This window comes from Phocoena phocoena, chromosome 16 (assembly GCF_963924675.1).
Source record: "Phocoena phocoena chromosome 16, mPhoPho1.1, whole genome shotgun sequence".
NCBI lineage: Eukaryota > Metazoa > Chordata > Mammalia > Artiodactyla > Phocoenidae > Phocoena > Phocoena phocoena.
In genome coordinates, this window is record NC_089234.1 from 7,278,270 (window position 1) to 7,350,358 (window position 72,089).

At 40.0% G+C, this 72,089-nt stretch overlaps 2 protein-coding genes across 2 annotated transcripts; one reads left to right on the plus strand and one right to left on the minus strand.

The window, feature by feature from the left end:
* Positions 1-16,552: 16,552 nt before the first annotated feature.
* ABRAXAS2 (abraxas 2, BRISC complex subunit) lies at positions 16,553-42,956 on the minus strand. Its single transcript, XM_065894359.1, has 9 exons — positions 42,848-42,956; positions 38,422-38,512; positions 34,598-34,634; positions 32,006-32,072; positions 25,370-25,560; positions 24,391-24,510; positions 23,397-23,481; positions 21,689-21,803; positions 16,553-18,712 (listed from the first exon to the last, which is right to left on the minus strand). The coding sequence occupies exons 1-9, from the start codon at positions 42,944-42,946 to the stop codon at positions 18,243-18,245; spliced, it is 1,275 nt and encodes a 424-aa protein (XP_065750431.1). The 5' UTR covers positions 42,947-42,956; the 3' UTR covers positions 16,553-18,242.
* Positions 42,957-46,971: 4,015 nt separating this feature from the next.
* EEF1AKMT2 (EEF1A lysine methyltransferase 2) lies at positions 46,972-70,269 on the plus strand. The gene is made up of 6 exons (XM_065894800.1): positions 46,972-47,081; positions 48,123-48,188; positions 48,698-48,812; positions 63,188-63,295; positions 66,339-66,555; positions 70,175-70,269. The coding sequence occupies exons 1-6, from the start codon at positions 46,972-46,974 to the stop codon at positions 70,267-70,269; spliced, it is 711 nt and encodes a 236-aa protein (XP_065750872.1).
* The last annotated feature ends 1,820 nt before the right edge of the window (positions 70,270-72,089 follow it).

Consider the following 72,089-nt stretch of genomic DNA (forward strand, 5'->3'; position numbering starts at 1 on the left):
GGCTATTGGGAGTATGAATTGGGGTGACAACAATGGAAAAGCGTTGGCTGTATCTACCAAAGCTGAACAATTACACACCGTATGGCCAGCAATGCACTCAGATATGTACCCGAAAGAAACATGGACGTAGGTTTACCAAAACACATAATGAGAATATTCCAACCTACGTTATTTGCTGCCCCACTCCCAGAAAAGTCTCAAACACCCATCCACAGTCAGACAATAGCTGCCCTCAACAACATGGATGAATCTCACAAACATAATGTTGAGTGAAAAAAGCAGACACATTTGTAAACAGACAAAAGTCACTTGTGGTGAGTGTCTTAGCTTGGGCTGCTATAAAAGAATGCCATAGACTGGGGTATTTATAAACAACAGAAATGTATTCCTCACAGTTCTGGATCCTGACATCTGAGATCAGGGCTCTGCTGAGGATCCTCTTCCTGGTTTGCAAGATCTCTCCTGTCTGCTCATATAAAGACCCTAATTCCATCATGAGCGTCCACCCTTATGACCTAATCTAATCCTAATGCCTCTTAAAGAGCCCACCTCCGAATACCATCTCACCGGGGATTAGCGTCTCAACATATGAGTTTTGAGAGGACACAAACATTCAGTCTACGACAATGAGAAGTCAGGGGAGTGGGAGTAATACGGAGAGGGGACATGAAGGGGTGTTCTAAGGCACATTTTCTTAATTGAGATAAAATTGACATATAACATTATATTAGTTTCAGCTGTACACATCATGATTCGATATATGTATATGTATATTGGCAAATGATCACCACAATCTGAGTACTTCTTGACCTTTGTGCTGATTTCATAGGTACGTTTGCTTTGTCAAATATTCAACAATCTATGCATTTATAATTGTGTCCTTTTCTGTATATATGTTACGCTTTTATTAAAAATTTAGTCAAACACCGGCTTCACCGGCTTCCCCGGTGGCGCAGCGGTTGAGAGTCCGCCTGCTGATGCGGCAGACGCGGGTTCGTGCCCCGGTCTGGGAGGATCCCACATGCCGCGGAGCGGCCGGGCCCGTGAGCCACGGCCGCTGAGCCTGCGCGCTTCCGGAGCCTGTGCTCCACAACAGGAGAGACCACAACAGTGAGAGGCCCGCATACCGCAAAAAAAAAAAAAAAAAATTTAGTCAAACAATAGAGAAGGGAAGGGGAAAGTGTGAGGGGAGTGTAGAATAGAAAAAGAGGGAGGGAGGGAGGAGAGAAGATGCCACATCCTCCCCAAGGAAATGGGGCTGACAGTTGGTCCCGCTAGGTCTCCAGGAGCCCAGAGCACAATTTCCCAGCATTGGCTGTGGCAAAGCGCGCTCAGGCTGGATTTGGTAGGGAACAGATGGCTAGAGAAAGGTGCCAGCGATCTTGCGCCATCCTCCTTCTCCTGAGGGCTTGGATGTCACGCAGCCTCAGTCATCTCTGTGCCCACTCTCCCTAGGTGGGTGGAGATTTGAGTGCCAAACTCTGGATAAAGAACAGGGATTAATTTGATCCTCCACCTGGGTACCTCTGAGCGGGCAGGCCTAGGGAATGGGGAGGTGGGGTGTGTGCGTGGCCTGCGATCTGGCTGACCTCCCCCTTGGTTCCACTCTAACAGTCTGAGCTGGGGCAGGGGGGTGTGTGAGGATCAGGAAAGGGGTCGCTGAGATTGCAGCTGCCCAGGAGAGGTCTCCTGACCCCTGCCTGGCTCTGGCCAGGACACCACAAGGGGCATTGCCGGCTGAGCCAAAGACAGCCAAGCCTCCTGAGCTGGGTGCCAAACTCCACAGAGGCTCCAGAGTGAATGCTCCAGCCTGTTCTTTGTTTCCTTCTATCTGGGACATATGTTGCCCGAGATGATCCCTACTGGGCTGACGTTCTGAGTCTGCGATGGTCTGGAGCAGACCAGCTGAAGGAGAAGGCAGGAGGCCTGGGCTCTGGTTCTTTTACTGGCTTTGTGGCCGGGGGGCACACCACAAGGCTGCCCTTGCCTCGGTTCCCTCCACATAATGGGTGAGCATCCGTGCCTCCCATTATGGTAGCCACTGATCACATGGCATGTGGCTATTTAAATCTAGATTCAAATTAGTTAAAATTGAATAAAATGAAAAACTCAGTTTTTCCACCGTGCTAGCCCACAACGTGGCTAGTGGCTACTGTATCGGACAATGCAGGTGTAGAACATTTTCATCATTACAGAAAGTTATAGGGGGCAGGGCTGGGCTAGACCAATCTGTGGTTTCATGACCTTTTTATTACCCAAAGACCACTGTAGTCAACAGGTACACTGAGGAAGAGGCAACCAGAGCCCCCAAGGCTCTTCACATCTCACAGTGGCTCCCAGGCTCTTGCATGGGGCCCCATCTGTGGGAAAGCTCCCAGCACCAGTGTTTGCTGTTCTATTAGCTATAAAACTGTGTGTCTGGGATGAAGACGTAATTTGAGACAATAGTAGCCACAGGTTCTCAGTTTTGGCTTCTTTCCAGGCTTTGTTTTCAGGACTTCATGTACTCTATTTCACTTAATCCTCACAAAAACCCTATGAAAGGTATTACCATTCATCTCCACCTACAGATGAGGCTCAGAGGCGTTGAGTAACTTGCCCTAGGGCACACCATTAAGGAATTCAAACACCAGGAGATTCTGATTCCAAAGATGACCTCATAGCATTGTTTTAAGCTACTTTCCAGCCCTAGCAGATATGGCCAGAAAGGCCCTGCGGTCACTGCTCCATGGAGGTGGGGGGGGGGGTCTCCATCACCAGCGGACAGGGAGCAAGTTCGTGCAGAAAGCCTCAGTGCTTCCCTGAGACAGCTGGTGTGCTGGGGGTGGGGGCTCAGGAGAGAAGCCTGGACTCAATGGATGGGGAATCCTTCCAGCTGGACCAGAGCTGATGGCCTGGACAGGTGGCGGGGGAGCGGGGAAGGGGCGTGGTTGGTGCAGAGATAGTGCCTCCGCTCTGAAAGGAACGAGAAAGTAGGGGTCACTCCTAAAGAGGAGCACGTGGCAGGTGAGGTGGTCCTGATTATTTGGAGGACCCTGACTGATGTGAGACATCTCATGGAGGCCAGGACTGCTCTATTCACTCTTCTCCCACCCCACCCCCAGTGGACTTCTCACTTTGGTTTTTCTTTAACCTGAGGTCACTCTTCATCCAGGCATGTTCATTTCTTCTCATTTATACAGCCTACAAGTGAATACATTCAACCTAGAGTTTTACTAGCCCTGACTCGCCCAGGATGCAATCAGGTTTGCCGATTTTACCCCCATGAGGGTCAGGCTGTTAAAGTAGGCTGGGAAAATCACGAGGGGTTTGTCGGGATGGTGATCCTACAAAATCACCAGCTCTTAAAATGCCATTTGGATCCTTGAGTTCAGTTTAGAGACTAGTGGTAGGGTGACCAGTCATCTTAAGGAGTTTCCACCATGTGAGAATTTCAGTGCTAAAACTGAGAAGTCCTTGGCACGCCAGCGTGAGTCAGTCAATTAGTGGCTCCTCTCCAGGACACTCACCTTCTCTTTCTAAATGCTGCTGGTCCCGTGGGACTTCAGCACCTGATGTCACTCTGAGAATTGTCAGTGATGGGAGCTTTGGCTTGGCATGCAGGCTGTACTGCCAGAAACGTCCATGCCATCAATGTACGTGAAAATGCTCACTTGGGAGCTTGGAACCTTTCAGTCAAAAATGAGCAGTTGTTGAAACAGGAGGGGAAGGGTGGAATCGCCAGCCACGGAGCAAGCCAACCGGCCAAGGCTCACGCCCACCCGGTCAGAACTGGGGGGACGATTCTGGGGCAAAGAGAGCCAAGGGCCAGAGTACTGTTTATTCTAGGGCAGCCGAGAGGCAGACACACTCCTCGTGGCCTCCTGTTGGGTCTCACGTGTTCAAAGCCACCTTCTTCAGGAAGACACAAGCCTCACCCTTCTGCCTCCCCCAGGTAGCAGGGGACATGCTGTCACCTCCTGTCTCACACTGGACAAAGTGGAATGGGGGATTCGACCTGGGCAAAGATCAGGATTTGGGTTGCAGCTTCCATTTATTTGTAATGCAAATAATACCCCAAGATATGTGCAATGGGCACCTGAAAGGATGAGCGACATCACGTGTCACTAGGGAAATGCAAGTCAAAACTGTAGTGGAGGGACTTCCCTTGTGGCGCAGTGCTTAACAATCCACCTGCCAATGCAGGGGACACGGGTTCGAGCCCTGATCCGGGAAGATCCCACATGCCGCGGAGCAACTAAGCCCCTGCACCACAACTACTGAGCCTGCGCTCTAGAGCCCGTGCTCCACATCAAGAGGATCCGCCACAAGGAGAAGCTCGTGCACTGCAATGAAGAGTAGCCCCCGCTCACCACAACTAGAGAAACCCCACGTGAAACAACGAAGACCCAATGCAGCCAAAAATAAATTAATTAATTAAAATAAATAAATAAAATTAATTTTTTTAAAAAGAGAAAAAGTTAATAGATTAAAAAAAAAAAAGACGTTGGAGGAAACTTAAACATATGTTACTAACTGAAAGAAGCCAGTCTGAAAACGCTACAAAGCGTATGATTCCAGCTATGTGACATTCTGAAAAAGGTAGAACTGTAGAGACAGTAGGGAGATCAGTGGACACACTACTGATTGCTCAGGCTGAGCACAGAGGGTTTTCAGGGCAGTGAAACTACTCTGCATGATACATGTTGTTATACATTTATCAAAGCCCATAGGATGTACAACACCAAGAGTAAACCCTAAGGTAAACTACGGGCTCCGGATAAAAATGATGTGTTCACATAGGTTCATCAATTGTAAGAAATGTACCACTTTGGGGGACTTCCCTGGTGGCACAGTGGTTAAGAATCAGCCTGCCAATGCAGGGGACACAGGTTCAAGCCCTGGTCCGGGAAGATCCCACACGCCACAGAGCAACTAAGCCGTGTGCCACAACTACTGAGCCTGCGCTCTAGAGCCCATGAGCCACAACTACTGAGCCCACGAGCCACAACTACTGAAGCGCACACACCTAGAGCCCGTGCTCCCCAACAAGAGAAGTCACCGCAATTAGAAGCCCGCACAACGCAACGAAGAGTAGCCCCCGCTCGCCGCAACTAGAGAAAGCCCACGTGCAGCAACGAAGACCCAACGCAGCCATAAATAAATAAATAAATAAAATTAAAAAAAAAAAAAGAAAGGTACCTCTTTGGTGCGGGATATTGATAGCGGGGGAGGTTATGCATGTATAGGAGCAGGGGGCCTGTGGAAACTGTATTTTCCACTCAGTTTTATTGTGAACCTAAAACTGCTCTCAAAAATAAAGTGTGTTAATTAAAAAATAAAATAAAATAAAACAACTACTGGACACCCACTGAGCAAACAAGCCATTTTCCTGTCTCCTAGGCTTTGTACACACCACCCCTCCCCTCTTGTTGGCCTGGAAATCTCCTCTCCCATCTTTCAAACCTTGCCTGGATGTACTTCCTCCCAAAAGCCTTTCCTGACCCACCTTTGTGCTATTCCCATACTTTGAAGATATGTTTATTATTTCACGTATTGCATTGTATTCTGATAATTGATTTCACAGCCATTGTCTCGTGTGCTCACCCTCAGGGCCTAGACTAATGCCCAATGCACTGGAGTCCCTCAGGGTTTGTCTGCGGTGTCCTAAACCATGCTGCCTCTCCCTAGACACTTGGAAGATCTTCCGAAACCTCCCTCTGCACCCCCTCCCCATCCCAATTATTCACTGATTTATCCTTTACATTCCTACCAATAATTAACCAAGTGACTAACGTTTATTTACCACGCGGGTTTTGGGGGGCCTGTGATAGGTGCTTTTTGGAATTCTAGACCGGAAACTCCTTGAACGTTGCGTATCAGCAAGGGTTCTATAGTCGTAAGGAATAAAAACTAACCTTCTCTAACTTCGGCAAGAAGTCAGGATTTCCTGGGAGGCTTCAGGGCCAGGCTGGGCAGGAACTAGGACATCTCCGGGGATCTCAGGAGAAGCAACACCTTGAGGTCTCTCTCCAGCTACAGCCACCAGGTGACTTAGCTCCAGCCACCTTCCAACTCTGCATGTCTCCTCCCAAGATTCAAATTTCTAGACTGGCCTAGCTTCGGTCACATGCCCATCACCATGACCGGGGCGACTGGGGGCTCAGGGTCCTCTGAGAGCCCTTCTAGAACCACATGGAAGGGGAGTTAGGGGCTCCCTAACCCCTGGATCATGAGAGACATGGAGGTGGTAATGGGACCTCTCTCATGCACAGAGAGCATGAGTTGTGCACTTAACACATCCTGACAGCAGGTGCTCAAGTGTTCGTAATGAATGAATGTGTGAATGCAGGAACTTGCCTCCAAGGAGACACACCATCTTCCCAACCCATGCCAGGCTGGCCTAGGACTTTCTCCTTCCGAAGATAGCGCGTGACCTCTCTCAGGACCGGCCCTGCTGAGGAGGGCCCTGTGTGTTGCATCCACTGGGTTAGCAGGTCCACAGGGCCTGGAGGGGCAGCTCAGACCCAGACGCTTGCAGGCATGGCCAGGATAGGAAAGCCCAGACTTAAGACACAAGATCAAGCCAGAGGAGGAGCCGGATTCTGTAATCCACCAGATTCTGTGCTCTATGAGAGTCCACTCAGTAGTGGAATACTGAGAACAAGTAGATTTATGAACATTGACTTCACCTGAAATCTTCTAGGAAGATGGATTCATCAAAGCTTGGTGGTAATGGGACCTCAGAAGTTATCTACTGCCACCCCTTACTTTTACAGGTCAGGAAGCCGAGATCCAGGGAGGTGTAGTGTTTTCTTCAAGGTCATAGCGTATTCGTGCAGGTCTCTTCCATCACAGTTCAAGGCTCTTTATACTGTGCAGCCATGGCCCTCTGGGGTGATGATGGGATCTGGGGACCCTTTTCCTTGGTCATCTAGATGTCAACTGGCTTGTTCCATTTGGGGTCCACTTTATTCCACTCTTCCTGCCTTTTTGGTCCATAGAACCTGGATGGTGGCAGTTCTTCAGTGCTGATGGGGTGAACTGCGCCATGCATCGTGAGATTTCCTCACCTTTATCCAATGTTCAGCGTTAACACCCAGGCCCGTTCCCACCTGCATCAGCTAGCTGTTGCTGCTTAAGAAATCATTCCAGAAAGGTAGTAGCTTATAACAACGACATTTTATTTAGCTCACAGTCTGCAGCTCGGCAATTTAGGCTGGGCTCAGCTGATCCATTCTTCTGGTCCCGGCTCAGCTCCCTCATTTATCAGCAGTCAGCTGTGGGACGGATAGGCAGGCCTCCTATCTTGGCTGGGCTCTCTCACATGTTTTGGGGTCAACTGATTGTAGATCTCGTCTAGGATGGTTTTGACTTGGACTACTGGACTGTCCTCCATGTCTCTCATGATCCAGCAGACCTTTCTGGGCCTGTTCACATGATGGAGGAAAGGATGAAGAGGGCCAGCAGAAGCCCTCAGGCCTCTGTTACATTCTATTGGCCAAAGCAAATCATAAAACCAGCTCTGGGGAGTTCCCTGGCCGTCCAATGGTTAGGGTTTGGCGCTTTCACTGCTGTGGGCCCAGGGTTTGATCCCTGGTCGGGGAACTAAGATCTCACAAGCCACATGGTGTGGCCAATAAATAAATAAATAAATAAATAAACAAATAAAAGTCAGCTCAGATACAAGAAGTAGGGAAATAGACTCCACCTATTAATGGGAGGAGTTACGTATTACTGCAAAACTCATTGCAAAACATTATTTATAATTGCCAAAAAGCGGAAGCAACGCAAATGTCCACCAACTGATGAATGGATAAACAAAATGTGGTATATCCATGTAATATAATATTATTGGTCATAGACAGTAAAGAAGAATGAATATATGCTACAACATGTATGAACCTTGAAATATGATTAGTGAGAGAAGCCAGACACAAAAGACCACATTTTGTATAATTCCATTTATATGATATGTCCAGTGTGGGCAGATCTATAGGGACAGAAAGTAGATTAGTGGTCTCCTGGGGCTGGGAAAAGGCGGGGAATGGAGTTTCTTTCTAGGGGTGATGAAAATGGTACAAAACTAGATAGTGATGCAGGTACATAACTGTGAATACGCTAGTAACCACTGAACTGTACAATTTTAAAGGGCGAATTTTAAGATATGTGAATTATATCTCAATAAAGCTGTTAGTTAAAAAGTAAACAAGTGAAAAAAAAAACTTGTTGCAAAACAAATCTACCAAAATAAGAAAATATCATTTTGGAACATTTATAAATGAAGGAAATAAAATTGTAATCCTTATTGATGAACCTTCATCTTTTATGTATAGAAATATCTTGATAGTTTAACTAAAAGTGAAATTTAAGACTTCGGTGATATTTAATGGTTTTCCTTGTCCTCCTGTAACAATATTTGAAGTAGCATTTTAAGCTTTATTGTTGGTACTCAAGAAAAATTATTCCATTGAGAAGGCTTTACAAGTAAACATGATTGATTTTGTGTGGATAGTGTCCATGTAATGCTAGTAAGAAGGTCTAAGCTTCTGGCCAAAGATTAGAAGATTTTCTGGATGTTTTGATACTTAGTGGATATATTCAATTATCTTGTGAATGATGCATTAAAAGATGTAAATCAATTAAATAACTTTAAATCTCTTCTTTAAAAAGCATTATATTTACTACTACATCAAATAAATATCAGATAAAATTAAATAATATATCTTACAGGCTGAGAACCTTAAAATGGAAAATCAGAAGAATAGTTGTATCTCAGTGAGGTGCTAGAGCTACAAAAGTAGTTTGGAAATTGAACTGAGCCTTCAATATTATCTTTAATAGAAATTATAAAATAGTAGTAGCTTATATTTAGAAAATGAAAACACTTAAAGAGACTTTAGTAAATGGTATTCTAACAGAGATGTCAGTACTTTCTTTAGTTCTACAAGAAAGACATGTTTTGGTTCTTGAAGCTGATAAAATAATAAAAGTGATTGAGCATATAAAACTGATAGTGGACACCATGAAAAGGAGCAGAAAGTATTAGAAAAACAAAGAAATATGATATATCTTATGAAAAAACAAAGCGGCAATTCCTAGGAGAAAAACCTATTTATCTAATAAATTACATGAGAACATGTTTGCTGTTTTATGATAAAAGTAAATAAACATAGTAAACTTTGATGTCTTTTCATTTATTTGATCCTGAAATTAGGCCAGCTGACATTTGCAAAGCTCTGTAGATTTTGAGTAAACAAAAATTAATAAAATTTAGCCACCTTATATGACATTCTAACAAAATATTTTCAAGATAGTTGATAATAGAGAAATTGGCTATATAAAAACCTTTCTACGATAAAAGCTAGAAAAATTCCATATGTAAATGCTTTGGGTTTAGCTGAGAGAAATTCCAGTGTCCAGAGCGAGCTGTTGACGATAAAAGTGATTCTCTACCTAGACTGTGTCACTCGATGCTGTTGGTTTAATGAGAAAGCGGTTGGAAAAGTTTGGTGTAATTCCTAAGTCAGATCACGGCCCAGACAGGGGGCGCCATTTAGCTAGTGACAGCTGTGCTAAACAAAAGATCACACTAACAGTGTCTAAATATCAAAAAATAATTTGGAAATTCTTAGAATAATGGGGTGAATTATTTATATGACAATATGTACCCTTTCATTTTATATATATGAAATATATATATATTTTAGGTTATCTCAAGAATAAAAGAAATATATTAATTTTTAATTTCTATATTAATTTATATTCCATATCAGTCATTGAATATTTTTAATATCATCCTGCCTGTGAAACAGTGAAGTAGAAATCAGCCCTGTTTTATTTTTATTTTCCCCCAGCTTTTTATTATGTAAATTTTCAAACACACAGAAGAGTAGAAAGAATAGTACAATAAACACCTAGACTCAGATGTTGTTAACATTTGCCATATTGTCTTTCTCTGTATATGTGGTTTCTGAGCCATTTGAATGCGAGCTGTAGACGTCATGACTTTTCACCCCAAACATACAGCCTGTATTTCCTAAAATCCAGGCGATTCTCTCACATAACAATAATATAATTATTGTGCCTAAGAAAACTCACTAGAATTATCTTTCTTTTTAAGAGTTGGCCATCTCTCTTTTTAAAAATATTTTTTATTTATTATTTATTTGGTTGCTCTGGGTCTTAGTTGTGGCAGGCAGGCTCCTTAGTTGTGGCATGTGAACTCTTAGTTGCGGCATGCATGTGGGATCTAGTTCCCTGACCAGGGGTCGAGCCCAGGCCCCCTGCATTGGAAGCATGGAGTCTTAACCACTGTGCCACCAGGGAATTCCCAATAATTTTCTAATATCATCTAACCTAGTCTTTATTCAAATTTCCCCTAATGTATAGTTTTTTAATTTAATTTTTGTTTTATATTGGAGTGTAGTTGATTTACAATGTTGTCTTAAGTTTCAGGTGTACAGCAAAGGGATTCAGTTATACATATACATATATCCATTCTTTTCAGATTCTTTTCCCATATAGGTTATTACAGAGTATTGAGTAGAGTTCCCCGTGCTATACAGTAGGTCCTTGTTGATTATCTATTTTAAATATAGTTGTGTGTATATGTTCATCCCAAGCTCCTAATTTATCCCTCCTGCCTCCCCACGTTTCCCCTTTGGTAAACATAAGTTTGTTTTCGAAGTCTGTGAGCCGGTCCTAATGCATAGTTTTTTTCAAAGTCAAAGCCAGTCAAGCTTGTTGCATTTCTATAAACTCTTTTAGTCAGAACGGTCCCTGTACTTTTTTTTCCCCCCATGACAATGACTTTTTGAAGACATTAGGCCAGTTATCTCATAGAATGTCCCATGTTCTGGATTTGTCTGATTGTTTGGTCATGATATTGTTTACCTTGTCCTTGTCTGTTTCTTGTAAACTGGAAGTTAGGCTTAAAGACTTAATTAGATTCAGGTTAGAAAATGGGTCAAAGTACTTCACAGTGCACTCATAATGGCATCACATCAGAAGGCCCATGATGTCATTCTGTGTCCCTGTTAGTGCTGCTAAGACTGGTCACTTGATTAAGGGGTGACAGTGAGATCTTGCCACTGTAAACAGAGATTTTGGAGACATCCAAGGGCGTTGGAACATGGACAAAGCAATAGATAATACAAAGGAGTTATTAATTTCATTAGGGGTGATAATGGTGTTGTGGTTGTATAAGAAAACGTCCTTAGTTTTCAGATATACACAGAGAAGTATTTAAAAATAGGCAAAAGGCTGGGATGTTGGGACTTCCCTGGTGGTCCAGTGGGTAAGACTCCACACTCCCAATGCAGGGGGCCCTGGTCGGGGAACTATATCCTGCACGCATGCCACAACTGAGGGTTCACATGCCGTAACTAACTAAGAAGTCCGCATGCCGCAACCAAGATCCCATGTGCCGCAACAAAGACCCGGGGCAGCCAAATTAATAAATAAATAAATTTTTTTATTTTTAAAAAGAAAGAAAATCATCATTAAAAAAAAATGGCTGGGGCTTCCCTGGTGGCGCAGTGGTTGAGAGTCCGCCTGCCAATGCAGGGGACACGGGTTCGTGCCCCGGTCCGGGAAGGTCCCACATGCCGCAGAGCGGCTGGGCCCGTGAGCCGTGGCCGCTGAGCCTGTGCGTCCGGAGCCTGTGCTCTGCAGCGGGAGAGGCCACAACAGTGAGAGGCCCGCGTACCACAAAAAAAAAAAAAAAGAAAAAAAAAATGGCTGGGATGTTGGAGGTATATTTTAAAAGAACATAGCAATAATTTTTTAAAGGAAAAGAGGTAGATTAAGCAAAGGTGTCAAACTGATAATCCTTGAAGATGGGGGAGGAAAAAGAATGGTTCTTCATATTAATTTCTTTACTTTTGTGTATCTTTAAAAACTTTCATATTAGAAAAATAGAGAGGAAAGAAAGAATGAGTGAATGATTTGGAGATGGTGAAGTCAAACACAGCTAGACCCTGAATACGCATTGGCAACTAGCCCAAACCCAAATCCCATGGATCACTGATTGTGACCTTGGTCACTGTCAAGTTTTTTTCTTGCTCTCACAGAATACCAATCACATGCCAAGGCAGCCAACTTTATAAAACAGATCAGAATATTTTCATCCCTTTTTTAAAGGGTAAAATATCTTTCACCAATCTTAACTTTCTAGGGTTCACTCATACTTGTTTGCCCAAGTGAAAGGTCACAGAGGATGAAGTTGAAGACAACAGCTGTTTCTAAGTGGCAGATCTTGCTCTTTGAACAGTTTTCTTTCCTATGTCTTGGCACAGAGTGGGTGTCAATATTGCCTGAATGTTGAATGAAAAGAGGATACAGTTCTGGGAGCCGCACAAGGCTTTCCCTCACATGTGGTTGGAGAACCCCATCCTGGCCTTGGAAGAAAACCCAATCAGTGGAAGAAACTGTACTCATGGGACTACTTTCCGGGCCCTTCTGGGTTTCTCCAGGGGACTGCATGTAATGTTCTTCGAGATGGCCTTGGCTTCCCAGGGCACTTTACCTAGGAAGACGTCCAAATGGGCTCTGGCCAGCTGTCAGGTAATTGCTTCTTTGATGCTTTACAGTTTACAAAGGCATTTTTACGTTTCTGAGCAATTCCCTCCACCACCCCGCAGCGCAAGCAGCATCACCCTCAAGCCCATTTTACAAGTGAGATCACGGAGGTCCTGAGTGGAAATCTGATTCTCCGTCTTGCTCAACACTCTACTGAATTTGTGCATACCCTTGTGCCCTGGATAATGGCCCCAACAGGCCTGGGGAGGAAACTGTCTATCAGTAAGTTCTTCATAACAAGAGCAGTTTAAGGAAGTCAAAAATTTTACTAGTAACCTCTCTGGATGATAATCCCTGTCTTCTCGCCTAATTCTTCAGGAAATAGTATATCTATGGGCAGCTTTATTTGGATCCCTCTCTTTTCATTCAACATTCAGGCAACAAATATTTATTGACACCCGCTCTATACCAAGCCTGTGCTGGTGCTAGGAATTCTGAGATGCCTCAGTCCTTTTCCTGCCCTTGAGGGCCTCACGTCCTGCTGGGGCATCAGACACATGACTGAAAACTCCATACAACGTGCTGAGTGCTATCCCAAGACATGTGCAAGGTGGCAGACAGAGGTTTGAACAAGGTACTCAGATTGCACAGTCTTTCCAGGTGAGTCAGAAAGGTTTCCTAAAGGTGGCGACATCTGAGCTGGGCCTTAAACAATGAGTAGGATTGTGACAGATTGAGAAGATGCAGAACTTTTTAAGGATTCACATTGCATAAAATTGGTCTCAACTTTCCATCTCACATGTGCCACGGATCTACCTTGGACTTACTACAGCCATCCCTCGGTATCCACAGGGGGATGGCTTGGTATCCCCCCAACCCCGCTCCACAGATACCAAAACCCGAAGATGCTCAAGTCTCTTATATAAAATGGAGTGGGGGGTATTTGTATATAACCTACACATATCCTCCTCTGTACTTTAAATCATCTCTAGATTACTTATAACACCTAGTACAATGTAAAGGCTAAGTAAATAGTTGCCAGTGCATGGCAAATTCAAGTGTTGTCTTTATTTTATTATTTTTTTGTGGTACGCAGGCCTCTCACTGTTGTGGCCTCTCCCGTTGCGGAGCACAGGCTCCAGACGCGCAGGCTCAGCGGCCGCAGCTCAGGGGGCCAGCTGCTCCGCGGCATGTGGGACCTTCCCGGACCAGGGCACGAACCCATGTCCCCTGCGTCGGCAGGCAAACTCTCAACCACTGCACCACCAGGGAAGCCCCAAGTGTTGTCTTTTAGAACTTTCTAGAATTTTTTTTCTGAATATTTTAAATCCGAGGTTGGTTGAATCCACAGATGCAGAACCCACAGATATGGAGGGCTGACTGTATTTCTAGAGAGGGGTAATTGCCCCCAAATTTCTCCAACAAACCCACCACCTGAAACTGTCTGAAAGGTGTTTTGGATGACCCACATCTTAGTACAGCTAAACCACAGCTGTTTCTAATCAGTCAAGATAAGTGACTAATGGCCCTGAGCTCTATAAAGCAATGCCCACAATTGGTTGGCCACAGCAAATGTCCCAAGCAAGCATATATTTGCTTTGGAATCAAACACGTGCAGGCTCATTTGTATGTGGACTGGACTATCAGGGGCCTACACCTCCTAACACATAACACAATCTAAGGCTCCTGGAGCAGGAAAGGCACCGTACTAAAGAATAAACATGGGAATTCCCTGGCAGTCCAGTGGTCAGGACTCTGCGCTTTCACTGCTGAGGGTCCGGGTTCAGTCCCTAGTTGGTGAAGTAAGATCTCGTAAGCCGAGTGGAACGGCCAAAAAAAAAAGAAAAAAGGGAATAACCACAAGCAGAACACACGAATCCTGCAGAGAGTTACCTGCAAGATCAAGGAAATCATTCGTACATATTAAGACTCCAAAACTCCATTTTGTAGTGAGCACTTATGCCTTAGAGAAATATCATTAGTAATTGCTCCAGTTTTGAATCACTTTGTCTCAGAAAGCATTTCTTAAATGCTTCTTGGAAATTTAGGAAATGGATTCTGAACTAAGACAAGTGGAACTGGCTCTAGATTTATTAGAAAAAAGAATCAGTGTCAATGCAAAACAAAGTGTAATCAGTGTCAATGCAAAAACATGGCATCATCTGGAAATAAAAGTTGAATGCAGGGAAGTTAGCAGCAACAACAAGGCTGATCTTACATTGGCCACAAATCTAAAACATTGAAGTGTGGTGGTGAAGAGACGCACAGTCAAGAATGTTTCCAGAATCACCTCTATAGGGCGGTGTGCATGAAATAATTCATGTAGCCAATGACCCAACATTTCTGAAGTCTTTTATTATACACTTATTGCAGAAATATTAGAAAATGCAATAAGTGAAGGATGGAAGAACTGCCATGATCTAGGGTCAACACTGTTACCACTTTGGTGAATATCCTTCTAGATTGTTTTCTTTCAACAGGAATATTACATAAAAACTTTTCCCCCACAAAAATCAGATCATACCTTCCATACTATTTGGAAACCTGGCTTTCTTCATTGGGTATCTAGAAACAATCTTTCCATGTCAAGAAATCTTTTTGATTTCTACCTCAATACACTTAGTAGCTGCAGCCTGTATCTTCTGTGGGTGCACCAAAACTTAACCATTCCACCATCATTAGCATTAATTTCTAGTTTTTTTGCTATTGAAAAATGCTGAGATGAACTACCTTTTGCTAAATCTGCACAAACAGAAGGCCACTTCCAAGTTCTACATTCTAGACCATGTGTAGCATACGGCATTCAAGGGCACATCTCCCTGTCGATGTTCCAAAACCTCACTGCTAGAGGGTGCCCCTCCCCCAATCTCCAGGGATCAGAACGAACCCAGAGTAACCCAATTTGGATGGACTCTATGTCCTGACTCCCCTGCCTTATTTAGGACATCACAAAAACCACTGTAAAAAAGAAGGCAGTTAAGCTAAATCCCAGAACTTTCCCCAAATCTGTTTGTCATAAAGTTAAAAAGTAAACATTTTCCATTATTTATTAGCACCACATTTGCAGAACAAGTTGCCTTCAGGCTCCCTGTCCAGCAGAATTAAGGCTTGCCGTGGGAAAGGATGAAGCAGAACCTTGTAACAAGAGTGAAGATCTTTTAGTAACTGAGATGAAACCTACAGTCAAGGCAAATCAGACCCAGAGCACAATTAATAACCATTACTTCTATTGTATTTAAATTTTATATTCCCCAACTCTTTTTTTACCTCCTTAAAATATGAATTCACAAGGTGGTCAATTTAAATCTTTTTATTAAAGCAGTTACGGTCATTGCCCCACAGTGTCTAGAATTTTAAATTAGGATTTGAATGTTTGGAGATGAGATTTCTGTTTCTACGTTTTGATCCTTCTCCAGAAAAGCCAATTACAACATGTTAATAAGCATTTCCAGACTTTCAAGTAAGTTAAAAGAATCCAGTCTTCTTTTCTCTAAATTAGTTGGAGGAGACATAGAGTAGAATCCTAAAAGGCTACAATCCCCATTTTAAAATCCTGATGAAAGAAGCCTATCACCTTGGACTCTGGAAGAGATACAGCACTAACCTGGCATGGCCCCCAGAGAACCCAGAAGATACTTGTTAGCCAGCAGACACTCATTCTAAGGCGATTCCGTAATTCCAAAGACACTCTAGGAGCACCAAATTCTATAACATCTCAATCAGTAGGTGATTCGGCTAAGCAACCTCTTCAAACAAGATCGGTTCTTATATGAAAGGTGCCTTTTGGGAACTAAGGTTCAATTTTCTACTCAACTGATCCTCAGTCCTCTGGATAACTTGATATGCAACACATTCTTGAAATCCACAGGAACCTTTTAGTAAATTTTATTCTTGGATTTCCCCTGAAACCAGTCAGATTAAAAAAAAAAAATCTCTATGGAGGTGAGTTTTCATGCCTTTTAAAAAACTGTATGATGTCAACTAAGAATAGCTAGAATGAGTAAACTAAGCAAGACCTTGCCGGGTGTTGAGACAGACATTAAAACAATAGTACCACGATTAAATAAGTTTTTATTGTCACATTTAACTGCTTTGTCAGATATACATTGTAGGTTTCGGAATGGCATAAAAATAAAAATATTTTCCTGAATGTCAAAATCTGAACAGAGATGGTGATGGCACTTAAAAAAAAAAATTAAATTCACACTGGTGCTGAAGCCGCTAGAAGGGAGCTGATAAACACTGGAACACATTTGCAGATACAGCGGTCTGCAACATTTCAAATCAAATGGCAGTGGTATAAGGCCAACAAAACTGGAGAGTAGGAAGATACAGACCCCATACAGTAGATATCTGAAGAATGGCAGTTTTAGCATTTCATTTCCAGTCAGACTAGAGTAAACTTCACTCCTACAAAATGAAACTGCTTTTCCAGAACCTGGAGCTTAAGCCTCTTTAACAACTTCCTTATTCTGACAGGTTTTAACTAGTCCAAAGGAAAGGCAGCTATAATCCACGGCATTAGCTTCACGGGCTAATCCTGCCATAAATGGGGGGAGGGGGTCTTGTCATTTCCAAACCAGGAGCCTATCATTCTCATGAATGTCTTTAGTGGTTTCACACATTCTGGGCCTAAGACTAGAAAACAAGCAGTAATTAAATAAAAATGTAAGTGCATCCCAACGGAAAGTCTCTACGCATTCCACAGCTATCTTCCAAATGTCAACTCAAAAAAGTATGGTTATTCAGACTGAAAATGAAGCTTTATTCAATAATCGAGATTCCCAAACAGTTTATTAAATGTCTTTCTTCCACAAATAAAACTAACACTAGGATTTATCAGAAGATCTAAACGAGTTATTTCCTTACGTATGAACTTGGCTAAATCCACTGCGTCTGGAATCTGTTCATCATAAAACTCAGGTCTGGAACATAACTCCTTTCTGTTATACTGCTGTGTGTCCTTCATTTAAGACTCTAGAACAGAGACCATAAGTGTGGCTAGTGCAACATAGCAGTCACTGTAATTCCCCAAAAGAAAAATAAGTCATTTATTTCATGTCATACTTATTTGGATGATTACTTACTGGTAATTAGTATTTCTACATTTTTTTTTAAAGGCAACCATTTTAAGTGACAATACTTATCAGGCTAGTAGAAAAAAGTTGAAACAAAGCCCTCTCTTTTGATCTCACAAAGTCATGCAGACAAAAGAAGGTACACGTCTGATTTGTTCCAATCAGGCTTCTTGGAATTATCAAAATTTCTTTTCTGGCAGAGATGAATTTGGCTCATCATAGAAAGAAGGTTCTTTGAAGGCTGCTGCTAAACTAGTTTCCCTTTGAAAAAGTAAATTTCAAGGCATGATAGTGCAAGAGGTAAGGTTTTGATTTATAGAACATTTATAGACTAATTGTGCTCAGTCTCTAATTTCCAATTTACTTTAAAGAACAGAAACTACGTTGAGAAGTTTCTCTTTGCCTATATTTACCAGTACATCCATGAATCGCACCAGAATCAGGACAACTTGATTATCTTAATGGTTCTGTCGTGAAACCTGCACACTGAGTCCGCAGGCGAGGACCCGTGGACGTGAGGCTCCTACAAGTTCTGTGCCCAAAAGCGCTTGTCCTGGGGAGTCCAGGGGTCTGAGAAAGAAGTTCTCTCCCAAGATTAAGTCCTCAAAAAAACTCTCTCAGTGAGCAATGAACACTGCTATGTGGAGAGTTTCTTTCGTTTAGTTAAATTGGGGAGGTCTGAGTGTTCCTGGAGCCCCCGTCGGGATGCGTCATGGGTCGAGAATCCCTCGAATGTGAGTATTCGCTATTAGAGGGCTCTGTAGGGTCAATCAAATTTTCATAATCACTGTCATCTGATTCCTCAGCACTGTCTCCGGCTGCTCCTTGAGGAGGAGGAGGGTCTGCCCCACTTCCAGGATATTTCAGTCCAGCACTGGTGGAGGCATAATTGGAGGAGCCCACGGCTTGAGGTCGAGGCATAAAGACGCTAGTTTCCATGCGAGAATGGCTCAGAGTACTTTCTTGATTATTTGGGTGAATATCAGAATAAGGGGGAGGAGGATCCGAGGCCTCTGCGTCTCCAAGTGCACTTCTGCCTTCAGCTGCAAACCCAGGATAGGGCATCCGAGGGCTGAACGCGGGGTCCAAACTTTCAGATGACATCTGTCTGCTTATCATTGCCTGTTGCAATCCTGGATGAAAAGAGGAAGAAAACTGTAACGCTCTGTATTTTCACAGCTTTGCATTTCAATACGTTAAATGTTCAACCTGATTGTTCTGGAAAATAGCAACAAAGAAGTGAAATTTATTACTACTATGAATTATTTTACATTTGCATAGTATTTCACAATTTACAAAAGATTTTTCTATACATTAAGTCACTTAAGCCTCCAAACAGCTCTCTGAAGTACTACTGTCATCACTAATGTTATTGTTTCCATTACACAGGCAAAGAACCGGAGCTCTGAAAGGTTAAGGGACTTCACTAAGAGAACAGCTAGAAGTGGGGCCCTGATACTCATAACACAGGTCTCTTAACTCCAGATCTGGTGCTGTTTCCCTCACCTGTTGCTTACTGTACTCAGAGACTGGGGGGACAGAGGATAAAATCAACAGTCCTCACCGTCCTCGGCAGTCATCTGAACGTTAATTTTTCCTCAACAGGCCTCACGTCAAAAAAAATACTTCTTGGGGCTTCCCTGGTGGCGCAGTGGTTGAGAGTCCGCCTGCCGATGCGGGGGACGCGGGTTCGTGCCCCGGTCTGGGAGGATCCCACATGCCGCGGAGCGGCTGGGCCCGTGAGCCATGGCCGCTGAGCCTGCGCGTCCGGAGCCTGTCCTCCGCAACGGGAGAGGCCACGACAGTGAGAGGCCCGCGTAACGCATAAAAAAAAAAAAAAAAAAAAAAAAAAAAAAAATACTTCTTGACAACAACTTGTCACAATACTCTTTAACATCTCTTTCTCCTTAAAAGTTCAAAGTCCTGGGTTAGGTGCCCAATTTTCTACATAATAGGCCATAATTTTACTGCATTTTTATGGTGGTAAAACAGAAACAGCCCTACATCTATGAGCCTATGGCCTTTAAATTGTTTTAAGTACATTTAAAAAATATTATAAAAATGATCTGTACAAAATTTAGAAAAGAAAAACAAAAAAATCACCCACAATTCTATCACCCAGATAACACTGTTGAAATTTTGGTGAAAATAGCACAAGATTTGGGGTTAAAAGACAGAAACTTTAGGTGTCAGGCACCCCAACTTTTCTGAATTCTAGTTTTATTATCGAGCTTTGTGTGTGTATGTCTGTTTGTTTATTTATTTGTTTGTTTGCCACAGCATGTGGGATCTTAGTTCCCTCACCGGGGATCGGACCTGCACTCCCTGCAGTGGAAGCGCAAAGTCTTAACCACTGGACCGCCAGGAAAGTCCCTGTATACATGTATTTAAAATAGAGCTGAGAGGGCTTCCCTGGTGGCGCAGTGGTTGAGAGTCCGCCTGCCGATGCAGGGGACACGGGTTCGCTCCCCAGTCCGGGAAGATCCCACATGCCGCAGAGTGGCTGGGCCTGTGAGCCATGGCCGCTGAGCCTGCACGTCCGGAGCCTGTGCTCTGCAGCGGGAGAGGCCACAACAGTGAGAGGCCCGCGTACCACAAAAAAAAAAAAAAAAAAAAAAAAAGAGCTGAGATAATATGTTTATACTGTTTTATATCCTGGCATTTTCATATAAGATTATATATTATCTTACATCATTAAAAATTTGCTTCAATGGCTGTACAATATTCCATTATATAGATATACCAAAATGTATTCAACTATTCTACTGTTGTTTATTCAATTACTGTAACAGGTTGTTTCCAAGATTTTGTAATTATAAAGTTGTGATTAATGCTCTTGTGCAGAAATCCCTGTCTGTATTTCTGATTATTTCTAGAATAATGTAACAGTAGAAATGAATCAGACATCATTTACCTGGAAATATAAATTATAATTTGTTTACAAATATTCTTATTAAATTAGAAAAGGCTAGTTATACCCTTATCTCTTTTACACTTGATATTATTTGCCATACATTTTATAGATTTTACTTACAAATGTTAAATTTGGTGGCATTCATAGAAAAGAATGAAATAATGCCATTTGCAGCAACATGGATTGGTCTAGAGATTATCATGCTAAGTGAAGTAAGTCAGACAGAGAAAGACAGATATCATGTTATCACTTATATGTGGAATATTAAAAAATGATACAAATGAACTTATTTACAAAACAGAAATAGACTCACAGTCACAGAAGGCAAACTTGTGGTTACCAAAGGGGAAAAGGGTGGGTGGGGGGATAAATTAGGAGTTTAGGATTAACAGATACACGTTACTATATACAAGATAGATAATCAACAAGGTCCTACTGTATAGCACAGTGAACTATGTTCAATGTCTTGTAATAAAACCTATAACGGAAAAGAATCTGAAAAAGAATATATACATATATATATAATATATATATATATGTATAACTGAATCATTTTGCTGTATACCTGAAACTAACACTACATTATAAATCAACTATACTTCAATAAAAAAATAAATTAAAAAAAAATCTGGTGGCATTGTAGCAAATATGTCTGTTAGCATGCTGGAATTAATATAATAGATTCTTGGGCCTAATTCTCATTCAACCAGCTGGTTCCTTAGCTTAATGATATCCAGTCATCCACTGCTATCAAAAACCAGACATTTAAAGTCTTTGTTGAGACCCTGCCCATGAATCAAATGTAAAGTTAAGAGAATTTTAGGTAGCTCTTTTATGAGGTTCCAATGAACACAGGACACAGTCCCTATGTGCAAGGCATGTCAGGGTTAACTTAGTAAGAAACATCACATCCACTGTACATAGATCATATCACTTCTCAGGATTTATTGTAACTTGCTTCAGCCTTTCTACCTTTGGTCTTCTTTTTCTTCCAGTTTCAGAGACTTGAGAGGGACACCATGAAAAACCGTACTTCCCTTCTGGAAAAGTCTAAAGACAAGTGAATGCCCTCTTCCAAGCAGCCTAACTTGGAGCTTGATGAGTGTAGAAGAATGCATGTGATTTATTATGTAATCTGATGTTTAAAACCAGACACTTCCCAGATTCTGAGTGGTAAAATTAACAGGAGGCTCACTTCTTTCTTGTTCCTTTTCATTCTTCCTCTGAGTGATTTGTCTTCTTAATTTGTTCACTTCTGCCTGACAAGATTCAACAATTCGCTCACTTTTTTCTACGTCTGCACACACTGCCTGAGGGAAAAATGACAACAAGAACAATTAGTTTCAAATCCAAGCACAAGGCATTTCATAAAGACAGCATCGATTATAACCCTGGGAAGAGTCCAGACACTTCATCGAGTTAAAAAGCAGACACCTAAGGTAGAACAAAACCATGAAGGTCCCAGAGACCAATACTGTTGTTATTCACTGAACTGCTTTCTTAATTACGTTAAGATGATTATGCTATTTAGCTTATACATCCTTAAAGAAGAAGGGTAAGAAGGGAAAGAGTTCATCTTTTCCCTTTCTTACTCATCTTTATTGATATGAAAAGGGAATTTCTGATACCAGTCTGGCATACAAGGATGAACAAAAGACAGGAATGAGATACTTTCAACTCTTATTTATAATCAACAATCAAACATCAGATGAAACATAGATTTATTTAACAGAAACTACTTATAATTAGGGAAAGTTGAAAAAGAAAAGTTTCAAAGTCAAGATTTAATAAAAGGTAACCATTTGAGACCGTATCAATGTAATGTAACCACTCCTATCAGGGCACCGGACGTGATACTGGTGTTTGCAGGGCAGGCCTTAATCAACAGTCAATGAAATGTATGACAGCCATTTTGAAGTCCCTTAGACAGTGCTGATAGTCTGAAAAGAGCACGGTCATGAATTCAGGACACAAAGCTGTTTTTCACCACATGTTCCTTCCATAGCAGAAATACCAGAAACTGCCTGAAAGTGGGCTGGTCACCAGTGAGTGAGGCTGTATTAAGTTCCCTATGCTGCTATGGGTAACCGTGACCCGAATTTGGAGAACTGACACTGGAAACTGCCCGTTGCATGCGTTCTTCTTTGCCCCAGGCTGAACTCAGTCTGCCTTCCTCTTTATCAGCAGCTGCCTTCATTCCTCTCTCTATGCCACGGGGCCTTCCTCCTCAAAGCTAGGCTTTCTCCAGACCCGGAACAGCTTCCTCAGCCCTACCACTCTCCTTGTCCTCAAAGGCTCTTTTGTTCTTAGGGTTTTAGAACAAATTACTCCTAAGAACACTTTGGGGATGATGAAAAGAACGTGGGAAAGTATTCTTAGCACCTAGCTCAGGATCTGGCTTGTAGATGTTTCCATAAATATTTGCTGCATGATTGCCGAGGAATGAACAGGCTCCACTGCATCTTCCCACACAGTGGAGGCAGCTGCGGACAGAGTGAGTGAACTAGAATTAGGAAGCAGAGCTGTCCTGAGTTACGCGTGCCTTTGGGTGAGTCTCAACTTACAGTACAAGTGATGGGACAGCTGTGTTCTTAGCAATACTTCTTTAAATTCAGAATACATTTCCCCAGGAAAAAAGCTGTCATTAAAGAGGTCATGAGTATTTAGAAGAGTGATATTAATTCTGTACTTCAGAGTTTCCACTGAAGGCACATAATGAGTGAGACCAGCTTTCATAGACTGACATGAGCAACTACTCCATACATCTTATATCGCTTTGGGAGAGCACATTCTGATTTTTGGACCACAATTCACTTGTCAGTTGGGAGATTATTAAAAATTAAAGTAGAATTAAAAGATTTGGGCAATATAAATAAGATGAATATAGTAAATAAACCAGTTACCTGCACTTTCTCCTGAAGTGCATTATAAACCTGATAAATCGCCCTGATGTCTTTCATTACTCCATCCTTGTCAAAAAAGTCAGTACTAGAAGACAAACAGAAAAAAGATTCACCAAGTGATTAGAACTGCCGTGAACTGGAAGGCACTTTCCCATCATTTCTACCTTTATCTATAACGTAAATGCTACAAATTCACAGTGACAATGTTTAAGCAATAATGCCCATACCCCTAGAATTACAGGAGAAAGAAAAGAGAATCCATGTTACAGAGACAACTGAAAAATAACAGTGTTATTTTTTCCTAGATCACTCTATATATTTTTCAGTGACCACAGTTAGCTCTCAGAACCTCAGAAATACACATACTCTATCCAAACTTTTGTATCAGCTGCAAAAAAAAAATCGTGGTAAATGATTAAAAAAATAAATATTGATAAAAGTAAACTATCTTTTCAATAAGCATAAGATTTTGATATACAGTAGTAGTGGTCTAGAGAATTACCTTACTGGATTTTTCAATGTTATATCAAACGATGTCACACTTCTCCATAAACATATTGGGTTTTTTTTTTGTTTTTTAAAAATATTTATTTATTTATTTATTTATTTGGCTGCATCGGGTCTTTGTTGTGGCACCAGGGATCTTCGTTGTGGCATGTGAGATCTTTCGTTGCGGACTCTTCATTGTAACGTGCGGGCTCCTTGTTGCGGTGCGCGGGCTTCTCTCTAGTTGTGGCGCGCGGGCTCCAGAGTGCATGGGCTCTGTAGTTTGCGGCACACGGGCTCTCCAGTTGAGGTGTGTGAGCTCAGCAGTTGTGGCGCGCGGGCTTAGTTGCCCTGTGGCATGTGGAATCTTAGTTCCCCAACCAGGGATCAAACCCACGTTCCCCGCGTTGGAAGGCGGATTCTTTACCACTGGACCTCCAGGGAAGTCTCCATAAACATATTGTTAACAAAAGAAAGGAAAAAACATTCATTTTACCTTTCGACTTACCCATGTTCTTTAATAACTTTGGCATAACTCTGAGAAGTATTTGGCACTGAAGACACTTTATACTCTTGCTGGCTAGTGTTGCCTAGATTGGGAATAGCAAGGGATAGCCTTTGATTATACCTGCAGGGAAGATTGAGAGATATCATGTTGAAAGCACTGCTCTACTTGAAGAAGGGGTCCTGCCAATAGGAGCCTGAGTCTCTGCACTGGGAACTAACTGAAGGTCTCACAGAGAACCTACTTCCACAGACAGCCTAGGGTTAGTTGAATTAGCAATTTTTTCCCTTCCCTTAAAGTAGAAACTCACTTGTAAACTCCTCAAGGGCAGGGGTGACATCTTATACACCCTTTGCCTCTCCACAGCCACTGACAGAGCGCTGAGGAGGTTTTAAGTGCTCAAGAACCTGATTAATTAATGAAATCTTGCAAATGGCTATTTAACAATAATTATTTTCACTGCTATTGATCTAATTTATTCTACTACAAGTGAAATTCTGGAGGGAACCCTTTCTGTTGTTTACAGACAGACACCGTGATCATATGATTTTTTTTTTTTTTTTTTGCTTTAGCAAGTTCACAATGCAGAACCCTCATGAACCAGCAGGTGGATCAATTTTACAATTTTGTCTTTGAAATCTATGTTTCAAAATTACAGTCAGACTTACAGTGCAATAAAACTGTATTTCTACAAAATGGATTATGGAGAAGCAAATGATGATTTCTAGCTGTTTATTCCTATAAGAATTGATGCATAATTAATGTCTTGCTAATGCTTCTTGATTCAAAAACAATTTTAATTTATATAACTAACTGAAAGGAAAATACCTTCTCTAACCACAAAGAAAACTAGCTAAAGGAGAGTTATAAACACTTTTCTTTAAAGATGCTATAAAATGTATATTTTCAAAGTCATAAATCTCAATTACTTGTATCAACATCTTTCCTATTTATGCGAGGCTGGTGGGAATGCTTTATTTACCTCCGATTTGGTCTAAAGAGAACGTATTCTAAAGCATGAGTGGAATTGTTGGCGGTGGAGATGAAGCTGAAGAGAAGGAAGACGAGGTCAGGCACCCCAAGGATGCGGGTGAGCTGCTTATGAATAACCTGCTCTCTGTACGACATCTGCTGCTGTGTGTTTCGCCGGAATCTGTACCACCCAATAACTTTCTGCAACAAAAACAGAAGACAAAAAGTATTAAAAGTTGCATGAAATCTTACAAATTTAATTCTGAATGCATCCACACAAATGCTTGTACACAAATGTTCACAGCAGATTTATGTGCAATAGCTCAAAACTGAAAACAACCTAATTGTCCATCAGCAGGTCAATGGCTAAATAAACTGTGGTGTATCCACACACTGGAATCCTACTCAGTAAGAAAAAGGAACAAACTACCAACAAATACAACACAGATGAATTCCAAAATAATTATGCTGAGCGAAAGAAGCCAGACCCAAAATAATAATAATAATAGCATATGCTATAGGATTCCATTTCATATAAAATTCTAGAAAATAAAAAGTAATCTATAGTGACATAAAGCAGATCAGTGGGTGACCTGGGAGGGGTGAGAATGAGGGATCAGAAAAGGGCATGAGGAGACTTTTGCAGTGATAGGTATGTTCATCATCTTATTCTGATAATGGTTTCATGCATGTATACATATATCAAAACGTATCAAAGTATATGCTCTAAATATATAGTCTATTACATGTCAATTATACCTCAATACAACAATTTAAAAAGTTTAGCTTTGTCAGTTCTGACTACACTGTAACTTAAACTGGTAAGTGAATTAAACTTATAGGCTCTTTGGAAGAATATTCTTCATAATGTGATCTGCTGGACATCTGGGAGACACATGGCCTAAGAGACATCTGGCAGCTCCCTAAAATGCTCCTGGGCCCCACCCAAACCTGGAGAATCACAACCTCTAAGGGTAGACCCAGGAACCTGAATTTAAGATAAGTTCTTAAGTTTTTTCTTATGCATACTACAGTTTGAAAATCTCTGTTGTAGAGACAATTAATTCTTTATAAGAAGAATAATCTTCATAAGCTTCTTTTTAAAAAACAAACTCTTGGGCTTCCCTGGTGGCGCAGTGGTTGAGAGTCCGCCTGCTGATGCAGGGGACACGGGTTCGTGCCCCGGTCTGGGAAGATCCCACATGCCGCGGAGCGGCTGGGCCCGTGAGCCATGGCCGCTGAGCCTGCGCGTCCGGAGCCTGTGCTCTGCAGCGGGAGAGGCCGCAACGGTGAGAGGCCCGCGTACCGCAAAAAAAAAAAAACCAAACTCTTTGAGTGAAAATCCTGTTTTGAGAAATCAAAGTAATTTAAAATTGTTAGTGTCATATTCAAACTAACAGTAAATTTAGATTATGTTTTGGCACTTTCACAAACGAAGGAAGTCAACCAACCTTTACTGAGCCCCTGTTCCAGACCTTCAGCTAGCTATGTTACAAATATTTTCACTAAGTATCCCAACAACCCTGGGAGGTGAGTAAAGTTTTCTGCACTGAGATCGTATCACATGCAAGGAACTACAGGCAGCAAAGAAACAGTTCCTGCCCTTAAGGAGTACTGCTGAAAATAAAGCATAATTCCAATTATATTAAAGCAATTAATTCTGATATTCTTTAAATATAAAGAAAACCCAAACACTTCTGACAGTGCAAATCTTATAAAAGAGATGTTTTGTCCAAAGTCACAGAGCTAATGAGTGACAGCCAAGATCTGGAACCTCTTTGCCTGTCTTTTTCCACTGTACTACACTAACTTTAAAATTCCACATTATTCACAGTGTTGCTCATAAAAGAGTGAAAAGTAGTTTTCCTTAAAAAAAAAAAAAGTGGGTAACAAAAATTATCAACTGGCTAGAGCTACTAACGCCAAAGAGCACGGCACATTTCACTCTGAGTCTCGGCACTCTGTATTTAATGTAGGATTAGCTCCTCTGCAGGACTCGGGCGCATCTCACACACCCCTGCATTCCTGCAGAGGCCTAAGCAGTGCTCAGCACATGGATTCTTCTTATGAAATACTCGCTGACTAAAGAATCTTGCAAGTGGCTACTGGATGGGTACTAATGCTTTTCACTTATACTGACTGTAATTGTTTTATTCCATTTGTATTTTCAGAGAAGCGGGAAGGCTTATAAATTTATTTTGGATATCAACTTATTCATTTGATATTTGCTAAAAAGATAACCCCCTTCATCCTGATCAATGAAAGATGACATGCCAAAATAATTCACATTGGCGACGTCTACAGTTCTACCTTTTAGAGCTAACAAGCTGGTTGCAATGCTGTTGAGAAATGAGGTCACTGATGTGGAAGAGAACACTATGTTTGGGCCATGATAAAAAATAATGAATATCTTTCACAAAAACCTTATCTCCGCTAAAGTTTCAGACAATATTTCACAAAGACTCTCCTCTCTACTCTCTGTGCTAGACATTCACTTACATCTTCTGGATCCAAAGCAATTATCTCCAATACTGGGCACACTTGTCATCTTGTCATCAAGTTCTGTTCTTTTTGGCCTTACGATGATATTAAGACAACAGTTATGTTTATCATTATCTATTTCGGAGCAGGTGCTTTCAAGAAGGCAGAAGCCTCCTCTCACTTGCTTTTTTGGTCTGAGCCCAAAACCTGAGGCTGGTTGAAACTTTGCAAACACAATATGGATTCTGCCAGAGCAGTAATTGAGCACACCAATGCAACCTTGCTGCACCTATTGGGGGATTTTTCGTACCAAAAACATTAGCCTCTATCTTAAACCCAACCTTTTTTTTTTTTTTTTTTTTTAATGTTTTAGCAATGTTGTGGAGTTTCTATATTTAGAGGCACACTTTTTTTAGTAAACGTATTTCTATGTATTTTATACATTAATTGCTATTGTGACAAAAATCTTTATTAGCTTGTGTTTTCTAATGGGTAATTTTAGGACCCATTAGGGAACTTTTAAAATTATTATGTACTTATTTTATATGAGTTCAACTTACTGAACTTGCGTCCAGTTCTTAGGATTTTTCTTTCTTTCATTTTTTATTTGGCCTCCCTGCACAACTTGTGGGATTTTAGTTCCCCAACCAGGGATTGAACCCGGCCGGGCCTTCAGGGTCCTCGGCAGTGAGAGCACAGAGTCCCAACCACTGGATCACCAGGGAACTCCCAGGGTTTTTCAATTATACATTAGGTTTGAAGCCTGCCTAGCAAAGAGTCAGTTTTTAAAACAGTTCCATCAGCACTTTCTTGAAGAGCTGATATTAATTAAAAATATTTTTTGTATGTCAGATACTGTTTAAAGTACATATGTATTTTTAAGCCTAACTTTTAAATGTACCTTTGTAACTACTACTGTAACCCTTTTGAGGTGAAGATACAACTTTGTACCATTTCTGGAGGAAAAAAAAAATCAAACTAGAGTCAACTCTAAAGATTTTCAGTCTAAACATTATGTATCATCTTTGTTTGGGGGCTAGAAATTTGGATTTTTGAAAAAAAATCCTTAAAGAGTTTATATTATGTATAAGGTGCCATAGGAAATACAATGAACATAAAATGTGGTCCTTGCCTTTAACAAATTCCATGGAAAATAAAACATAATTTCCAAGTAAATTGAAGCAACAAATTCCTGTCTTTAATTGCAAAAGAAAATATAAAGATTAGTTTTAGCACAAAGTTCTACAAAATCAAAACTGAAGATCAGCTTTTTTCAGAATCTTGGCCCCAGGAAAAGCGAAGTTAACTCCGGTTAACAACCTGTGATTGGTCTTCTGTGTCTCAAAACAGCAAATCCAATTTTACTTATTTATTTGTTTGTTTTTATTTTTAAAAATACAACATGATTATATTTTAATACACAACCAAAATATAAAACAGCATAGTAAATTAGAAATCCAATTTTAAATTCCCCAAATTAATTTGGAAATGTGTCCCTATTTGCTACTGAAAAAACTACATGGTAGAGCTCCTTTCTTTTTTTCAATTTATTTTCAATGTAAAATACAATTAAAAAAACCTTATCACATAAAGTCTCCCTTCCTCAGCAGCATCTCTGCTCCCTTTCTCAAAGTAACCACTTTTAGGTTTGGTTGGCTTCCTTCCAGATCTTTTTCTGTACGTTTAAACATTCAAACTTTTGTTTTTATAAAAAACAGGCTCAAATTATTTCATTTAACTTCGAGATCTTTCTATGTCATTCATGAGAACCTCCCTCATTCTTTTTAATGGCTGCTTCATATCCCATAGCATGGAGGTACCAACATAATTTACTTAACCATTCCTCCTGGTGGACACTTAGATTGCTTTCAAAATTCTCACTATTAAGCAAAGATACAACAAACATCTTCGTATGCTGGATTAAAAGGCCAAACTGCTGCGTTTAAACCTTGGCGCCAACATTTCCTGCTCGCAACCTTAAGCAAGTTATTTATCTTTAGTTGTCTCAACTATAAAATGGGGGTGATGATAACAGCCTCACAGCGCTGTTACAAGGATTAAATGTGTCAGTATCTGGAAAGTGCTTAGAATACTGCCTGGCACAGAGTTAAAGTGTTCAATAATGCCAGCTTTTCATACCTTTGTGCCTAGATGCTTTTGTTTACTTGGGCCAGATTCCTAGAAGTGGAACTCCATATTTAAAATTCTGTTATTGCGAAACTCTCCCCCTAAATGTCTCTATCAACTTACATTCCCACCAACTACAGCTTCCCCATTTCCCACCATCTTGCCAACACTGGATATTAGCAATCCTTTTATACTTCTGCCAATTGGATGGACAAAAACCCAGCATTACGTGCTTCAATTTGCATTTCCTAATTGAGAATGAACATCTTTCCATTTACTTCTTGGACATTTCTGGATTTCTTTTTTCTTTTGTGAATTTCCTGTTTATATTCTTTATTCATGTTTTTCAGTTTAAATTTTTTTCATCTATTAAAAAAATTTCCTGGTAATTTAATATAAAGTGAGTGCTCTAGGCAACTGTGCTTCAATAGGAATTTTCAGGGAATAAATTTTAGTTTTAGAAAGTATAATAAAGCTTCATTATCTAAAATACGAAAATAAATGGAATGAGGAAGTAAGGTGGTGGCTGGGGGATGAATATGGACTGCTAAGAGATCCCAGAATGTATGCTTCAGGCAAGTCACTGAAAATGGGGGAGCTGGACCGTGATGCCTGTGGCTGCTCTAACTCACTTTCCCACTTGGGCAGGGGACTGTGTTAGACTCTCTGCTAATACCGAGCACTTCCTGAGTTTGTTATCACCCTCAAAACCACTGCCCTTTTTTCAGACCTATCCCTCACACTTCCCATTTTTCCTGTGATCTTACCTGCTTTCCTTTTTGCCTGTACATCCGACAGTGGTACTGAGAGAGTCCATACATTGGAAAGGCTGTTGATCTACTCTTACTGTTATTTTTTTTTTTTTTAATTTCTTTTTTATTTTAGGCTGCGTTGGGTCTTTGCTGCTGGGCGCGGGCTCTCTCTAGTTGCAGTGAGCAGGGGCCACTCCTCATTGCAGTGCGCGGGCCTCTCACTGCCGTGGCCTCTCTTGCTGCGGAGCACGGGCTCCAGGCACGTGGGCCTCAGCAGTTGTGGATAGCGGGTCCCAGAGCGCAGGCTCAGTAGTTGTGGCGCACGGGCTTAGTTGCTCCGTGGCATATGGGATCCTCCCAGACCAGGGCTCGAACCCATGTCCCCTGCATTGGCAGGCGGACTCTTAACCACTGCGCCACCACAGAAGCCCTGCACTGTTATTTCTGACGCCCTTCTTCAGATACCTTAGGAATCCCACACTGATTATTTTTATGCACAGGTAATCTTTTTAAAGCTTTTTTTTTTTTTAAAATAATACATGCTTCTAAACAAAGGCATTTTGTTTTCTGTTTGATAAGTTGAAAACTTTCATTGGTACTTTTTTCCCTCAAGTGATGGTTTAGTGACCAATCTATTTTCTGGAATTAATATACCAAGGTAAAAAAGTAAACCCCATACATGGTACAGTAAATTATAAATGAGACCATCAGACAGTGCTGCAGCAATAAAGCTTTGATTCATTTTCAATTCTGTTCAGACTTGCTTACCATGTATACACATTCAGAACATCACATGCATATGCTGACAGAAATGATAAACACATGACCTTTTAGAAAAACATCTATGTTCACTGTTAACTGAACTTGAAGGAGTAACATATCTAAAGATGTTTGACTGCAATTTGTATTGTTAAAAAATATTTTCCCTCCTTATAAAATTAATGTATGTGTATTAAATGTTGGCAAAATTATTTTTTAAATTACATATGGGAAGATAGAACCACCCAGAATCAACTCAACTAATGTCAACTTTCTAGATTATAGTTCATGTTCTTTTTTTTCTTCTGACTTTTGCATAATGGAATCACTCTAAATATCCAAATTTTGTTCTATTGATATACTGTAAACATCGTGTCACATTTGCAATTTACCTTTAAAATCTACTCAACAGAATTCTTATATATTAACATCAAATCTCATTGTTTCATTTTACATTCATTTCTGGTTTTAAGTTTGGGTGATAAGGATTGATTTCCAAATCAGACTGGGTGACAAAAAGAACATACCTTTCTCCGATCTTTAAGAATCCTGTCCAAGCTCTCTTCATTAACTTTGCTTGCATAGTCATAAAAACTGGTTTTTTTTTAAGAGAAAAAATATTTTATTAAAATCACATAGTATTTTGACACGAATATGCTTTAGTAACATGTGTCTATGGGTCATCGAACCCTAAAAGTTGGTAATAAAGATACAACTGCTTGTCTGCAATAGGTATATAAAGAGAAAACAATCTAAATGCTTTACTGATATAAGGTATCTTTTGCATCAAAGACTACTCAAGAGACTGCTACATTCAAAGGGTATTACTTCCATAAGTGGGAGGAGCTGATAGCAAGTAATTATAAAATGTGTGGTTTCAAATGGCTGTGACATCTTTTCCTTGTTTCTAATTATCAATTACCTATGGGAAAAAAAAGAACACAGCAGCTCATTTTCTGAGAAATGAAGAAAGGAAATGAGTATTTGCTGAATCCTTAATAAGACATTCAGCTGCATGCTTCCTTGTGTTAATTCATTTCATCCTTGCCTCAATGCTGGGAGATAAGTACTAGTTCAGCCCAACAAGTCAACATGTTTCTTGTTTTTTTAAAAAAATTAATTAATTTATTTATTATTTTTGGCTGCGTTGGGTCTTCGTTGCTGTGCGTGGGCTTTCTCTAGTTGTGGCGAACGGGGGCTACTCTTTGTTGTGGTGTGTGGGCTTCTCATTGCGGTGGCTTCTCTTGTTGCGGAGCACAGGCTCAGTAGTTGTGGAACATGGTCTTAGTTGCTCCGCGGCATGTGGGATCTTCAAGGACCAGGGATCGAACCCGTGTCCCCTGCATTGGCAAGCGGATTCTTAACCACTGCGCCACTAGGGAAGTCCCAGTCAACGTGTTTTATTCCCATTTTTCTAGATAGAGATACTGAGGTTAAATGACTTGCCCCAAATCACAGAACTGGTAGATGGAAGAGTTGGGATTTGAAGCAAGGTCTGACCAGCTTCAAACTGAATGCACTCACCCTTAAATGAGACCAATCTGACCTGAATCCCATGATGAGCAGTCCAGGCATAATGATGTGTGGGCTTTTCTACCCCTGGTCATGGTTTTAGGCATGCCACCCTCCTCCCCTCCTCCTACCACCATAAGCCCAGGCCTATAAGGCAGGAAGGAGTTCAAGTTATAGTAAAAACACTGAACTGTGAGTCAGGAGATACCAGCTCCAGCTCCGTTCTGCTTCTCACTGTATGATCCTGGGCAAGTCACTTTAACCTACCTGGCCACCATTTCCTTTTTGCAAAATAAAGATTTTGGAGTAGACAGATGATTTCTAAGATTTCTATCAGTTCTAAGAATTATGAGTCTATGATTTAAATTATGAGTCTACGTTCTGGTACTACTTTGCTGACAGCGGTTTAAGGAAATCCTCAGAAGGGCAGGGCAGGGCACATCTAGCAAAGCTTTAGATGGTCAGGGCCAAACAGGACCCATTCTGACCCAGACAGAGGCTGTGTGTGGACCAGGGCCTGAATCATTTCATTTGCTCTGAGATTCTTTTCAAATGAACTACTGGTTCCTTGTCTTGCTTCCTGCTCCTCTTTCAGTTATGTGTAAATCTAAGAGATGAGGTTCTCAGCTACTTTGAGGCTTAGTTCACAGGTAACAATCCTCTGAAATAATGGGCAAGTGTGCACGGGAGGGGTGGGGGTAAGGTGGGTGGTGAACATGGCGCAAGTCCCCATGGGTTCTTGGGTGCAAGGGGACTGGGTGTTTGGGTCAGCTGAGAATGGGAGCGGGGTCAGGGTGAAAGCTGCAGGGAACACACAGCAGGAACAGCCAGGCACAAGGGGTGGGCAGGTGTTAAAGAAGGAAGTGCTGACCAAGAACGCCGAATCCGGCTAGTATGAGCAGCAATGCAAGGAAAGTATTGGCCTGGCTCTTGGGAAAGTAGAAGAATAGGGCCTCAGGGAGTTTTACGAAACACAGAGTGGAGCTCATCATACCTGCCATCAGGCGGAAGGGTTTGGGGCTGAGAAAGCAGACAGAGGCCTGGACTGCGGTTTGGGGAACAGAAGTCCAGTGTGTGGGAGATGCTGGCCCCTTTCTCCCTCACCTTGGCCTCCGTCAGTCTCTCTGTCCTTTGCTTTCTCCCTCTGAACATCTCTCCTCCTGTCTTTTTCTCTTTCTGTCCTTTAGTTGGTAATAATATTCAACTGGTGTATATTAAACACAAAAAAGTAGGTTTTATGTTCCCTTTCCTTACATTTTAAAGTTGAACACTGAACACTTTTTATCCCTCTTAACAACACCAATTATTTTATCTATATGCGATCCTTGGTTAACTTCCTTCTCTATGGATGAAGAGCCCTTGCTAGAGGGGCTGGCATAAAGGCTTCCATTCTAAACCACTGAGGCCAAAATTTATACTGTCTGCCTTCCCCTCTTCCTAACTTAACACAGTGCCACACACACATCTGGCACTCAAAAAATAAGTGAATTTGGATGCCCTCAGTTATAACTTTACAGCCATAATCACATACAGGTCTAAATTCACTAGTTTTCAATCAGTTAATCTTTTAATAAGGACAAAAAGCTACAAAGAAGGATGTGGCTTACCTAAAAAGTTTTGAACAAGGCTGATGGTTGTGGATTTCTGTAATTAGAAAGAGGAAATACATCTCAGTTAATCAAAGATACAGACAACTATAAAACAGTTCAGGATTTAAAAAAAATTTTTAACCAAAATCTCAGACAATAAAAAGACAGTTTTCCTCTCCCGAACAGTGTGTACACTAGTGAGGGCAGTATGTCTTTTTAACACTGAAACCCAGGCACACATTCTCAGGACAAAGTAGACTGGTGAATGAAAGTTCTGGGTCCATTTGTCCAGGTGTGATGAGCACACATCTGAAAGCTTTTATTCAGGAACAGGCAGCTATTGTGTGCCCTCATTCAATCTTACCTATTTAAACAAAGCCTAAGAGGAAAAAGGAATCAATGCCTGGAAGCATTTGATCAAGGTGGGTAAGAGCTGTGAGGACAGCTTGGGGAAAGGAAGGCCTTACCACCCTACTATCAGTAACCTACGAACAACGCAGGACAACTGGGCCAGGTGTTTTGAAGGGGAAGGGCGGAAACTCTGGAAGTATATTAACCCTTTCAAAGATTTTCAGTACCGAGGGAAACAGTCATTTATAAGGCAGATCCAAACGGCTTCCTAAAAGATTGTGGCGATTAATCATAGAGAACAATTTCTTCAAGCTCATCAGGGGGCTTAGGGTCTGGGTTGCTTTATAAGACCATGGGACTAATTAACCACTCAATTCTATTAACAACATGCTCCTGGACAGGGAATCATCACCTGCTGCTTATAAAGCCACAGCCACATTGTTCCAGTCTGCAATTTTAACTCAATTAAAATGAAACCACAACCTTGAAGGACACCAGGCTATGCCCATTAGCTTCTGTACTGATGTGAGTGCTGCCAAAACACAGACAGAGATGCCAGTACTTCCACAGGAATGAAAAGCTCATTTCCCTAGTATAACTGTCGACATAGTGATGCAAATAAGAAAACCTCATCTAGAAATATTTCCTTCTTTTATCACCAAAAATGACACGGTATACCACCAGAAGTTATTTCAGAGATACTGTTAGTAATTAGAATATGGAATGTCTGTAGTAAAAATGTCAACTAGAGTTCAGGGAAAAGAAAAAAAAAAAAACTCTTCTACCTTAAAGGAAAGAATATTTTGTCCAAGAAAATCCCTGGAGTAAATTCTGAACTCTGAATATACATTCCTGTCATCAACCCACCCCAGCAGACTCCTCTCCTGATTTGCAAGGTGGATTAGAAGCACGTTGGAGATATGCTCTAGACATCATGTGGTATTTTCTAAAGGAAGCTAAGGCTTTCTCTTACAAGATTTTGCAATACCTAACTAAGCACTCCACGGAGAAAACAAGCGGATGCTCTCAAACACAATAAGGTGCAGATTGGAATGAAGGTGGCGGGCACGATAGCTGATAGATAGACTTCTGGAAGCAGGGGGAGGCAGGGCAGGCTTGCCTCGGATTCTAGAGTCTCTGAAGCCTCCAGAGCTCATCCGTGCGATGGACCCCTCTTCACATACGCATGGCATCTCTGCCCGCATTTCTGTAAAAATCCCCACTGGGACGTACTGCTGTGCTTGCCTAGCTTCCTGTCTCTGCTTCTCCTGCTGGTGGGTGAGCTGAACAGCTCCTGTCCTTCCCCCTTCCGTTCTTTCCGGTAACTGCTGCTGCATCACCTTATTAACTAAGGGAGCTCCCTGTTGCTGCCTCCTGACCGCTCCCAGCACTAAGAGCGGACGACTCCGCTTCAAGTGAGTGAGCACAGCTTTAAAAATGAATATGTATTCAAAACAAGTGTTCAAAATGTGATATTCCATATAAAGTCCTCCTTATTGTGTAGAGTCAAGGAAAGTGTGTGGATTCAGACATTTTCAACAAATAAGAAATTTGGTCAATTTATTTTATTTAAAATATCTTATTCTGGTGGTTAAATTGTGCCAGAAAATTTCTTCACACTAGTGGTATGGAATACTTCTCATGGCACATTACCTAATGTTTTGCCCTTCAATCCAGGTTTTCCAGAGTCCTTGGTTTACATTTTCTAATATGTATTTATTTTTAAAAGAAAAATATTACAATGATAATAATACATTTAAGATAATACTAGCAAATACTCTGTTCACGAGATCCGTGACTATTTCAAACAACGAATTGAATGTAGCTAATAAATTAAACATATACAGCAAAAGAAGGTTGTCATGGCACTGCATTAACTGGGACTCTCTTTGGTTCTTCTCCGTATCTACAGTACCACGGAAACTGGTATCTACTGCAAGAACCGGAAGGTGTATGAATCGAAGATACAGTACACTACGCTGGAGAATTTTAGTTACTTTCCCATTCTATTTCTTTAAAGATAAATAAACAGCCAGAACATTCATCAGAAATGCTGCTTTTGTGGTCACACCAGGCAAGAGAGCTCTTTCTTGCACGGTTTTCTGTCAGGTCTATCTGGCAAACCTGCATATACCGCATTAGTTTTGAAAACCCAAGCACAAACAATGAATAATTGCACAGATGGCCAATGAAATCAAGTTCTCTATTTTAGGATTTTAAAGAGTTAAGCAAAACAAAACACAAAAATAAACCGTCAGTGAAAGAACAGCCATGCAGCAGTATATCAGGTATTTTTTCAGCAAGTCAGTATATTGTGGGGAGGTGGCTTGTCTGGCTCTTGAGGAAACAGCTGTCTCGTTTCCCTCCAATCCCAACCACCTCAGTCCTCACCCGGCCTTCCAGCCCAGGTACTAGAAGGCTAGGAGAACAGGCTGAAGTTAATGATTTGGTCTCATCATAACCTAACCTCCCAGCAGTACTTCAAACCACAAACCACTCACCTTCACACAGGCTGTATTTTAGTCACACAGAAACAGGCCAGGCTCCCTGTAAGTTTCATGCACTCCCTGCACTGGGATCCCCTGAATGTACCCTAAGTTTACCTCCCGTATGGTGTCTTTACTGATTTAACCCACTAGCAGTGGGTTTTTTTTCCCCCCAACTCATGAGATTTTCTTTGTTCCTTCCTGACAGCCCTCGTCCTGCACTCTCTGGTATTTCTGTACGCTCGTCTTATCCTCCCCACAGCCCTGGAAGGCAGGGATGCACTGGACATTCCTCTCATTGCCCAGCACAACGCCTCTCGCAGGGACGTTCTTCAATAATTGTTGGCTGCATAAATGAATAAAATGACCCGCCCTGCTTTGAGTATCAGGATATGCTTTTCGGTGAAGTGCTCGAGGAGGTGAAGCTGAAAGGACTACGATCCTTCTTTACCGAAAGGAGACTGCTCCAGAGAGGGCGGGTGAACCTACAAATGCTCCTTCGTTTGCCCCAGCAATCGCCCCCAAATCGACTGTTTGGCTTACTCCTCAGAGGCTGTGTAGGTTTAACAAATATCTCCTGTAAACAAGTGTAAACATCTTTGCCGGATCCCTCCAGGAAGGACCAGCACGACACGTGCTTTCATTATAGTGTGAGGTGATGCTGACAATGGGCACAGCCCGAGGTGCAAACTCGAGGATCACTGTGGTTGTGAAGAGGCTATCACGTGTAATTCCACACAGCCATTCATAGGTCAGACCAGTCAGTGGGTCAGGGATGGCTTCACAGGATACCTGAACTTATAGCTATACACTGTGAGTTTACACTGACTTATAAAAACATTTCACATCACTTACTAGTGCAAATAATTGGCATTGTGACTTCAGTGCTTCTCTATGTACTCTTTTAATCTACCATTAGGTTCAAATCAGTTAAGGGCCAAAGAACAAAACAAGCAGCATATATACAAGGAGAGTATTTCTAAGGTCCGTGATAAACTCACTCACCAATGACTTGCAGAAGTTCTGTGCTGCTGATTTGGGAGTCGCTGATGCTAAAGGTTTCCTCTTGTCTTACCTCTCCCAGCAAAAATCCTTCCTGAAAGCAATGGAAGAAAATAGCTGCAGCTAAAAATCAAAGGGATTTTTACTGGAATTAAGAGGAATCGAGGACATTGTTATTTTTTATAATAACTTTAACAATAATCCAAATAAGTCTGCCACATAAACTATTAATCCACAAACCAACAAGTAAGACTAAAGCAATTTGAGATTTGGCTATTAACTGGATTGTTTGAAAAAAGGATTTCCTGACAAGATGAAATATTATTTTAATCCCCTCCCCTAAAACCCTGTTTTTTTTTGAAGTTGAAAATAAGGAGAGTGAATTCATCACCTAAATCCTACTAAGTGTAACAACCAATGTTAAAAAAGCTCAGGAAGCAGAAATATTCCAAGGTTGTTTTCTTGAAACAGCATGTAATTTATTCCACTGTTTTAAAAACATTGCTAATGGGGGCTTCCCTGGTGGCGCAGTGGTTAAGAATCCGCCTGCCCATGCAGGGGACACGGGTTCGAGCCCTGGTCCAGGAGGATCCCACATGCCGCGGAGCAACTAAGCCCGTGCGCCACAACTACTGAAGCCTGTGCACCTAGAGCCTGTGCTCCGCGACAAGAGAAGCCACCGCAATGAGAAGCCCGCGCACCGCAATGAAGAGTAGCCCCCGCTCACCGCAACTAGAGAAAGCCCACGTGCAGCAACGCAGCCAAAAATAAATAAAAAGAAAAAAACACACAAAAAAACATTGCTAATGATAAAAGTACAAAGAAGTTGACACAATGCACAACCTAACCACTCCTGTATGGGCTGGCGTGGGAAATGAGCATTCCAGCAAATAAATTTAACATTACATTCAAGTTTTTCTTTAATAAATGCTGAGGTAAATTTATTTATACCTTTGGAGAACATATACCACCATCATCAATTCTGGATTACTCAGCATATAACCTTACTGTTTTTGAGCACTTGCTATAGTGTTCAGCACAAGCACAGGTGGAGAACATACACTCTAAATGTCAAAATAACTTCCCTGTCGGTGGTGAACTAATTGGCTGTCCCAGACTCCCCCTCCCCAGTCATCCACATGGCTTATTCCTTCCCTCCATTCCACTCTTCACTCAAATAGCGCTTCATCCAAGAGGCCTTCCCTGGCTACTGGAACAGAATCAGCGTCCGCCGGACACTGTTCCCTTTACCCTGCATCCTTTTTCTTCTTAGTCTCCTCACTATCTGCCATATTTCACATTTATATGTATTAACAACTGCCTGCTCCTACTAAAATATAAGCTCCACGAGAGCAGGGACTCTGTGCTTGTTCACTATGTATCTCAGCACCTCGTACAGTGCCCAGCACACACGAGGTGCTCAATAAATGCTGCTTGAATACATTTGATGAAACAATGTCCTTTCCATTCTAGGTTGACCCTTCTAATCAATTAAAGAAGCTTCCTAGTTTAAAAACATTCCCAGGGGACTTCCCTCGTGGTCCAGTGGTTGAGAATACACCTTCCAATGCAGGGGACACGGGTTTGATCCCAGGTCAGGGAACTAAGATCCCACATGCGGTGGGGCAACAAAGCCCATGTGCTGCAACTACTGAGCCCGTGCACCGCAACTAGAGAGCCCACGCTGCAACTACAGAGCCCACAAGGTCTGGAGACCATGTGCCACAACTAGAGAGAGAAAACCCGCATGCCACAACCAGAGAGACGCCCGCACGCCGCAACAAAAAGTCCCGAGTGCTGCAACTAAGACCCAACGCAGCCAAAAATAAATAAATAAATATTAAAAAAAAAAAATCCCAGTTGGAATCTGTGGGAGTGAGGAGGGAGAAACAGATGTTTTTCAGCATAGCTTTTGTATTGGATAAGGTGAGTGGAGTGTCCTAAAATCCCAAATCATCATGTACAAGGCATCTCTCAAACTTCAGTAATATACACACCCCTCTTTCAAAAAGAAACCTCTCTCAGAGCTAAAGTCCATGACTACTAATCTGGAAAACACAGACTAAAGAAGCTTGTTTTATCCTATGAAAGTCTTTCAGTTATGAGTTCTTATTACAAAAAACAAGCTTTGTCTTTGTAACAAGTTAACTTTTTTCTTTAATCAAGGTGGAAAATACAATTTAAAATTCCTACAGAACTTTAGACTTTAAGAACGTATCTACAGATTCCTAGCAAATAAAAATGCAGGACATGCAGTTAAGTTTGAATTTCAGATAAACAATGGATAATTTTTATGTAATAAATGCGATATACTTATACTAAAATATTATTTACTATTTATCTGAAATTCAGATTTAACTGGGTGCCCTATATTTTATCTGGCATTGCTACCACAGGCCTCAGTTTGAAAAAGTCAACAGTGACATCAAGACATTCTAAAGCCGAGCATAACATGAATGCCTATTTATCTACTGGTCTGGATTATCTGAGCCACTGTTACCTTATAACAGTAGGCAAATTATACTGTGTGGGCTAAACCCAGCCTAACGCCTGCTACTGTATGGCTTACAAGCTTAGAATAAGTTTCTACACTTTTAAATTGTTGAAAAAAAATAGAAAATAGGAATATTTCATGACATGTGAAAATTATATGAAATTCAGATCTCAGTGTCCATAAGTAAAGTTTTATTGGAAACAGTCATCCTAATTTACTTATTGTCTATGGCTCCTTTCTACCTACAACAGCAGAGCTGAGTAGTTGCTACAGAGACCACATGGCTCATGAAGCCTAAAATATTTACTGTCTGGCCCTTTACAGAAAAAGTCTGTTAACTCCAACTCTACTGAAATGAGTGGTTTTAAACTAATTTCTTGCCAGGGCAAAACAAGAATATACTACAAAAACAAATTATTGGTTCTTCAACTTTAAAATATATGAAATTGAAATTACTTTAAAGTATTCCACTTATATAATTGTGGCAAGGTTAATATAAGCAGGTATCCTCGTACAAGACACAAGTTGCAAACTATTGTCACTGGTGAAAATTTCTGTGAAGTCTAGCACCATGCCTGGCATAGCACAGATATTAAAGAGATATCTCTTGAAATAAATTAATAACAATCTAAGTAACACGGCTGTCTCATTGCAGTTTGTAAAGAAACTATCCACTTTTCAACAGGTTGCTTATTCTTACAGTAATTTTGCCTTATACATAAACTGTGATATTACTAGGCACCCCAAGGTCTAGAAAGGTTAAGAAGCATTATTGTGAACCATATTTAATACTTCCACAGGACACTAGAAGTGCCACAAACTACCTTTACATGGAACTGCATTACATTATTAAATATCTGTCTGCAATATCAAAGGTGTTAGTGTCCAGAGACAGGAGCTGCCTCTGGAGAAACCCGTGTTGTGTATACTCCTATCCTTAATCTCTACTATCAAACTGAAGCGAGGAACAGCACAATAACTTAATGCCATTCAATTTACTAATGGAACCACCTCTACATGAAATCAGTTTTTATTAATGGAAGCAAGGAGTGCAGAAGTGAAACCAAGTCCAGTTCCTTCTTCTGCAGTGTATCATTTTGCTTTGTGATGACTACACAACCACAACAGCCCCCCCACTACGTTTATTTAATGAACTTCAATAATTCACTACTAAAATCACTTAAAACAATCCCTCAGTTTGGTGGGCAAGTACTTAAAGATAAAAATTATCTAGTTTCATAAAGAATTTCCATCCAGAAGCCAGTGACATTAAAAATGCATTTCCGATCATTCATACGTAGGCCTGTCACTTCCCTATTTCACTGCGACTAGTTCCGTGGTCTTAGAACCTTCGCCAAGGAACTGAACATGCAACTTCAAGGCAAAGAGACCCTACACCTAACACTCCTGGTTACATCTCCATTTTCCATCGAGGAGAAGAAAACACACGATCGTATCTAACAAGTACGAATAGTGACAGCCACGGTTTCCCTCGTCGCAGCCCACAACAACCTGTCAGACCAGCGGGCGCGGCTGGGTGTCTGCGCTCCTAGACTAAAGCCGGGTCTCTCGGCTCCTTCCCGACCCCAGACTCCCCTCGCAAGTCTAGAAGCCTGACTCTCAGGGAGGGGCAGGCGCTCGGTTTCCACTAAGCGACTCCTGACACTGTCGGTGGCCGGCCGGGAAAGCTCTGCGAAACGGGAGACTGCCGTCCCGGGACGGCCAGGCGGCGGAAGGCACCGAGCGAGGGGGCCCATCTCGGGGGCGAAGGGCCCCGGGCAGCAGGAGTTCGCTGGCGGCGGGAGCCTCCCGGGTCATCAGTTAATCGGGCCAGCCCGGGGGGCGAGCCGCAAGTGATCCCAGCTTGGCCACAGGCGTCGGCCTGAGACCGAGGCTAGAGGCCCCAGCAGCCGCGGCGGGGGGCCCAGCACCTACGTGGTCGGCGTTGCTGTTGGCGCTGTGGAAACACACAGCGCTGAAGGTGTAGCCCGAAATGGAAGCCGCCATGATGGAAATCTCCAACTCCCCCATCATGCCCCGCGGAGGGCACAGAGCCTTCCGGTCAGCCCCGCCCCTTGGCATCCTGGGAAATAGAGTCTTCAGCGGGTGAGGCCAAAGGCTCTGTGAGCCGGGGAGCGAGGGCTGAGAAGTGCAGGTTTACGCGATCAGAACCGACCCAAGCACTGTGTCCTCTCCGTGGGTCTCGCGCTCTGCGCATCCCAGACACTGCCTCTTCTGTATAGCTCTTGGTAGTTCCCCAAGCCGTTTTTTCTCTTTACAAACGAAACTTTTAGCATTAAAAGCCAGCATTTGCCACGCTCAAGGATAAAAGAGGCAGTTGATTCGGGCAACTGTACGGTTTTGTGTTTGACCTAGAAGTAACATGATGTGATTTCAATTTTCACATGACCACTCTGGCTGCAATGTCCAAAGTATATTGCCGGGGAAGGGAGGCTATCACAATAATCCAGACGCTGGATGACAATGGTTTGAAGTGAGATGGTGGTAGCGCTGGAGGTTAAGAAGCAACTGGATTCTGGGTACAAGGGAAGACACATTTAATGAAAAATCATGGAAAGAAGATTAAAAAAATCAACATAAATAATAGTGAAAATGAACTACAACTAACCTCAGGGAAGGAACTAACCTTTCTAATCATTATTCTTCAATTTGTTCAATCTTCCAGGTTCTAAACTGGGATTTTAATCTGTCAGAAAGCTCCTTCTACCACACTTTTTCCAAACTCAGCAAACAGAACTGTTTCCTGACAGTTGCACAGGCTAACAACATTGGAATATTCTTGATGCTCCCTTTGATCGGTCAGCACAGTTTTCAAAATATATCCAGAATCCTACAACTCACCATCAGCATACCCATCACAGTGGTCCAAGCTATCATCATCTCTCTCCCAGATCACTGTAACAGCCCCTAACTCAAGGGGTCTGACCTGGAGGCAATTCTGCCCCACGGGTCATTTGGCAAAAATGAGACCTTTTTGGATGTCACAACTGGGGGTGGGGGTAGGGTGCCACTGGTATTTAATGGTCAGAGGCCAACGAAGCTGCTAAACATCCTACAATGCATAGGACAGCCCTTCACAGCAAAGAATTATCCCCCCCAAATGTCAATGGAATGAGGTTGAGAAACCTTGTGTTCCCACTTCTGCTTTTAACCCTTTCCCTGCCAAATCTATTCACAACATACCAGCCAAAATTGTCACACCAAAACTTAAATTTTTTTTTTTTTTTTTTTTTTGCGGTACGCGGGCCTCTCACTGCTGTGGCCTCCCCCGTTGCGGAGCACAGGCTCTGGATGCGCAGGCTCAGAGGCCATGGCTCACGGGCCCAGCCGCTCCGCGGCATGTGGGATCTTCCCGGACCGGGGCACGAACCCGTGTCCCCTGCATCGGCAGGCGGAGTCTCAACCACTGCGCCATCAGGGAAGCCCCCCAAAACTTAAATTTAAATCATGTTGCTTCTTGGTCAAATCCCAAACCTTACAATGATCTGACTCCTTCATTTCCTGCTGCTGTCTCGTTTGTTCACTCTGCTACAGCTACACTAGTCTTTTTTCTGCTTCCTGGATACCCCTATCTCATTCTACCTTAGGGGCTTTGCACTCACTCTTCCCTTTGCCTGAAATGCTCTTCTCCCAGAAAGCTGCAAGGTTTACTCTATTATCTCTGCTCTAGATGTGGTGATGTGTGACCCAGATCTCCCCTTGCAACACTGATTGCATTATTATCCCAGCTGCTGGGGAGGTTGTCAGGTGACAGCCCTCTCCTGGAATTATCCTTCATGGAAGAGTCTCATCACCCAAGGTCAATCCTCCTTTTCTGGGCAAACAAGCATTCAATGCCTGGTCAATGTAGATGAATAAAGGCTCACATCCTTCAGTCCAACCTAAAAATTCCAAAGGATCATCCCAGCTTCACAGTGCCCTGTCAGGGGAGAGGGTGTTAACTGAGGCTCGGTCGTAATGGTACCCCAGCCTGACTACTTCCTCTGTCCAACCCTGCTTCTCTCTCTTCCCCGATAGGGGGTGATCTTGAGAGCACTCCCTAATAAACTTCCGCCATGTTCATCTCAGTCTTACACTCTGCTTCCCTAGGGATACCACCTGTGACGAACTCTTTCAGGTTTTCACTCAGTGCCACCCTCTCAGAGAATCCTTCCCTTCTAACCCTAACCAGAATTGCCTGGAGCTTGACCATCGTTTTGCCAATTGGGGAGCATTTGAGAACTCCTGAAAGCAGTTTCAGAGAAGTTATAGGTGAGCAGGGTTCCAGGCTGCAGGGATTGGCAGAGTGAGAGGGAGACAGGCAACCCAGAATACCCTCAGAGCCTCCCTCCTGCCTTGTGGAAGGGGCACCTGGTGGAAGGGACTGTGTTCCTTGGCACATTCCACCTTCTCCCTGGTGATGGGCAGCTCTGCTCGGATCGAGCTTCTCCATCCCGCCCACCAAGAATCTGTTGCCCTGGGAGATCAGAGGTGGTGCCCCATTCAGCCTTCAGGACTAAACACCCAGAGTAATCCTGGAGCCAGAGAAGGAGCTCTGTATAAATCATGGGTTTTTTCCAGGGCTCCATACCAACAACTGTTTATAGCATTCAGCAAACACAGCAAAAACATCTTAAGTGTTGGCAAGACATCAGATTGAAGACGGCCTTGTCTTTCATGGTGCTTCTGAATTAGAACCTAAAACTTTTTAAGACCCACTCAGTCACATTCAAGCTTACTCTCTTGAGCATCAAGTCTAGAAAAAATCAAAACAACCATTCGCTCAGGGCAGCACTAATTGGCCGTGGCATCTGGTGGTTTTATTGCTCTGTAATAAGGTTACTTACGCACTTTCTTGAGTTCTTTAATCACTATACACATAGATTCCCATCTGCCTTTTACCATATTCTGTCACCAGTGGTTGCCGGAAGATCTTGGAACGTCTTGCATCAGAGGAGATGCACATGCGGTCTTAATCGGGATCTCTGTGAGCTGGAAAGGCAAATGTTGACGCCACTTACCTCCAGGGACTTGTTATTGGGCTTCTGTCTGCCATGTCAACAGAAAAGTGGCCTAGGAAACATGTGTTTTGGTTGGAAGGCAGTCTTGCTAAGAGCCTTTGAGATTCTTGCCTAGGGCATTGGACTACCAGTATTTCATTGCTGCTCCAGAAGTCCCCCCAGACATTTGGCCCATAAGATCTCTGGCATTATGCTGCAGAACTTCCAGCATCAGTCCCACCAAGAGGTGGATGAATCTCAGATTCACTGGTTGGGAGCATTCTATTACCAGCGAGCTGCAGGTGAGGAAATTGAAGCACACAGAGGTTAGGAGTCTTGGATAGGGCCAGGCGCCTGGTTAGGGGCAGAGCTGAGACAGGCATCTTGACTTTCACTTAGACCTTTCTTCTCACTTAGCACTCTGATACCCGTGATTGGCTTACTTGGGAGGGCGGCGGGTGTCGTAAGGCATTCATTTCACTGGGCATAAGTTCCCTCGTCCACCAGTGACGTCAAGTCAGAAGAGGCCAGAGTGCTATCTTCAAGGCGTAATGCCAGCCGCAAATGAAATTAGCCTTGGGCAGGAAAGCCAAATAATGCGATGGACTGTCCCACCCATTTCTCAGATCTGCCCACGACGTGGAGAGATGAGGTGATTTGTACTTTTGGGTTGAGCAGTGTCGGCTTAGGTATTTAGTGTGGCTCCCCCACCGCCAGCCTTTTTCCAAAATGCAATACCTTGAACAGTCCCTTAGGAACAGCAGTCCCCAAATATAATGGTGCTTAGGCGGGCACCTCGAAGAAGGGGGTGCATCTGACGCTGGTTGGAGGGAGAGTGGGGACCGAGGCGAGGCCCCGCCCCGCCCACTCTGGGCTTTGGGATCCGGGACTCTGGACCAGGGTGGCTGCAGGAAAAGCGCCGGACTGCGGACCCCCGCCGGGGCCGGGAGCAGTAGAGAGGGCCGACTCCCGCCTCCTAGAGGCGCCAGCCCGCCCGTCCGCTCTGCCCGCGCCACGTCTCTATGGCGGCCCCAAAGGCCCTCCGGGGCAAGGAGCGCGATGAGCGAGGGCGCGGACGACGACGGCGGCGCTGGGGCCGCGGTGCGGTCTCGAGGGGGCAGTCCCCGAGGGGATGGCTTCGCCCCGTCTGCGCTGGGCACCCGAGAGCAGTGAGTGTGGCGCAGGGTAGGGGAGGGTGAGCGGCGCTGCCCTGACTGGGCTGCAGGAGGGGAAGGAGAGATGGGGCCTAGGCGGCCCCGGAAGATGGGGAGAGCTTAGGGGGCGTGACGGGAGGAAGCCTAAAGGGCCGCCTTGGACGAGGGTCGGGGGGGGGGCTCGTAGGGATGGAATCCCGAGGGACTACACTGGCGGCTGTAAATAGGCTTTTCAAGGGGTTGACGTCTAAGGGGCCCGTGGGGTGAAAGTGGGCGGGGCTGACAACGGCTGGTGGGCGAGGGTAGGAGGCTGCTCGGCTGGGAAGCTGAAAAGGTTAAGGGGACGAGGGCAGGGACGTGGAAGCTGGAAGGGGTGGGAGTGGGGGGGATGGTCTAAGGAGGGAGCGAGGAGATAGTGGGCATCTTGGAGTAGGAGAAAGTGGTCTGACCTAAGCAGACGTTCAGCAATTATTTAATGGATTAATAGAGGGATGAATGAATGACTGTGGGGAAAGGTAAGAATGAGAGGTAACTTGGAGGGGGAGAAGGGTTTCTATAGACATGAAATAGGAAGAGACGGCAATTGATGGAGGGGGAGTCCTTAAAAGGAGTGAGAGTAAGTCTTAAAACAACCTTTAAGCGGAGCTTATTTTTGGCGAATTCCATTGTGAGTAACCACCTAATTGGTAGAAAATTCTTGTGTCTTTACATTTTAGACTGAAAAGTGCTGTAATGACACTATGCCTTTACAGTCAAGTTTTGGATTTGTGTTTGGGACTTAGGGATCCTTGGACAGATACGTCTTTGTATTTTTTAAGCTAAAACATACACCGTTTTAAATGTCAGGCATTGTTGTAAGTGCTTTACATGTATAAACTTATTCTTTCTTTCATTCTTTTAACACAAGGATGTTAAAAGATTGAGCGGTGTGCACTTGTCAACACTAATAATGTTTTAAATTTGTCATAACTATCCCAGTAATGTATTAGAAATATACCTTTAATTCATAATACAGTTTAATTGAATAATTTGCTTTGCATTTGATTATTCATATAGCTGGGATACTGTCTATGAGAGAGAACTGCAAACTTTCCAAGAATATGGAGATACAGGAGAAATCTGGTAAGTTAGAAAAAGTAGTGGGATCATGATCCAGAAGATTGTGTAGGTGTGTGTGTGTCTTTTAAGTGCTTATCCCAGAGAAACCCTAGAAATCTTGGGAACCTTGGACTGATTCTGGCTTTGGTGGGTAGATTGAAAGAATCTGTCTCTTTTCTCTTTTAATGGCCCAGATTTAAATTTGATGACAGTATTAGGAAATAACCCTTATTTTATAACTCCTTTTTCAATAAGCAATGCACTTTTGAGCCACCAACATGTACAAGTGTTAATGCTGATGTAGAGAAACATTAATAAGTAACATACCAACCTTATCTATTCTGTTCTATTCTTGGGGGTGTTTTCTTCTAAATAATAGTATAGATGAAGATTAAGCAGTTACAGATGTTATTTCTTCCTTCTAAAAAAGACTTAATTGAGCAAACTGAATAAGCTGCTTGAGTGTAATGTAGTTGTAACCTTTGTTCTCTATCCCTCTGTTATTTGATTAACTGATTCTCTGTTTCTAATAGGTTTGGAGAAGAGAGTATGACTCGACTAATAAGGTGGATGCAGAAACACAAGATTCCATTGGATGCTTCAGTGCTTGATATTGGAACTGGAAATGGTGTTTTCCTGGTTGAACTTGTTGGTACTATTAGTATTCATGTGTTAGAACCAAATTTAAAAATGAAATTAAGAAAAAAATCTTGCAGTTGAGGATACTAGCTATCTAAATCCAAAGTAGTAAAGCAGTCCTACCACTTACCTTGAGAAGTCACATGGTACAAAAGGGAGGCCGCATGGGCTGTGAGAAAGCACTAAGTGAGAAACCAGGGGATCTGAGTCCTAGTCTTGGCCCTTCTTGCTATTGTCTCAACCTTGAGCAAGCCACTTTTTTTTTCTGGACTTCAGTTCTTTCCTAAAGATTTTGACTAGTTGGTTTCTGTTGGTTTCTTCTAGCTCAGAACTCTGGAAATCTGTATGTATAAAAGGATGATTTTTTTTTTTTACATTTCCAGTAGGACATACATCCCTTTTCTTAGGTGAGCATATGGTTTTTGAAGAGTGTTTTGCATATGGTTTGAAAAGAGCATTTTGTCCATGGAACTGAGTTTTGGTACAGGTTCTACTACTAGCTAAACCATCACCGTTAATGCCTATAGTGTATCATTGCTCTGCCAAGTGCTGTGGAGGAGGTGTAAGACTTAGGCTTCATCCTAGATGGTTTTACTGTTTCAGCTTGTAAGGTTATATACGTAACAGTGAAACTTGCTAAGTGACTACCACCTGTCAAGCCTTGTGGTAGGCACTGGCAGTATGAAAATTTAGACCTTGTGCTTGAGTTGTTCACAGTACAATAGAGGATAGACTGACATAGACATAAATAGCTAATGCTGTAGCTTGATGTATGCAATAATAGATATACTGAGTATAGGAAAGGGAGTGATTTGGGGAAGAGGGATAAGAAGGGTTTTGGAGGAGCTAATATCCAAGTTGGGTGGAAATTGTGTTGAGTGTGGGTAGAGTGTAAAGAGGGAGAGAATTTCAAGAAGTGGAAACATTATCTAAAGGCATGAAGGTTCTGGCCCTATAAATAATTTGGTAAATTAGAATATAAAGTGTATGTGTGAGATAGACAGAGATGAGGTTTAGATTTAAGGTAGGAGCCATACCATATGCCGTGCCTAAGAGCTTAGATTTTACTCTTAGTCTGTGGGGAGCCATTAAAATGTTTGAAGCAGTGAAATGTGATTAGAAAAAACTGTAATAAATTTTTTTGAAACGAGGTGCAGCATGACTACATTAAAGTGTGCAAACCAAAAGAGTATGGCTCAATGAATTATTACAAAGTGAGCACACCTGTCACCCTAATCAAGCAACAGAACATTACAGACTCTAGAAGTCCCCCTTAAACTCCCTGCTAATCGTCTAAATTGCTCCTCCTCCCTTTCTAAAGGCAACTACAAGGAGTTTTAACATCATTGATTAATTTGTCTGTTTTGGATATAAATGGAAGCCTTCAGTGTGTTCTTTCTGGTGTCTTTCAGTCAACATTCTGTGAGATTCACTCAACTTCTACACAGCAGTTCATTCATTTTTGTTGCTGTATATGAATCCTTTGTACAATTATACCACAATTTAATTTATTCACTCTTGTTTACCTGTAGATACTTTCAGATTCTAATAGCTCACTTGTAGAGGTTAATGATTTATCCTTTGAGACTAATAGTTTAACTATAGATTCTTTTATATTTTCTACATATATAATTAGGCAAACTATAAATAGTGATAGTTTTATTTCTTCCTTTCCAATCCTTTGTAACTTTTCCCCCCTTATTACACTGTTTGGGACCTTTGGGAGAATGTTGAAAAGAAGTGGTGACAGAAGGCATCCTTGTCTTTTTCGCCCTTTTCAGAGAATACGTTCAGTGTTTCACTGTTAGGTATGATGTTATCTTGTAAGTTAGTTTTGTAGATAACTCTGTTATCAGACTTCAGATTTGCTAACGGTGTGTGTTGTTGTTGATTAAATGTTTTTCTCCTTTGCTCACGGTGTGTGGTGGTGTTGATTAAGTGTTTTTCCTGTATCTGTTGAGGTAACCATATGAATTTTTTCCTTTATTCATGTAGGTGAAATACATTGATCATTTTCAAATGTTAAGTGCATTTCTGGAATAAACCCAACTTATATATATATATTACTGGATTCAGTTTGTTAACATTTTGTTTAGGATTTTTGCAACTTTGTCCATGAGGGAGATTGTCCTGTAATTTTCCTTTCTTGTAGTGTCCTTGTCAGGGTTTGGTATCAAGTTATGCTGACATCATTAAACAAGAATCTATTTTTTGAAAGAGTTTGTTGACAATTGTTTTTTCTCCCTTAAATGTTTGGTAGAATTCACTGGTGAAGCTACCTAGATGTGGAGTCGCTTTGGGAAGCTTTTTTCTTTTTTAATGTGAACTTACTGAATAAAGTATAACATCTGTTCAGAAAAGTGAATAGGTCATAAGTGTACAGCTTTTACAAAATGAATAATTGTGTGTAACTCACCAACCTGATCAACAAATAAAACATTATTAACACCATAGAAGAAGCCCCCTTGTGTCCCCTCCCACTCATTCCCTCCTAAAGGTAATGATTATTTTGACTTCTGTCATCATAAGTTAGGCTATTCTTCATGCCAGCTATACTGGTTTCTCATTGTGGTTTTAATTAGCATTTTCCTAATGACTAGTGATTTTGATTACCTTTTCATGTGCTCATTTGCCATCTGTATATCTGGTGAAATGTGTGTTCACATCTTTGGCCTATTTTTAAATGGGGTTGCCTGTTTACTTATTAAGATTTGAGGATTCTTTATGTATTGTGGATATAAGTTCCTTGTCAGGTATGTGATATGCAAATGTTTTCTCTCATTTGTTCACTTGTTGTTTTCCATTCTCTTTAACAATACCTTCTGAAGAGCAGAAGTTCATTTTTATGAAGTCAAATTTATTAATTTCTTCGTATGTGGATCGTGCTTTTGTTTTCATATTAAAGAACTCTTTGCCTAACTTAAGGTCACATAGGTCTTCTAGGTTTTCTTCTAAAAGTTTTAAAGTTTTACATTTAGATCTATTATTTGTTTTGAATTAATTTTTGTAGAAGGTTTGAGATACTGGTTGGGGTTAATTTTTTTTGATATGTGAATGTTGAATTGTTCCATCTGTCATTTGTTGAAAAGATGATCCTTTTTCCATTTCATTGAGTTTTGCCTCTTGTTGGCTTGATATGTGTAGTATCTTTGGATATGCACTTTTTTGATATGTTTCTTTTGCTGAGCATGGCTTTGTTAGGTTTACCCATGGTCTTTCGTATTGTGTGTAGCACTAGAGTGCTTCATCTCGTTGTGGTTAGTACTGTACTATATGAAAATACCACAATTTATTTATTGATTTATTCGCTCATTCTCCTGTTGATGGTCATTTGACTCATTTCCAGCACTGTGTTATTATGAATACTGCCAAACAGTTTTCCAAATTGGTTGCACTAGTTTGCACTCCTACTGGCAGTGTGTGAGAATTCTAGTAGCTCCACATCCTTGCCAACACCTGCTCTTGTCAGCTTATCCAATTTCAGTGATTCTGGTAGGTGTGTAGTGGTATCTTGTGGTTTTATTCTCATTTCCCTGATGACTAAGGATATTGAGCATATTTTCATATGCTGTCTATTTGGCTGTTCTTTTTTGTGAAATGCCTATTCAAGCTTTCGCTTATTTAAACATTGGGTTGCCTTTCTTTTATTGATTTGTAGGAGTTTTTTATATATTCTGTGTGTATAACCTTTGTATCTGGTGTGTTGCTTGTCTCTTCACTTTTGTAATAGTATCTTTTTTTTTTTTTTTTTTTTTTTTTTTTTTTTTGCGGTACGCGGGCCTCTCACTGCTGTGGCCTCTCCCGTTGCAGAGCACAGGCTCCGGATGCGCAGGATCAGCGGCCATGCCTCACGGGCCCAGCCGCTCCACGGCATGTGGGATCTTCCCGGACCAGGGCATGAACCCACGTCGCCTGCAAAGGCAGGCGGACTCTCAACCACTGCGCCACCAGGGAAGCCCTGTAATAGTATCTTTTAAAAATTTATTTATTTATTTATTTGGCTGCGCCAGGTCTTAGTTGCAGGACGCAGGATATTTCTTGTCGCGTTTCCTTGTGTCACGCGGGATCTTTTTAGTTGCGGCATGAGGGATCTAGTTCCCTGACCAGGAATCGAACCCAGGCCCCCTGCATTGGGAGCTTGGAATCTTAACCGCTGGACCACCAGGGAAGTCACTGTAATAGTGTCTTTTGATGAACAGAAGTTCTTTAATTTTACTAAAGTTTAATATATCATTTAAAAATGGTTAGTGCTTTTGAATATTGTGTAGTAAATCTGCCTACCCAGAGTCAAAATGATATTTTCCTATATGTTTTTCTAGAAACTTTGTTCTTTTCCTTTTCACATTTAGGTCCCAATTAATTGCTGTGTATGTTGTGAGGTAGAGTCAAGGTTTATTTTTTTTTTACCTATGAATATTCAGATAACCCAACACCACTTATTGAAACGTCTGCTCTTTCCCCCACTGCACTGTAGGGGTGCCTCTGTCATAAGTCCAGTAATAGTACGTGTTTGGGTCTGTTTCTGGATCCTCTGTTCTATTCCTTTGGGTCTGTTTGTTTATCCTTATGCCAATGCCAAGTTGTCCTAATTACTGGACAAGTCTCCCCATTTGGTTAATGTAAGTTCTCCGACTTTGATAGCTTTTCCATTGTTGTCTTGTATGTTGTTAGTTAGCTCTTTGCATATTTATTTAAATTTTAGAATCATCACTTTTCAGGGAAAAAACAAAACCCACCCTGGGATTTTGATTAGGATTGTATTGAATTTATGGATCAGTTTGAGGAGGATTTACATGTTTATAGTATCAAGTGAATCCATGAACATGATGTATTCCTCCATTTATTTAGTTCTTAATTTTCTCTCAGTAGTATTTTGTCTGTATAGAAATTTTCTGTACAGAGATCTTATATATTGGGTTGGCCAAAAAGTTTGCTCGGTTAATGAATACATTGTTCAATAAAGTTCTTGGTGAAAATGAAAAATGTGTCTTATTTTTACTTAAAACCAAACATGGACTTCCCTGGTGGCACAGTGGTTAAGAATCCACCTGCCAGTGCAGGGGACATGGGTTCGAGCCCTGGTCTGGGAAGATCCCACATGCCTCGGAGCAACTAAGCCTGTGTGCCACAACTGCTGAGCCTGCGCGCCACAACTACTGAAGCCCGCGCACCTAGAGCCCGTGCTCCGCAACAAGAGAAGCCACCTCAATGAGAAGCCCGCACACCACAATGAAGAGTAGCCCCTGCCCACCGCAACTAGAGAAAGCCCGCACACAGCAACGAAGACCCAACGCAGCCAAAAATAAAAAAATATATATATTTAAAAAACCCCCAAATAACCAGAGCAACTTTTTGGCCAACCAGTATTTTTCCTTGGTTGATTCCTTGATTTTTTTGTTGTTGTGACTATTATTGTTATGCTTTTAAATTTTATTTTCTAATAGTTTATTGCTGCTATGTATAAGTACAACAGATTTTTATATTGATCTTGTATCCAGTAAGTCACACATTAATTCTAGTTATTTTTTTATAGATTCTTTTGGATTTTCTATAAAGACTGTAATGTCATGTGTAAATAGTAGTTGTATTTCTTCTATTCCATTCTTAATATTTTGTTTATTAAAATGCTGTGCAGTCTCTAGGTCAACATTGAATAGAAATTGTGAAGGCAGATAGCCTTCTAACATTGCCTATTAGAAGAGGAAAGCTTCTAATATTTCACTGTTAAATATGATGTTAGCTCTAGGTTTTTACAGGTAGTCATCCAGATTGAGGCTGTTCCTTTATATTCTAGTTTGTTGAGTTTTTAATCATAATGGTTGGGTTGTTGAACTTGATCAGTTGCTTTCTTTAATATTCATTGATATGATCAGATGATTTTTCTTCTTGATTCTGTTAGAGTTGAATTGATTGATTTTGGTGGGGGTCCTCAATTTAAAAAAATTTTTTGTTTATTTATTTTTGGCTGCGTTGGGTCTTTGTTGTTGTGTGCGGGCTTTCTCTAGTTGCGGTGAACGGAGGCTACTCTTTGTTATGGTGTGCGGGCTTCTCATTGAGGTGGCTTGTTGCGGAGCACGGGCTCTAGGTGCGTGGGCTTCAGTAGTTGTGGCACGCAGGCTCAGTAGTTGCGGCTCACGGGCTCTAGAGCACAGGCTCAGTAGTTGTGGCTCACGGGCTTAGTTGCTCTGCGGCATGTAGGATCTTCCTGGACCAGGGCTCGAACCCGTGTCCCCTGCATTGGCAGGCGGACTCTCAACCACTGCGCCACCAGGGAAGCCCAGTTTTTTTTTTTAATTGACATTTTTATTGAGATAATTGTAGTGATTGTTCAATGTTATAACAAATTTCCATTCCTGAAGTAAACCAAGTTTGATTGTGATGTATTATCCTTTTCATATATTGTTGGATTTGATTTGGTAGTATTCTACTTAGGAATTATATAGCTTCATGAGAGAGATTAGCCAGTAATTTTCCTTACTTGCAATTGTATTTTTAAAAATATTTATTTATTTACTTTATTTTTGGCTGCATAGGGCCTTAGTTGCGGCATGCGGGATCTTTCGTTGAGGCATGCAGGCTGTCCAGTTGGGCTTACTTGCAATTTTAATGTAAAGTTTTTGTATCAAGGTTATGCTGGTCTAATAAAATGAGATGAGACTTGTCTCTGTTTTTATTTTTTTCAGAGGATTTTTGTAAGATTAGTTTTGTTTCTTTCTTAAATGTTTGGAAGAATTCATGGTGACATCCTCTGGATGCTATCTTGATTAGTGTAGCTTTTTAGTAAATCTTAAAAGTTGGGTAGTGTGAGTCTCTCAACTTTATTCTTTTTCAAATGTTGTATTGGCCATTCTAGTTCCTTTACCTTTCCAAATAAATTTAAGAATTAGTTTGTAAATATCTACAAAAGAATCCATGCTGAAAATTTCATTGAAATTGAGCTAAATCTGTGATTTGAGGAGAATCGACATCTTTACTATCTTGAGTCTTCCAGTTTATGAACATGGTGTCTCTCTTCATTTATTTAGGTCTTCCTGGATTTCTTTCCTCAGCATTTTTTGGTTTGCATTCAGCATGCAGATCCTGTGCATATTTTTTAGACTTATACCTATATATTTGTTTTTGGAGTATTTAAAATGGTATTGCTTTTTGAAATTCAGTTTCCAATTGTTTATTGCTAGAAATATGGTTGATTTTTGTGTTGCCTTTGTATCCTGTAATCTTGCGTATTATTAGTTCTAGGAGGTTTAAGTGGATTTTCTGGGATTTTCTATGTAGACAGTCATGCCATTTGTGAATAGGGACAGTTTTATTTCATTCTTTCCAAAATGCATGCCTTTTTTTTTCTTGCCTGATTACACTACCTAGGTCTTCCAATACAGTATTGACTAGGACTGATGATGGCACATTCCTGCCTTGTTCCCATCTTAGGGAGAAAGTCTTCAGTTTTTCACCATTAAGGATGATGTTAGCTGCAGGATTTTATTAGATGCCCTTTATCAGGTTGAAGAAGTTCCCTTGTATTTCTAGGATGTATTTCTTGAATTTTGTTAAAAAAATAATAAAATAAAATAAAATTTTTTTACATCAGTGAATATAATCATGAGGTGTTTTTTCTTTAGACTGTTAATATGGTGGATTATATTAATTGATTTTCAGATATTGAACCAGTATTGCACTTGTGGAATAAGCCCCATTTGGTCATAATGTATAATTCTGTTTCTGTATTGCTAGATTCAACTTGTTACTATTTTGTTGAGAACTTTTAAATCTGTATTTTTTTTAAGCTTTTTTTTGGGGACTTCCCTGGTGGTGCAGTGGATAAGACTCTGTGCTCCCAGTGCAAGGGGACCTGGGTTGGATCCCTGGTCAGGGAACTAGATCCCACATGCATGCCACAACTAAGAGTTCGCATGCCACAACTAAGGGGCCTGCCTGCCACAACTAAGACCTGGCACAACCAAATAAATAAATTAATTAATTTTAAAAAGAGATTTTTTTGATGTGGACCATTTTTAAAGTCTTTATTGAATTTGTTACAGTGTTGTTTCTGTTTTATGTTTTGGTGTTTTGGCCACTAGGCATGTGGGATCTTAGCTCGACCAGGAATTGAACCCATACCCACTTCATTGGAAGGTGAAGTCTTAACCACTGGACTGCCAGGGAATTCCCTACATCTGTATTCTTGAGGGATATTGGTCTGCAGTTCCCCTGCAGTCCTGTATTATCTTTATTTGGTTTTGGTCTCAGGGCATTGATGGCCTTATAAAATGAGTGGGGAAGAATTCCCTCCTTTTTAAATTTTTTAAGATATTGTGTAGCACTAGTGTTATTTCTTCTTGAGTGTTTGGTAGAATTTGCAATTAAACCATTTAACCCGGAGATTTCTTTTCTGAAGGTTTAAAATATGAATAAAATTTCTTTAATAGTCACAGTCCTAGTTAGGTTATTTATTTCATTTGAGTGAGTTCGCGTGGTTTGTGGTTTTTGAGGAATTAGTCCATTGTGAATTTTTGTGTATAGAGTTCTGCACAGTATTCTCTTATTATCCTTTTAAAGTCTGTTGGGTCTGTATTGAAATCCCCTTGTTCATTCCTAATGTTGGTAACTTGTGTCTTCTCTCTCTTTTTCTTTGATAGTGATGCTAGAGATTCATTTTTTCTATCTTTTATAAAAATTTACTTTTGTTTTCATTGACTTTCTCTATTGCTTTTATGTTTCAGTTTCAATGGGTTCTGCTCTTAATTTTATTATTTTTTCATTCTTTTTGCTTTTAATTTATTCTTGCTCTTTTTTTCTAGCTTCTTAAGGTAGAAGCTTAGATTATTGATTTGGGACTTTCCTTCTTTTCTCATGTAAACATTTAATGATATAAGTGCTATAAATTATCCTGTAGGTGCTCCTGCACCGTACACATTTTGATATGCTGTATTTTTATTTTCTTCTTTTTTTTGGCTGTGCCGTGAGTCTTGCGGGATCTTAGTTCCCTAACCAGGGATTGAACCCGGGCCCCTGGCTGTGAAAAGTGTGGAGTCCTAACCACTGGACCACCAGGGAATTCTCTAATTTTCTTCTTTGATCCAGATTATTTAGAATTCTGTTGTTTAATTTCCACATGTTGTGGATTTTTCTCTTTCTGCTTTTGACTTCTAGTCTAATTCAATTATGTCAGAGAACATACTTTGTATGATTTAAATTCTTTTAAATGTGTTACTTTGTTTTATGATCCAGGATATATCCATCTTGGTGAATGTTTCATGTGCACTTGAAAAAAATGTGTATTCTGCTGTTACTGGATAGAGTATTCTGTATATGTTAACTAGACTTATGGTGTTTGATGGTGGTGTTCATTTCTATACCTTTACTGATTTTCTATCTATTAGTGCTATTAATTATGGAAATAGTAATGTTGAAGTGTCTGACCGTATTGGTAGATTTGTCTATTTTAACTTTTATTTCTGTCAGTTTTTGCTACATGTATTTTCAAACTCTGTTGTTCAGAGGTTACACATTTAGGATTTTATGTGTTTGTGTATTGATGAATTGACCCATTTATTGTATAATGTTCCTCTTTAACATTGGTAGTTTTCTTTACTTTGATTTTACTTTGATGCTAATAATAAAGCCACTCCAGCTTTTTAAAAAAATTGAGATATAATCCACATACCATAAAATCTACCCTTTGAAAGTGGTTTTTAGTATATTCACAAATTTGTACAACCATCGCCACTATTTTAATTCCTGAAGATTTTCATCACCCCAAGAAGAAACCCTATATTCATTATCGTTCACTCCTTATTCCCCATTCTCTTCAACCCCTGGCAACCACTAATCTACATTCTGTGTCTGTGGATTTTTCTATTCTGGGCATTTCATATAAATGGAATCATCAATATGTAGTCTTTTGTGTCTGGCTTCTTTCATTTAACATAATGTTCTCAAAGTTCATCCGTACTGTAGCATGTATCAATACTTTTTCCTCTTGTCCAATTAATATTCTGTTGGATGGGTTTACCACATTTTGTTTATCCACTCGCCAGCTGATGGACATTTAAGTTGTTTCTGCTTTTCGGCTATTATGAAAAACGCTGCTGTGAAAATTCATGTATAAGTTTTTGTATGGACATATATTTTCATTTCTCTTGGGTATATACCCAGGTTCATATGGTTACTGTATATTTAACCTTTTGAGAAATTGCTAGACTGCTTTCACAGTGGCTACACCATTATACACTTCCATGCGCACTTGTATGTGAGTTCCAGTTTTTCCATATTCTCACCAACGCTTTTTATTATCTTTTTGATTGTAACCATCCTTGTGGGTGTGAAGTTCAACTTTTTAAAATGAGTTTTTGCTTTTTTTTTTTGTGGTACGCAGGCCAAAATGAGTTTTTGCATGGTATATCCTTTTCTATTCTTTCTCTTTGAACCAACCTATATCATTATATTTGAAGTGAGTTTCTTGTAGCCAGCATATAGTTGGGTCATGTTTTTTTATCCTTTCTAATAATCTCTATCCTTTAATTGGTATATTTAGAACATTTGGATTTAGGTCTACCATTTTATTATTTCTTTTCTCTTTGTTACCTCTGTTTTTTCATTCTTCCCTTTCTCCTTTCCTGCTTATTTTGCTTTATTTGGACATTTCTTAGTATTCCATTTTAATTAGATATATCTAATTGTATAAATGTCTTTGTATAGTTTCTTTAGTGGTTGCTGTAATGACTATATCTTTTTGGCTTTTTTAGTGGTTGCTGTACGACTATGTATACTTTATTTACACAATCTACTTAGAATCAATGTTTTACCGTTCCATGTGGTATGCGAAAACCTTAACCACCTGTGAGTTTTTTAATCTTCCCTTCTTTATATTGCAGTTGTCTTAAATATTACCTTTACATTGAAAATCCTGTAGGATAATGCTATAATGTTTCCTTTCAAAGGAGAATAGTAGTTAATTATGTTAACACAGTTATTTACTTTTGCAGCTTTTTTCTTCATTCCTCATCTTCCAAGTTTGTTTGTTTGGTTGTTTTGGTATTATTTACCTTCTGTCTAAAGAACTTCCTTCAGGAATGATTTTAGAGCAGCTTTCCTGGCAAGAAATTTTCTTAGTGTTTCTTCACCTGAGAATGTCTTTATCTCACCTTCATTCCTGAGGGATGTTTTTGCTGAATATAGAATTCTGAATTAACTGTTCTTTCAGTACTTTAAAAATGTTATGTGACCTCCATAGTTTTTGATGAGAAATCTGCAGTCATCTGAATTGTTGTGTTCCTGTAAGTAATGCATCAGTTTTCTAGATGCTTTCAAGATTTTTTCCATTGTCTTTTAGCTTTTACCAGTTTAATTATGATGTACTGCTGCTTGGATTTCTTTCTCCTTATCCTGTTTGGGGTTCACTGAGCTTTTTGAATCTGAGAACTTAAGTCTTTTGCCAAATTTGGGATGTTTTCAATTTTTTTTTTTTTCCCCTGAAGCACATTCTCCTTTCCTTTTGAGAGTCTGTAAATATCAACGTTAAGCCTCTTTGTATTGTCCCACAGGTCCCTGAAGCTTTAGGACCTGTTCATTTTTTTCCGATTATTTTTCTCTGTTGATTAGATTTGATAACTAGTATTGATGTGTCTTCAAGTTCACTGACTTTTCTTCTGTCATTTCCATTCTGTTATTGAGTCCACATATTGCAGTTGGCTGATAGTCTCCTAAGGCTCTTTTAAGTTCTCCCTACACTCTTTCTTTATGTAACTTGGTGATTTATTTGTTGTAGAAGGTAGGTTATTAGTCTCAAGTGATTTACCACAGTGTGGACTTTCTAATTGCATCTCTGTAGTATTATTTAACATGTTTTCTGTCCCCTGTGTTTTCTGTAGGTTGGAAGTTAAATCTAGAATAAGGGTCAGCAAACTATAGTTTATGAGTCAAATCTAGGCTTCCCCTGTCTTTATAAATATTTCTTGGAATACAGCTTTGTCTGTAGCTGCTTATGTGCTACAGTAGTAGAGTTGCGTAGTTGTGACAGGGATTGTATGACTGGAAAAGTGTAAAATATGTATGCTCTGTTCCTTTAAAGAAAAAGTTTCTTTACCTCTGATCCATAGATTTTTATCAAATTCAGTTTTTTTTTAAAACAAGTAAATTTAATAGGTGGTCATGTATATTTGCCTATGTGACACATAATGTTTAGTTTTCTGTATTTTTGTCATGCTAACAATCATTGCTTATATTCGGTGCTTTTTCAGTGACCACCTACATTTTTGATGGATACACACACACACACACACACACACACACTTTTTTGGTTTTTTTGCTGGGATATAATTTTAGATTGGCATTTTCCTTTTGTTGTTTTCTGGCTTCCATTCTTAATGACTTATTGCCAGCTGTCAGTCTTACTGTTGGTATTTTGCAGGTAATCTGTCGCATTGTATCCCCCACCCCACTCCCTGAATGCTTTTGAGATTTTTCTGATTTTGGTTTTCATCAGATATATTATACTATTTGTATATAAGATAAATTACATGTTTTGTCAGATATATATTATACTATTACCATCTTTGCTTTGATCATGCCTTGAGTTTATAGTGCTTCTTGAATCTGTGGCTTGGGATCCTTTTTCAAAATTAGAAAGTTCTCAGTCATATGTCATTTTCTCTTCTGCCCTATTCTTATTTCCTGTTTTTCTAAGACTTCTATTATATATATTTAGATCTTATACTCTGTGCCATATTATGTCTTTTATGTTCTTTCCTGTTTTTAATTTTCCATCCTTCTGTCATTCTGTGCTTAAAGTGGCATTCTGACTTTTCTTCCACTTCACTATTTTGTGTGTGTGTCCAATCTCCTATCAAGCCCATCCGTGAGTATCTTAATTTAATCATTGCATTTTAAAATTCTCTTATTTGTATGTTTGTTTGTTATAGTTTTCAGTTCTCTGTCACAATTCTCCAAATTGTCATTTATTTCAGTTTTTTAAATATGTTTCTGATCATTCTTTTGATTCTCCTGTGGGTCTTTTTCTAATGTAAGTTTTTTCCCTTTGGTTTTTGGTCATTTATTATTTCCTTGAATGTCTGCTTATTTCTCACTGAGTGCCAGAAATTGAATGTGAAAAATGTTGGCAGTAGTTTGAGGATGATTGTTCTAGAAACTTAAAACATCTACATATGATTTTTATAAATTCTAAGGGAAGAATAAACAGGCTTGGAGAAGAAGGAACTGATAAGAGTCAATTAATAGAATCATCCTGCATTCTAGGTCTGATAAATGAGGGAAACTGGGAGAAAATGAAGATCTTGAAGAATATGGTTTGAGATCACTAAAAGAATAGGAGGTTGGCATCAAAGAAGGGATATTAGACCTTAAGACTAAAAATAAAAATGATCAAAGGGAGCAAAATGCCCTGCGGAAAATGATTGTTGTGTTAATTGAGTTTAGATTAGGAATCAGTCACTTAAGGTTGAAAAGTCTAAATAAGTCTTAAATGGATGGTGTTGGAGTAGGTTAAGTCGTTTTGAAGGAAGTAACCATTTAGTAAATGGTGAAGAGCTGGAAGAGAATTTCAGGCTACACTTTACTTTGCAACTTCTGTTCTTCTTCAGATTTCCTTTGATATTTTCTTTAGTCTGATTGGTCTTACAATGTTCAGCATAGTTAGAGGTGAAGACCAGAGGCCATCATGCTTCTGCCTCAGGCTCCACACACCCTTAGATGGGTTAATATCGTTAGTAAGCAGCTGGACTGCAGGTTTAGTCTCAAACCTCTTAAGTCCAGTGAGCTTTCTTTAACTCTTTGGGGGTATTAATACCTGCCCAATTTATCTCACAGGTTTTTTGTAAAGGTCTATTGGAATGTATGAAATATTTCAAAAACGAAAAATACTATACAAATGTAAGATGGTTAATGATCACATGGTTGGTGGAGAATTGCATGATTTATAAGTACACGGAAGGAAAAATTTTAAAAGCAAGAATTTATTACATACGCATTTAACTTATTCATGTAACTTAATTGTGTTAAGTAAAATCTATGACAGATTTTTGTGTGAATTAAAGCATATCAGCATTAGAAGTTAATACTACATTTTTCTGCTTTAGGGCCGAAATACACATATATTCTCGTTGTCTTTAAGAAAATGAATTTCCTTTTGTAACAGAAATCAAATATTATAAAAGAATAAATTGTTACATTATATAAATTTAAACTTTTAGTTTCTATTTAGATTCTACACTAAAATTTAAACATTTTAGATTATTGGATAGTATATGTCATTTGATATATTAAAAAAATAAAACAGCCCCAGTCCTAAAGGAATAATATAATTCATAGGTAAAACAGTATTTAAAACTTCTGAAAACTAAAGTATAACATTATTTCTCTGTTCCTAGGCAAAATTTGGTTTCTCTAATATTACTGGAATTGATTACTCTCCCTCTGCAATACAGCTTTCTGGAAATATTATAGAGAAAGAAGGTTTATCTAACATTAAGTTGAAGGTAACTATTATTTATATTACTGTAATTGTTATTTTTAATTGTAATAAATTATAAAGTTTAAATGTTTCTGAAGTATATTAATTTGCTGACATCTTTGAGCTCATAAAGTAAGGGTCAATCATAAATAATCCAAAATGATACTTTTTAAGTGACAGTATTAAAATTTTCAGTCTAGTCAGTTTGGGAAAGTTATTTTCTCCTCTCCCTTGTGTGCAAGTATGTTTATTCTTTCTCTCGCTCTTTTTTTTTTTTTGCAAATACACACACATAATAGCTAACTTCGGATTAACTAGATCAAAAAGTTGTAAATGCCTAAAGTAGTATAATGCCACCAAAGATTACTCAATATATGTTTTGCCCTCTGATCTGTGAGGAGATGATGACTCTTTTTTTTTTTTTGCCGTGCGCGGGCCTCTCACTGTTGTGGCCTCTCCCATTGTGGAGCACAGGCTCCGGACGCGCAGGCTCAGCGGCCATGGCTCACGGGCCCAGCTGCTCTGCGGCATGTGGGATCTTCCCGGACCAGGGCACGAACCCGTGTCCCCTGCATCGGCAGGTGGACTCTCAACGACTGCGCCACCAGGGAAGCCCGAGATGATGATTCTTGCATTTATATTTTTATCCCAGGCTTCTCCTTTGAGCTCTAGAATTATATAAACACTGCTTATTCTATAGTTCCACTTGGATAGCTAAAAGTCTCTTAATTGGTCCAAAATGAAACTCTTGGTTTCTTCCTTAAACTTCTCACGCACCTCCCATCCCCTACCCCACTCTTCCCTTTAAATCCTATAACAGGGAATTCCCTGGCAGTCCAGTGGTTAGGACTTGGCACTTTTACTACTGTGGTCCGGGTTCACTCCCCGGTTGGAGAACTAGGATCCTGAAAGCCTCAAGGCGCCAACAACAACAACAAATCCTATAGCCAATTTTGTTGGTTTTATCTTCAGAGTATATCAGGAATGTGATCATTTCTTGATATTTCCACTGCTACCTCCCAGATCCAAGCCACCATCATTTCTCACTTAGATGACTGTAGTAGCCTCTTACTTAGCCTTCCTGTTTCCACTCTTGCCGCCCTGCTGTCCATTACCACAGGGTACCCAGAGTTAGTTTTTAAAATATAAATCAGCTTGTGTCACTTCCTTGCTCACAAGCCTCCAAGGGCTTCCCCGTTGCATTCAGAATGGGATCTGAATGCCCACCCAGCCTTACAAAGCCCCTCGTTTCTTACCTCTTTCCTTCTTTATCACCAGTACTCCAGTCACACTGGCCTTCTTTCTGCTCCTGATACATGTCAGCCCTGTTTTTCTCCAGTCTTTATACCTGCTGCTCTCTGTCTAGAATGTTCTTGCCCCAGATCTCAGTTTGTTTGGCTCATTCTTAGCATTCTGATCTCTGCTCAAATATCGCCTTCTTAAAGAGGTCTTGCCTGACTACCATTTCCAAAACATTTCCTTCCCAGTCACTCACTGTCTTCATTATTCTTTTTTTTTCTTCATAGCACTTTATCTGAAATAATTTGGTTAGCTTATTTATTGTTTGCCTCTCCTTTTAGAGAATATGAGATATATTCTCATACAGGGACCCTTTTTGCTTTGTTTGCAGTTACAGTCCCAGGGCCTGAAAAGTTCCTGCATATAATAGGTGTCTATGAAATATCTGTTGAATAAATGAATACTTCTTTTATAAATTTATTTTTTATTTATTCATTTATTTATTTTTGGCTGTGTTGGGTCTTCGTAGCTGCGTACGGACTTTCTCTAGTTGCAGTGAGCGGGGGGCTACTCTTTGTTGCAGTGCGCGGGCTTTCTCTAGTTGCAGTGAGCGGGGGGCTGCTCTTTGTTGCAGTGCGCGGGCTTCTCACTGTGGTGGCTTCTCGTTGTGGAGCACGGGCTGTAGGCATGCGGGCTTCAGTAGCTGTGGCTCGCGTGGGCTCTAGAGCACAGGCTCAGTAGTTGTGGCGCATGGGCTTAGTTGCTCCACAGCATGTGGGATCCTCCTGGACCAGGGCTCGAACCCAGGTCCCCTGCATTGGCAGGCAGATTCTTAACCACTGCGCCACCAGGGAAGTCCCACTAAATGAATACTTTTATATAGGCATTTAGGATAGGAACTTCTCCAAACTTCGCTCTTAAGAGTGGTAGTCATTGTTTTGCTTCAGGTGTAATGAATACTTTGATGTGAGGCAGGGGCAGGAAACCTATGTTCAAATGTATGTAAACATGCAATACACATTTTCAAGTCAAACAATAAGAGTTTCAGGTAATACACTATTTATGATTATTTTAAGTTTATATGAATAATCACGAGCTAACTGCTTAATTACTTTTTCAAAGCAGCTTTTCAGAATTAAGTTTGTTGGCAAATTATTTTGAATACTTTATGAAGTTGAGGCAGATCACTATTTCAAATGCTTCTAAAGTATCAGTAAGTTATTGAAGTTATTGAAAATGAATGAGATGCTGATACATGACTTTCAAAATCTGAAGTGCATGATATTTATAAAGTTAAGTAATTGCAGCTTAAACAGTCCTTTAATTTCTTAAGCTTTGTGCCATTCATTGTATCCATTAGTTGCTTTGTAAGCTGCTGAGTCAAGGTAAAAGAACTTTTGATTTACCATGTTTACCTCAGGTCATACAGCTAGTAATGTCAGCTAAAAATCATCTTATTTCAAGTGCCTTGTTTGAGTTCCAGATATTTTTTTGTCATTTTAAAAAATATTTCAAATATTCTTTTTTTCGACAGAAATAACTTTTTCATAAACCAGACTTGTGAGCCCCATTTATGTGCTGGTATTATTAGGCAATACACCTGGCTTTGATTTGTTTCCAAATTTGTAGAGATTTGGAATGTCCAGGAAACACTGTCAGTCTTGCTTAGGATCATAAAAGTTAGCTATAAAGTTGCAAATGTTTATTATATGTAAAATGCCATCATAAGTAATTGCTCTTTTTATCTGTAACTTTTTACAGATTGTTACTTAAATTCAGTAAATATTGTGTGTGAATTGTTCTCACATAGACATTGATTTTTAATATAGGTAGAAGACTTTTTGAATCCTTCCACAAAACTGTCTGGATTTCATATTTGTATTGACAAAGGGACTTTTGATGCCATAAGCCTTAATCCTGACAATGCAATTGAAAAGAGGAAGCAATATGTGAAATCTCTCTCCAGGGTGTTGAAAGTGAAAGGCTTTTTTCTAATAACCTCATGTAATTGGACCAAGGAAGAGTTGCTAAATGAATTCAGTGAAGGTAAATGGCTGTTATGTTGTTTAAATGTGTTCTTACCTCAGGTTTAATGCACTTAAATAGGTTTTCTTTTCTCCCATGGTGTTATAGTATTTTACTTTTCTATTTGTGGGAGTCGCCTGCTTTTCTTCTTTGTTAATAACCATGGTAGTACTTTTAACTGTATATGCAAAGAGCAAAGAAATAATATTGGTTGAGATCCAGAGTCCTTTGTAAAATTTTCTAAAAAATCCTGGCAGTTAAGTACTAAAATTTATGAGCCTGTAAAAATTAAGTTCTTTGTTTAAGCTATATAATCTGTTACTTAGGGAATCAAGCAAAGAAAGTGCATATATTGTGTTTCTGACTTCAATGTACTGATATACTGGTAATTAGTAATAACAGTAATAATGCAGATGGTAGTAGTGTTTTTTAAAGTCTTGTATGAGAGTTTTCATTTTATAGATACTTTGTCTTGCCTAGTGGTCATTTATATATTTAGGATTTTTCTTCTTGTTTTCAGTGTATATTCTTTTTTAACATTGCACAGAAACAAAATATAGGAACTTAGAAGAATTACTACCTATTAATTCTTGAGGAAATCTCTACTTTTTGCAAGATTTTGGTGCCAAGACAGGATCCTTTTTTGCCCCATTAGCAGAGTATAATTAGTGCTGTGTCTACTAAATGGGGATCTTGTAAGAATCGAGCATCTTTAATCCATACACAAATATTTTGAGCTCTTTGGAAGACTGTTTCTTGCATGGTTTAAGGATTATTTCACCTGTCACTTTACTCATGCAGTGCACAGGACTTCCTGGGAAAGTACCTTGAGAATCTGTAGCTATATATTTGCTTGTTTTTTCCTTAGACTCCATTTCAGATTAGTATTGTTATTTTTAAAGGAGTGGGAAGAATTTTCAGGATGGAGTATTAATAAGTGATATGGTACGAAGTTTGTGGTTAAATTTTGAACCTCAGTTGTCACAAGCTAATGGGAAATGAATTTATAACTGTATTGAATGTGCTTTATCTCAGAGTTTGTTTTCTTTTTGGTAGTAAGGGAATAGGCAGTAGGAGGGAGAACACTTAACACATGTCCTTTTGTGTGCATTCAATGGCTTTGGCAGGTTATGTAATGTCAAACTTGAAGTGTTTGAGGCTTGAAATGTGAGCTTCATTACTGTTGCCTCTGGAAAACAAGAATTATGTGATTTATTATCTTTTATTTCATGTCATTAATTTTATTATCTTCTATGTTAAGTTTGTTTCCTTTAGAACTATTGAGGCCCCGTATCAATAGTCTTTCTTCTTGAAGCTTGACAGTTTTAATAAATGCTCAAAGTTACACTGTGTAGGGCAAGTTCCTTTCCTGGTTTTTAAATACAGGTGTTCTCTTTTATCCCTGGAACCACCAGACAAAAACATATTTGTCTGTCTTTCATAATGAGGAACAGACTTTAGCCTTGTAAAGAGTGATTAAAAATGTGTCTGTGTCTGAGAACTACTGAATAAATTCTTTAACTTCTGTTCAGTTTTAGCGCTTAATGCAGAATTTAAATAAGTGAAATGTTACAACAGGAAATGTTAAAGAAATAATTATATACAATTAAAGATATTTTTCTAGGCATGCTTCTCTTAGAAAATGGTTTTTGGAGTTAGATAGATACAGGACACTAACAGAACACACTGCCATGCATCACTGCCAAGGGCCTTGTCACTAGCTTTTAAGATTGACTTCCATGGTCCCTTTTGCATAGAATAAAGATTGCTTCACTAATTTTTTTAAGGTTCTTTGCTTCTTTCCTAATTTGAAATGTAAATGTTCATAAATCTATTGAAGTGAATTTTTCATTTTTCTTTTGTAGCCTTATTTATATAAATATTTTGTGTTGCCGTTTGTTTTGGTGAGGATTACTTAATCATTTGGCAGACACTAAGATATTCTAATTTGATGTCCAAGGAACTTGACTTTCTTACAACTAGTGAATTAAAAAAAACCCACAAACCTATCTTACTGAAAAAGTAATCAGATTCATTATGAAAAACATTTTAAAATATCAGTAACCCCAACACATTAGTATATAGATTAAAATAATTAAAATTTGTTATCTATCTCTGGTATACAACCACTTTGTATTGTTGATAATACATCAACATTTTGATGTGTTATCTACTGAAATGTAAAACTTAAATTCTGTAGGGTTAGTCCAGGGAGTTAAAAGATTAGTCCTAGGAAATTCACCCAGACAGCTCCATTTTCTCTTGAGAATTTTTATTACGAAATATTTTAAGCATATGTAAAATTTCAGAAAACAAATATGGGTGTGTACCCATCACAGTGGCTCCATTTTTTAGCATTAAAATGTATCGTATTATTTAAAAGGCCTGGCCTTCTTTGGAAAAGTTTTCTTATGATCAGTTTTTAATGAGTATGTTAATATTTGTTAAGATTTGGTGAAACTTGATTAAGAATATGAATTATGAAGCAAAGTATAAAAAAACCAGTTGATCCATTTAAGCATTTTTTTCTGTTTACAAGTGTTATTTGAGCTTTAGCTCAAGACACGGAAACTTAGAAAATGCAGGCACCTTCTCCCCCAAAAGAAAAAGAATTCTCCTAAACTGATAGTCGCATCACTGAGAGAAAACCATGGTTAACTTAGAGTTAACCAACCTTCCACCCTTATTCGTCTTATTTTTTGAAAACAGAATAATAAAACATTAAATTTCCATTTTGTTTTATAGGCTAGGAGAACACCGCATATTCTTATTTTAATCTTCACAAAATCACTGTAAGTTAGATAGAGGCAGTGATACCTGTAACCTCCTTGCATAGAAATTGAGGATTCTGGTTAAGGTAAATTGACCTTAATCTAGTAACCTTTCACCTAGTAAGTGGTAGAGCTGGGACTTGAACCCAGGACTTTTGAATACATGTTAAGTTAAAAAAAAAAAAAGAAATCACCCTGTGCTGCTTTGAAAGTTACTACTTCCTTACCTTCCCAAGTTCAGTTCAGTTTGGGTCTTGATCTTTGGTTACAAACTCTTTTTTTATTGTGGTAAAATATATATAACATAAAATTTACTATTTAGCCATTTTTAAGTTTATAGTTCTGTGGCATTAAGTACATTCTTATTGTTGTGCAACCATTGCCACCATCCGTCTCCAGGACTTTTTCATTTTTATTTCCATGTTACTTATCTTCTCTGTATTAAGTGCTTTTATATATCTGATTTGGATTAATTGACTTACTGCATATAAAGCACTCAAAACAGTGCCGGATACGTGGTAAGACCTCAACACATGGTAATCTGCTTCCTACAACTAGATGGTAAAGGAGGCCACTGGAGATGCAGAGTTGAAGGGATGATAAACAGGGATGATAAACAGGATGGATGGAAAGCCTCTTTTTTCCAGTTTGATTTTGTCTGTTACTTGTTCATTTCAAAGTGTTTTTGGGTGTATACACATATACACCTATAGTATATAGGATAGAAGATCATAAAGTGAAATTTAGTCACAATTTAGAGTTTGGAATCACGTAATTTTGTAAAAGGTTCACAAGTACATTGTTAATACAAATATCCCTTAACTGTGGGATTCAGTCCCTAATAAAAGTATTTTGCTTCTGTCTGGCAGGATTTGAACTTTTTGAAGAGCTGCGGACACCCAGGTTCAGTTTTGGAGGCAGATCTGGAAACAGTGTAGCAGCATTGGTTTTCCAAAAAACGTGAGACTTTTCATTGGACAAATTCAGTTAGCTTTTTTAAAGAAGCTCTACATCAAAGTAAACCTGATACAGAAAACGCAAGTGCAAATAAATGTTTAGTAAGTACACCGGATGCACATGTTGAATACATAAAATGGGTTGGTAAAAAAAATCATGAGCGTGGAAGTAGTTTGGTTTTAGAGATCAACCAAGAATAATGAAAATTTTTCTTTTGTATTTGAGACGTAAATATTTTTCTTTCTGATTTAAAAAAATTTCCTGTAACTGCTAAACAGTTAAAAACTTTAAAGCAGTAAATGAATTTACAGATAGTATGTATTCTTGATTTTTGTGCCTTGGTAAAGGTGAATTGAATATAGCTATTTATGAAGATATGACCAAGCTATTCCAGGGCCAGAATAATAAGCCAAACGACTTTCTTAATGTTTTATTAGACTATTATAAAACATAGTAAGTATGATATTTTGAGTTGAATAGTGTTTTTTTTAAAAAAATTATTTAATACCTGAGAAAATCCCCCAGCCCTTATGTGTATAATTAAACAAAATCAGATAAATGTATCAGTTGATCAAGAAATATTTATTGAGCTTGTATTTTGTGGCTGATGATCTTCTACACACTGTGAGGGATAAATAGTAGAAGGAAAGACAACTAAGAGATACTGTTATATGCTGGCACTAGGTTAAGTTGTGTTATCTTCCTAAGTCGTTGAATTCCCTCAATATCTTCTCGAGGCATGTATTACTTATTCTTGTTTCTACATATCAGATAGCTAGTACAGGATAGAGCCAGGATTCTTCTCTGGGTCTGACTCTAAAACTTGTTCTCTTCCTCTAGCGTATTTGCCTCCCAGGTCTAAGTCTCTGCCTTTATGGCATTTACAGTTCAGTTGGGGAACTAGGACTTGTACATCGAAAATTCTGTTAGAGAAGTTGGGCAGTTATTTTTAGGAGATCTGCAGCTCCCTGTTAGTGACTGTTGATCAGTGGACTGTGAGAATAGTGAGTCATCCTTCATTACTTTTCACCATTTCCCTACTTGTCTTAAAAGACTTATGTCATCAAGAACTGAAAACTGTGTCATTCCTCTGTGAGAGGTGGTGTAAGTTTTATATATATACACCCTCAGGGATACAGGGACAAAGGTGTTCTAGTTAGGGGCTGATTAGCAAGAGGAACAGTTTATTTATGAACGTTTTTGAAGAGATAAGTTTTATTAATCCTTAGTGCCATTTTGTATTTGGGCTAATAGTTTAATATTGGAGTCACAATATGAGTTTTTAAAAAGTGATAATTTTTATGATTTTCAGCTTTGGGGGCTTGTTGGGTTACAAAACAAACAGAATTTTTGTTTGTTTGGCAAATGTTATCCTAGTACTGAGCAAGTCTAGCATTACAACTTTTTCTTTTCATTTTTGTTACGGGGAGGGGTGGGGGGACAGGGGGAGGAGAAGGGTGGTTTGATTTAGATCAACATTAATCAACCATTAAGATTACTGTCTGCCTTGCACAAGATAACTGAAGACATGTACATAAACTTTCAACACAAATAACATTTTTGGAAAAGCTTTAATTTTTAACATGTAAAAAGTGAGAAATTACTTTAAAATATCTGTGAGTTAAACGTGTAAAATTGTGTTGCTTTTATAAACTAGACATGGGATCTTAAACCATAGAATCAGTGTTTTATAATTTATTGAGATCTTGTCTTCGTTGTTTTTCACATTAATATTTCTTGATTTTAAATATGTAATAGTATATAAGTACTTTTTTAGAATTCTGAGTTGTTATGTATATGCTATTTTAAAGCATCGATGGAACAAAA

Excerpts from the sequence above, each read along its gene's own strand:
- ABRAXAS2 (XM_065894359.1), bottom strand. The coding sequence starts at position 42,946 with ATGATGGGGGAGTTGGAGATTTCCATCATGGCGGCTTCCATTTCGGGC. Across the intron at positions 24,511-25,369 it reads CTCTTTAGACCAAATCGGAG|GTATAATCAAAGGCTATCCC; the intron begins GTAAATAAAGCA and ends TCTTCCCTGCAG. Across the intron at positions 18,713-21,688 it reads TGAAAAGGAACAAGAAAGAA|GATTGCAACAGGCAATGATA; the intron begins GTGAGCCTCCTG and ends CTTTTCATCCAG.
- EEF1AKMT2 (XM_065894800.1), top strand. The coding sequence starts at position 46,972 with ATGAGCGAGGGCGCGGACGACGACGGCGGCGCTGGGGCCGCGGTGCGG. Across the intron at positions 48,189-48,697 it reads GGAGATACAGGAGAAATCTG|GTTTGGAGAAGAGAGTATGA; the intron begins GTAAGTTAGAAA and ends TGTTTCTAATAG. Across the intron at positions 63,296-66,338 it reads TATCTAACATTAAGTTGAAG|GTAGAAGACTTTTTGAATCC; the intron begins GTAACTATTATT and ends TTTTTAATATAG.